Genomic DNA, 72,089 nt, shown 5'->3' on the forward strand with positions numbered 1-72,089 from the left:
TGCTCCAACTATCCAGCTCCGAGGAGGTGGACGTTGAGAGCATCGCAACTGAAGATTCGCTACTTCAGTCCCCTGCGAGTGAGGAGCTCGTTGAGGTTTTGACGCGAGCTGTGGCCAGATTAAATATTGACTGGCCCATTGAGAGATCAGAGGCAGGAAGAAAGAGGTCTAGTAAATTAGATGAGAGATTCCTGCCCGCTCGCGCTTCAGAACCTCAGCGACGGGGCCTGCCATTCTTCCATGATTTGCACACCGAGGTGGCAAAGTCATGGAGGAGACCGGCGTCATATCGTGTGTTCAGCCCTCAGACTTCGGTCTACAGCAACATCATGGGGCTGAAGCACTACGGTTATGGGGCGATGCCAAAGGTAGAAGAGACGCTTGCGAGCCATCTCTCGCCTTCCTCGGCATCGTCCCTGAAGGCCCCGACTTTGCCCACCAGACCATTAAAAACAACGTCGGCACTGGTGGGCAAAGCGTACTCGGCGGCAGGTCAGGCTGCTGCATGCCTGCATACAATGGCTATAATGCAGGCTTATCAGGCTGACCTGCTTAGGGACCTAGATGGACGTGATGAAGTGGGGGGTGATGTGATCAATGAGCTACGAACATCAGCTGATCTTGCTCTCCGGGCCACCAAGGAGACGGCCAGATGTGTTGGCCGCTCTATGGCAGCCTTGGTGGCTACGGAGAGGCATCTGTGGCTCAACCCCACTGAAAACAAGGAGAGGGAGAAAAGCTTTCTGCTTGATGCGCCGCTGTCTCCTGGCGGCCTCTTCGGTGACGCAGTACACACTGTCACCGAGAGGTTCCAGGAGTCAAAGAAACAAGCTGCGGCGCTAAAGCAGTTTCTCCCTCTCCGGGTCCAGGTCCCTGGGGCTGCCGCTGATACCAGGCAGCCCAAGCCGAGTACGAGCTCCGCTCACAGGGCGCAGCAGAAGCAGAGCGTCGCCACCCGAACTCCCCCTCAGCGTGGGGACGAGGGGCGGCGCTCTCAGGCGAGGTCTTCGAGGGGCAGGACTGATCTGAGGACAGTCCTGATCGCCAAGAAGGCCTCGTCGAAGCGTTCCTGACGCCAGAAGCGTCAGGACGCTGAGGGTGGTTCCCCCCGTAGGGAAACGGTGCTTACCCCTGCCTACGGTACCCGTTTCCCTGCGGCACCCTCTGGGGGCCGCGCTGCCAACCCCGCCGCAATGCCGGGGCGCAGTCGGTCTCCGCGGGCCACCCGAGGGTGGTCCGCGCCCCCTTCGGGGGGCCCCCGAGCAGTCAAGTCAGTCGTTCCCTGCCGGTCCGCCGCTTCAGGGCACTGTGCTTGTTGCTCAAAGTACACCAGAGGCCAGCCTCGAGAGGCTGGTTCCCTTAGTAGATTTTCTAGACGAGTGGAAACGTCTATCAAATATATCTCATTGGGTCCTGCAGATAATAGAGAAGGGGTACGCCATTCAGTTCAGAAGTCGGCCACCTCCTTTCAGCGGTGTCCTACCTACAGAGGTGGACCCGGAGCAGGCTCTGGTAATGGCACAGGAAGTAGAGACACTCCTGCAAAAAGGGGCTATAGAGAGGGTTCCCCCTCCCAGCAGGGAGTCTGGCTTTTACAGCCGTTACTTCATCGTGCCGAAGAAGGATGGGGGCTTACGCCCGATATTAGATCTGCGACTATTAAATCGCTCGGTGGCCAAGCTCAAATTCAAGATGCTTACACTCAGACAGATTGTAGTGCAGATCAAGTCGGAGGATTGGTTTGTCACCATAGACCTCAAAGATGCGTATTTTCATGTCTCCATCCTTCCACATCACAGGAAGTTCCTGAGGTTTGCCTTCGGGGGAGAGGCATACCAATATCGAGTACTTCCCTTCGGTCTAGCACTGTCACCCCGCACGTTCACCAAGTGTGTGGATGCAGCTCTGGCGCCGTTGCGTCTGCAGAGCATCCGCATACTGAACTATATCGACGACTGGCTGATTCTAGCGAATACAGAGCAGATGGCGGTTCAGCATCGAGATGCTGTTCTCGCCCATATGTCGAAGCTGGGGTTGAGGCTGAACGCCAAGAAGAGTGTGCTTTCTCCGGCTCAGAGAACCACTTTTCTAGGTGTGAACTGGCATTCGGTAATTATGCGGGCGCAATTATCGCCAACACGCATAACATCGATCCTGGCAGCAGTCAAAGAACAGAAGCTAGGCCGGGCCGTCACTGTGAAACAGTTCCAGAAACTGTTAGGTCTCATGGCAGCAGCGTCCAACGTGATACCTTTTGGCCTACTGTACATGAGGCCACTGCAGTGGTGGCTCAAAACAAAAGGGTTCTCCCCGAGGGGAAATCCGCTCCGCACGATCAAAGTCACGCGGCGATGCCTACGTGCTCTGGTCATGTGGAAAAACCCGGGGTTTTTATCTCAGGGTCCCGTGTTGGGGGCTCATGTTCGTCGCGTAACGCTAACGACAGACGCCTCTCTCACGGGCTGGGGGGCGACCATGAGTGGTCGCTCGTCCCAGGGTCTATGGCAGGAACATCACTGGCACATAAATCGGCTGGAGATGCTCGCAGTGTTTCTTGCATTGAAACAGTTCCTGCCCGACCTCAGGGGCCACCATGTGTTAGTCAGGTCAGACAACACATCGGTGGTCGCCTACATAAATCACCTGGGGGGTCTGAGGTCCCGTCCGTTGGACAAATTGGCACATCGGATCCTCCTGTGGGCCCAGGGGAAATTGCTGTCAATCAGGGCAGTATATATCCCCGGGGTCCTGAATCAGGAAGCAGACAGCCTGTCGAGGCAGGGGCCGAGGCCCGGGGAATGGAGACTCCACCCAGAGGTGGTGGAGCTCCTATGGAAGGTTTATGGGAAAGCGGAAATAGACTTATTTGCTTCGGCGGAGAATTCCCACTGCCCGCAGTGGTTTTCTCTGACCCATCCAGCCCCGCTGGGGTTGGATGCCATGGTACAGGAGTGGCCGAGGCTACCCCTGTACGCCTTCTCCCCGATTGTCCTGCTTCCAGGAGTTCTGGAGAGGGTACGCCGGGACGGGGCCCAGGTACTTCTAGTGGCTCCGTACTGGCCGACCCGAGTATGGTTTTCGGACCTGATATCTCTCCTGGAAGGCTCTCCGATGGAGATTCCGACCAGGAGGGATCTACTCTCTCAGGCGGGCGGGAGATTCCTGCACCCACGCCCGGAGATGTGGAAACTGTGGGCCTGGCCTCTGAGGGGGCTAGGCTCATAGAGGAAGGTCTCTCGGCCGAGGTCGTAGAGACCATCCTTCACTCCAGAGCTCCGTCCACGAGGAAACTGTACGCTCTGAAATGGAAACTTTTCTCAGCATGGTGCAGAGAACGCCAGTGGGACCCAGTTAACTGCCCAGTTGGTACAGTGCTGGAGTTTCTTTTTGCAGGCAAGGTTCTCGGCAGGGTTGACCCCCTCCACAATAAAGGTGTACGTGGCGGCCTTGGGTGCCTTCCACGTCCCTTTGGGTGGAGAGTCTTTGGGAAGACACCCTCTGATTACACGTTTCCTCCGTGGCACTTTAAGGTTGAGGCCTGTTATGCACTCGAGGGTCCCAGCATGGGACTTAGCCATTGTTTTGCGGGGCTTGTCCGAGCCTCCATTCGAACCCTTGGAGGAGGTTTCGGATAAGTTCCTTACCCTCAAGACGGTATTCCTTTTGGCTATTTCATCTCTCAAAAGAATAGGAGATATTCAGTCCTTGTCTGTAGGGCCCTAATGTCTAGAGTTTGCGCCGGGGATGGTGAAAGCCTTTGTACATCCCAGGCCGGGTTATGTCCCCAAGGTTCCTACGAGCCCACGGGGCCCCATCACTCTTCAGGCGTTCTGTCCTCCTCCTTTCACGACGTCAGACCAGGAAAGATTGAATCTGCTGTGCCCTGTTAGGGCACTAGATACTTATGTCCACATAGCTGCCCTGTGGAGGAAAACTGATCAGCTGTTTGTCTGTTTCGGGCCCCCTAAGAAAGGGGCCCCAGAATCTAAGCAGAGAATGAGCAAGTGGGTGGTCGAGGCCATCTCACTTGCTTATGAGGCGGCCGGGCAGCCGTCTCCACTGGCTGTCCGGGCGCATTCTACCAGGGGTATGGCTGCTTCTAAAGCACTGTTGTCGGGGGCTTCCCTCCATGACATCTGTAACGCGGCCGGTTGGTCGTCTCCATTAACTTTCGTCAGGTTCTACGAACTAGACCTGGCATCTACTGTTGGGGCACAGGTACTCTCGTAACCGTGTGCGCTTCGGCTTCACACATACGAGACACTTGGTCCTATGGCGATGTGGGTATAAGCGTTCTCACAGCGTTTCGACACAGCTCGAGTTCCCCGAAAGGGAACATCTCAGGTTACGTATGTAACCCTAGTTCCCTGAGGGAACGAGACGCTGCGTCGCTTTGCCATACTCCCGGCATGTCCGTGATCACTTACTTCAGGCTTTATCAGAAGTTAGTTCCTGTTTGTTTTCACGGACGCTTTATAGCTTCCGGTCGATGACGTCATCACGCCAACGATCGATCTTTTTTCCGATGGAATGGTTCTACAGGCGCTTCACGACGCATTAACGCAGAGGCGTTCTCACAACGTTTCGACGCAGCGTCTCGTTCCCTCAGGGAACTAGGGTTACATACGTAACCTGAGACGTTTTTAAGGCCTTTTGTAAGCAATTGTGCTCTCTTTCCACAAAATGCAAAAACCTAGAGTTTTGTTTTCTTCCAGCTGCGCTCCTTTTCTGGCTGCTCTCTTGAGGGCCTGATTGTGCTTGTTGTACCACTATTTTCTTTATTTCTTTAAAGGATTAGTTCACCCAAAAATCTAAATTCTGTCACTAATTACTTACCCTCATGTCATTTCTGAACACAAATTAAGATTTTTTTTGTTTTTTATCTGATGGCTCAGAAAGGCCTCAATTGGCAGCAATGACATTTCCTCTCTCAAGACCCATAAAAGGTACTATAGATGTTAAAAAGTCTTACTACAGTGGTTCTACAATAATTTTATGAAGTTTTGTGAAGAAAAAAAATAGTGAAACAAATCAAAATAGAGACCTTATTTAACTTTATTCTTTTATTCCGTGTGAGCTTTGGACGTGAACTCACGAAGCACAGCATTTGCGAGAATATGACGTAGCGCCGACGTTCAGGAATCCAGTAAATGCACACTTAAGCACTATTTTCTGCACTACGCCAAGACCTAAAGCACAATCAATGTGGAATTCAACAGTGTAGATGTGGCACATCTTCCTCTGCCTGTAAACAAAGTTCCTCTACGTCAAATTCTTGGGCATGCGTCGTTATGTGCTTCTTGAGTTCTCACGTCAGAGGCCCACCTGGAAGATTTGAATAAATTCAATATTTTTTTACACAAAAACAATTCTCATCGCTTCATAAAATTATTGTAGAACCACTGTAGTGAAATGGACTGTAGTGAGATGGACTTTTTAACAAAGTCTTTAATATATTTTATGGGTGTTGAGTGGAAATGTAATTGCTGCCAATGAAGGCCTTTCTAAGTCATTAGATTTCAACTAAAATATCTTAATTTGTGTTCTGAAGATAGGTATTACAAAAGTCTTATGGGTGTCGAACGACATGAGGGTAGGTAAAAACCCGATTCCAAAAAAGTTGGGACACTGTACAAATTGTAAATAAAAAAAGAATACAATAATTTACAAATCTCATAAACTTATATTTTATTTACAATAGAATATAGATAACATTGCAAATATTGAAAGTGAGACATTTAGAAATGTCATGCCAAATATTGGCTCATTTTGGATTTCATGAGAGCTACACATTCAAATGGATTTGGAACAGTCAGCAATAAGATGCTGGAAAAGTTAAATTTATATATAAGGAACAGTTGTAGGATCAATGTGCAACTCATTAGGTCAACTGGCAACATGATTGGGTATCAAAAGCCTCTCAGAGTGGCAGTGTCTCTCAGAAGTCAAGATGTGCAGAGGATCACCAATTCCCCCAATGCTGCTGTGAAAAATAGTGGAGCAATATCAGAAAGGAGTTTCTCAGAGAAAAATTGCAAAGAGTTAGAAGTTATTATCATCTACAGTGCATAATATCATCCAAAGATTCAGAGAATCTGGACAAATCTCTGTGTGTAAGGGTCAAGGCTGGAAAACCATACTGGATGCCTGTGATCTTCGGACTCTTAGACGGCACTGCATCATATACAGGAATGCTACTGTAATGGAAATCACAACATGGGCTCAGGAATACTTCCAGAAAACATTGTCAATAAACACAATCTACCGTGCCAATTGCCGTTGCCGGCTAAAACTCTATAGGTCAAAATAGAAGCCATATCAAAACATGAAGCAGAAGCGCAGGCGTTTTCTCTGGGCCAAGGCTCATTTAAAATAGACTGTAGCAAAGTAGAAAACTGTTCTGTGGTCAGTCGAATCAAAGTTAAGTTCTTTTTCTGAAAACTGGGATGGCATGACATCCGTACTAAAGAGGACAAGGACAACCCAAGTTGTTATGGTTCAGAAGCCTGCATCTCTGATGGTATTGGGTTGCATGAGTGCATGTGGCATGGGCAGCTTACACATCTGGAAAGGCATCATCAATGCTGAAAGGTATATCCAAGTTCTAGAACAAAAATGCTCCCATCCAGATGTCATCTCTTTCAGGGAAGACCTTGCATTTTCTAACATGACAATGCCAGACCACATATTGCATCAATTACAGCATCATGGCTGTGTAAAAGAAGGATCTGGGTACTGAAATGGTCAGCCTTCATTCCAGATCTTTCACCCATAGAAAACATTTGGTGCATCATAAAGAGGAAGATGCGACAAAGACCTAAGACAGTTGAGCAACTAGAAGCATGTATTAGACAAGAATAGGACAAAATTCCTATTCCTAAACATGTCTCCTCAGTCACCAGACATTTGCCACATAGTGGTAAACATGGCCTTGTTCCAACTTTTTTTTTAAAGTGTTGATGTCATGAAATTTAAAATCAACTTATTTTCCCCTTAAAATTATACATTTTCTCAGTTCTAATATTTGAAAGGTCAGCTATGTTGTATTTGGAATAAAAATATTGAAATTTGAAACTTCCACATCATTGCATTCGGTTTTTATTCACAATTTGTAGTGTCCCAACTTTTTTTTGAATCGGGTTTGTAATTAATGCCGGAATTTTCATTTTTTGGGTGAACTAACCCTTTAAGCGCAAAGGAGCGACCATGTCTAAAGTGCTGAGAAATGAGAGAGTCAATAGTTCCTGTAACAACCTCAAGTTCTTCAAAAGATTTACAAAAGATCTTAAAGCTTCTATCACTAAACAAGTTTAAGTTATTTTTAACAGATTATGTATTTTCTCCTTTGGTAAATTGCTGTTGTGATTTTTTGATTCTGTTTTTTCTTGATATTTGTATGTTTATGTTGTTGTAGCTGCCTTCTTGGCCAGGTCACTCTTGTAAAAGACATTTTAATCTCAACGAGTTTCTAACCTGGTTAAAATAAAGAATGATAAAGTGCCGGGATCTGAAACACCAAGCCCCAGGTCGCTTTGAAAGAACAGTGCAGTGCTCGAACCGGTGACAAGGTCATGGGTGGCTATGGCTCATTAATGCACGTGGGGAACAAAGGCTGGCCCATGTTGTCTGATCAAACAGACGATCTACTAGATTAAAGTCCTGTAGCCAAAATTGCTCAAGTGCTGGTTCTGATAGCAATTAGCAAAGGTGTAAGAATACACAGTGCATCACAGTTTGTTGCATATGGGTCAGGGTCTCCATGCTGACCCCTGTGCACCGCCAACAGTGGGCACGTGCGTATGAGAACTGGACCACAGAGCAATGGAAGAAGGTAGCCTGGTCTGATGAATCACATTTTCTTTTAAATCATGTGGATGGCCCGGTGCGTGTAGATCACTTACCTGGGGAACACATGGGACCAGGATGCACTATGGGAAGAAGGCAAGAGGGTAGAGGCAGTGTTCTGGGAAAACCTGGGTCCCATCCTACCTAAGCATAATTGTAGACACCATTTCATGGAAATTATATTCTCTGGTGGCTGTGGCCTCATTCAGAAAGATAATGACCATCTAACAAATACATGTACATTTTTAATCTTTCTCTACAATTGTCACCTGATGCAAAAAAAAAAGGAATTTAAAGGAACACTTTTTTGAAAATAGGCTCATTTTCCAAGTCCCTTAGAGTTAAACAGGGGAGTTGTACCGATTTGAATCCAGTCAGCCGATCTCTGTATCTGGCAGTAGCACTTTTTTTGCATAGCTAAAAACATAGCATACATCTTTGAATCAGATTAAGCCATTAGCATCGTACTCAAAAAAAATGACCAAAGACTTAATACTTTTCCTATTTAAAACTTGACTCTTCTGTAGTTAAATCGTGTACTAAGAACAATGGAGAAAAAAAAATGGCTGATAAAGCTAGGAACTATTTTCTCATTTCTGCATAAGTCACAGAACTTTGCAGCCGTCATGGGCGCAGAGCCGCAGTGATATTACACAGCGCCTGAAAATAGGCAAATTTCCATCAACATAACCAATGTGTCAAGCTGCTTGCACAGACAGTGTGCCTTGTAACTATGGATACATTTGTCACGGGTACAGAGACTGCAGGAGACAAAGGTGTTTATTGAGCACCAGAGGGTGTGACTGAAGTGACGTGCAGGTGAATCGGAGTCTTCATGGGGGTTGTGGGAATCACTGGAGAGAGACGATGGAGATCGCACTAGAGAGGTCGCTGAAAACACACACACTGGACAAGGAGACACGAGGAGATTCTGGCAAGACACTTGGAAGACCACTGGGATACTTCGAGGGAGTCCTGAGGTAAAGCAAAGAGCATTAGTACCTTCTCATAGAAGAGACCGGACAGTGACTGAAGGGGTGTGTGCGTCTTTTGTGCTGTGGTAGATTGGGGTGGTGATGAGGATCAGGTGTGTGATTAGAACTCGGGAGAGAGTGTGCGCAGTGATTGGGTGATGTTGGAGCCTGGCGTGTCTGTGACATTGTTCTGTGGCAGGGGACGTGGATGGTTGAATATAGCCCTGGTCGAGTGCTTACTGGATGTAATTCTCCATGGCCTTCTCCTCCGGTAGGGAAAGGGGATAAATCTTTCCCCTGGGCACTGGCTCACCCGGAAGCAGGTCGATGGCACAGTCCCATGGCCGGTGGGGAGGCAGCTTGGAAGCCTGGTGAGGACAGAAGACGTCTTGGAAGTCGGAATAACAGTCAGGAATGTGAACAGATCCACGGGGCTTTCTACAGAGGTGACACAGACAGCGATATTTCTGGAACGAGACGTAATGGGGACAGGTAGAGCAGAAAGACATCCATTGAAACAACTTTCTCTCCATTTGAGGACCTCACCAGACTTCCACGAGATGACTGGACTGTGCTGCTCCAACCACGGACGCCCTAGTACCGCGTCAGCAGTGGATTCCTCCAGAACCAGTAAGTGAGTGTAAAAGCCCAACCTGAAGCTTCAATGGACCGGCCAGGAGGCTGACGAACCGGCGACTTAACGGCTTGCCGGTGATAGACTCAATTTGAAAGTTTGTCAGAGTACGGGTCGTTGGGAGGCAGAGCTGATGACAGAGGGCGCCGGAGATGAAGTTCCCAGTGGAACCGGAATTGAGGAGTGCTGAGACTGACAGGGAAACGTCAGCGGTAATGAGGTTCACAATAGTGGTCAATGGTTGGCTCTTATATGTAGCTGGACAGATCACTCACCAAAGGCCTGGCTGGACGTGTAGGACACTTGGAGATGTAATGGTCGGCAGCCCCACAGTATAAGCACAGGCCGGTGGCCAACCGTCTTCTCCATTCCGCTGGGGTTAATCGCTGATGTTCCAATTGCATGGCTTCCTGTACTGGTTCTGGAGGGCTGACGGACTCTGGTCGATGGGGATACGGCAGGCTCAGACACTGGTCCTGGTGCTCTTAAAGGCACGCGTGCATACGGGTGGCGAACCAGATGAAGAGTTGGATGAAGTGCTCAAGCCCGATGGAATCCTTGTATGCCGCGATGCAACTGCACACAGGGATCCAAAGCTTGCCGATAGGTGGTCAAGAGGGCTCGTTCATTCCATCCGCTGGCGGCTGCCAATGTACGGAACTGCAAGGCATACTCATGTACAGACATATTTTGTTTTAAATGACAGTTGCTCACCAACCGAAGAATTCCATGCCCGGCTTCTGAACACTTCTTTGAAGTGAGCCGTAAAAAAGAAGTGATATTACACGGCGCCTGAAAATAGGCAAATTTCCATCAACATAACCAAATTTCCATCAACATAAAGTATATTCAAATGATCGTGCTAAATTTATTTGACACTAAATTTTATATATATATATATATATATATATATATATATATATATATATTACGCATTGTGTTTGAAATGACTATATATCTTTATCCATAGATTATTTAGACAGATAGATAGATAGATAGATAGATAGATAGATAGATAGATAGATAGATAGATAGATAGATAGATAGATAGATAGATAGATAGATAGATAGATAGATAGATAGATAGATAGATAGAAATACAAATACAAATGTTGGATGCAATTATTTCCTTGGACCCAACCCACAGTTCCCTTACTGAAATCCTCAACAAGCCAAAATAAAATGGGGCTTGCATGCAATCGCCAGATTTCCAGAAAAGTGTTTCATTCTGTTCTCTGCTAGACAAATAATCATTTGTGTTGTAAATTTGTTGTTGTTGTTGTTAAACGTCATTGTCAAAATTATTGACTCATTTTGTGTTTGTGAAGTTCCTCTTTTTGCCATAATTGTGGTGAGGAGAAAAAAAAAATCTTGTGATTTTTAAAGGGTTGTCACATCATTGGAGGCGTTTCTGAATGCTAATGACTGTGAACGTGAACGAGCATGGCACTTACGCACATGTGGGATTTATCAACAACGATTGCTTACTCATGTGCGTAAGAACTGTGTACGCACGTTTGATAAATACGGATTTTCTTGTACTTACTAAATTTCAGGTATTACGACAAAATATAGAACCTTTTCTACGCACTGTTGATAAATGAGGGCCCAGAACTCTAAAACAAAACTACTGACGTAATGTACTGTATAAACCAAATGGCCACGCAAATCCCCATACTCAGTTATTGCATTCACAGGTATTCAGTATTCAGCATTAGCTAAAGACAACAGCTCAATCTGGTCATTCAAGCTAACTCGATACAGTTAGCTAACTAAAAATAATGATGTAATACTTACAGCCATGGGGGACGACAGGCTACTTCGCCCTGTCTGGCCATATCCTTTAGATGCCGTACCGTGGTAACACTGTCAATTTTTTTCCAAATAGTCATCTGGTCCCAAATGCAAACACACAGTTTCTTGTTTGAATCTACCGGTGTTTTGATATCTATGGTTCAGAGCAGCCAACCACTGATTCTTTCTTTCCTTTTTTTTCCCCCTTGGTATTCTGTGAAACATGATGGCAGAATACACCTCCGACTCACTATCAAAGCCCTTTACAACACATAGGCTTATCGCACAGTAAATCCAATTATAAAATTTGCCGGCTGCAACTCTGCATTATCTGCAACTACACAAACTTAGTGCCGGTCGCATTGGAAGTTACCTATCTGAGGACTACTTCCAGGCGCTACGTAATATCATTGCGCCACTGTACACATGGTACGGTCGCAAAGTTCTGTGATTCTTACGCAGAAATGAGAAATTAGTTCCTATCTATATCGGTCTAAGAAATCATGTACTGGTCTTAGTACATGATGTAACTACAGAATCGTCAAGTTTTAAACAGGAAAAATATTATCTTGGTAAAAATAAAGTCATCTTTTTTCAACAGAAGTGGGCACTAATTGAAAAATATTTGCTTGAAGGAAATAGAGTTCATATAGATTAATGATTGAACTACGCAGATAATGTACTGGTATATGATATATTCTTTGAAGTAGTGTCATGGGCTATTTTCTTTAACTTTGGGTGTTTTTTGTTTATTTATTTATTTTATTTATTTTTCATTTATTTACTTTGAATGATTAATATTCTATGTATATGTAATGTAACAGTGTTCTGTTTATAAGAAAAAAATATATAAAAAACAGTTAAAAATGTTACAAAAATAAAGTATTTGGTCATTTTTGAGCGCAATGCAAATGTTCTAATATGATTTAATGATGTATGCTAAGCTATGCTAAAAGTGCTATCGCCAGATACAGAGATCGGCTGAATGGATTCAAAAACGGTAAAACTAAACTGTTTCACTCTAAGGGACTTGGAAATTGAGCCTATTCTTAAAAAAGTGGAGCATTCCTTAAAGTATTTAAGTAGTAAACCTTAGACTGTATGTGTAATAAGAGTGTTTTGTACATGTTACTGTAATGACAAATCCAAGACCTAAATGTAAGAGAACAGACACAACTAGTATTCAAAAGGATTTATTGCATACATTCTGCACGTTTATGATTCAAATATTTTACCTCAGGTATACAGTATACTTTCTATAACAACATATTTAGCAAAATTACTGTACGCCATACATTTACTTCATCAACTAGACATTTAATTTATCACCCTGCTGGGTAAGAAGACTAGACAGAAGACACTACCGGACATTTTAGCAGACTCCTGATTGAAACTCACGTAATGTCTCTGATGTAATTTACATGATAAAATGCCTAATGATTAAATACAGAAGCAGGAAGAACATGACAGCAGACAATAGTTAGTGGAACTACTCATGCACATCACATTGTAGAAGACAAATCAGACACCTGTACAGTGTTAAGAGCGCTAAGACTCTTCAGATGGACACCAGCTGCACTACACAAACACACAGGCAGTATGAAAACACAAAGAAGAGGATGATCTGACATGTTTTATGTTCAACATTGTGTAAAACCAGATGCGACACATCACGCATGCTATCTCTGATTGGATTGTATATGCACCAAGTACACCTGGGTGCAGCCTACAGATCAGGGAGGGGCTAAACCTGGGGCGGGGCTGGATGTGTTGCCTGCCCCCCACTTACTCTGATTGGCTCATTCACCATTCATAGTCCTACATGATAGAAAATGTGTCCATAGTTTGTGTCAGATTATGTCCTTGTCATTGAGTTGTCTGCAACTGCAAGTTACATTTTTCAGGTCAGTTGAATTCACAAAGAATCATATGTTATTTATTGTGAAACAGTTGATTGAAAATAATCAGTTCAAAAGATTTGTTTACGGAGATTTTGATTCAATATAGCCTGCTTCATAAAGTAAATCACAGTATTTGACCACAGGGGCTGTGAGATTTTCGGATACAATTTGAACTCAAATTAAAAAAATTATAAAAAAAAAAAAATTAAAAATGGAAAAAGAAGTAAAAAATTGCTCATTCAAGACTGCATTTATTGTCTGTAAGTCAGATGCGATTTGTATTCATTACTTTAGCAACAGACTCCAGGTGTGTTGTTTCATAAATCGTACCTTCCATATGGCAGGTACAAATATAAAGTTCTTAATTTTGTACCTGAAGACCTCACCCTCCTGCTGTGGATAATCAATCATTTTTATAATGTTTTTTTTTTTTTTTTTATGTTGTGGGGTTGTCCATACGTTAGCCTAAAGACCAGCTTGATTTAGCAAAACAATAATTTCAGGGACATTGCAAGTTACATGCTAATGTTTTTTTTTTCCTTCTGTAAAATTGCACAGCTTTTCCAGTTTTTTAAATGACACCCCTTCATACACCAACTACAAATATGAACACCTTTTCTATCATGTAGGCCTATAAAAGATGATGGAACCAATTAGAGTGGGCATGGGACGGGGCAAAACGTGCAGGCTGCAGCCCACAGTGAAATCTCATTGGTTCAAAATCCTGCTTTCTATTAACTATGTTCTGGTTGGTTACGACTTTGTCGCACTGTGCAGCATGGTTGCTTTCAGAAAATATGAGAACTGAAAATATCTTAAGTCACGACTGGTTAATAACACTGTTTATAATTTTTGGTGAATTGAACTAGATATGTCTATTTTCATGTGGGTTTATGCTAAATGGATTCCATTGCCATTTAAGATTCTTATTTTCTCCCATTTTAAGATTTAAGATTAAGAGTTAAATACAAGCTCAACAGAATTTGTGGCATGATGTTGATTATCACATAAAAAGAGAAAAATTTGAGACTTTCCCAAAATATAGTTTACGTGAGATATTTACAATGAATGTGAATGGGAACAATTTTAGGGGATTTAAAAGCATAAATGTGATGTTTATGTAGCGTAAATTGTGTTATTTGAACTGTAAAGTTGTGCATGTTATTTAAAATGTTACATTGTCATTATGACTGCATTATAAAATTGGATGTAAATGTACAAAAATCGTTAGTAAGCCTTTTTACACTAAAATCAGTATAACATTAATTTTGTTTGTCTTGGGGCTGTACTATTGTAACTGAATATTTTAACATTTTATATCAGTGAGTATTTTAATGGCTTGGCCCCTCATTCACTTACATTGTAAGTGCCTCACTGTAACCAAGAAAAAGAAAAGAAGTCAACTTTTATGTGTGTGGCCCTGTTAAACCCTACGTTATGATAATATGTCCCCACAAGATGCCAATATCTAAAATCCTTGTAATTGTTTTGGTCCCAATTAGGGAAAGAGCTTACAAATTGTTTTTGAATATAATATAAAGTTTGTGCAGTATAAATATCATTATGTCTATGGAAAGTCCCTATTAAACCTAAAACCCAAGTGTATGTAGCGGTAATCAACATTATGCCTTAAGTACTGTCAATTGAGTTTAACTTGTACTGAACCCAGAAAATGTCTTTGCTGTTGCACGAATTCCAAAATGTTGACGAGAAGAGTATTTGTATGGCATTGCTGAAAACAAAACATTACAATCCCTAGGAAGACTTTGAGTGCAATACATTCATATTACAGAAGGAATCAATGACATCATGTTCTCAATATGCATGATCTAGAATGGTTAGAGACTTCAGATTTAATCACTAATGATATGATAAATGATATAAGGCACTAGTAAAGAAAGATATTCACAATGAACAACCATTTAACATCATGTGCAAAGCAACAATTATATACTTTAGTCATTGTATTCATACGATTTATCATGCATTATTGCTTACTACGAACAAATAACAGACGCATATGGTACTAAACTGTGCAACACTTTGCCCATATAATTATTTCTCACTACGGTTTCATAAATATATATTCAGCTTTTGCAATGGTGTGCTCGACAATATGTTTCCCTGCCTTGCATATATATCACTTCATTTAAGATTTTATTAAAGAAGCATAAAATGTTCTTGCTTTGCACACTTAATGAGGCAACAGTGTCTGAGTACATGCAGTCAACAGCAGAAATTTGACAGAACATCTATGTACATTATAGCATAGAAATCACATGTGCGGATATCAGAGATGCGTAGGGAATGATATGAGCTGATGATATGATGATTTACTAAACTCTGCAACCGGTGTAAATACTGTACTTGACACTCAAAACACCAACGTCTGCAGCATCCATAACCATTAACCAAAGGATAGAACACTAGATTGTAAGGCTAATTGTGATTTCTTCTGAAAACCAGAGTAGATCTGTAAAAAGTATTTTTTTTTATTTTTAAGAAACATCTGATTTAACACAAGATGTCCATGTTACAGTCTGAGGGAGAATATTAACTCAAATTTTCTCTCGTAAGAACTCGCTTCAAAATAACAGCACTTTTTAATTATTAAAAGATATCCGTTTTATATGATCACACTATTTTCAACATGGAAGCAATTTTTTGAATGTCTAAGTCTTACGCTTCATTAGCCACAGTAGAGAGCTGCAGGGAGGATGTATTTTTGTAGGCCAAAACCCAGGAACAGGTTTCCCGAACTTTAGCATTTTGCACATCCGATTCCAAGTCAGTGTGTTTTATAAATAGGATTTTTGATATTAAACCGAACCGATCTCACAGAAAAGTGAACTTATTTTATAATGTGGCAATTACATTTGAATTCATATGAAAATGTGCAATTTTTTAAAAAAAAAGGATCAAGCAGATCATATGAAAACGTATGAATGAGTTGCTCTAATTCACCAATTTGCCAAAATGTGTACGAATTGCCTTGATATTATGTTGGGTAAAAGATATATTCACATTTTATTCTAAACTTTTACAGCCTCATTGTGTATATAATCATGCCCTTGCAAAGTATTCTAACCCAAACTTTCAGAATTATTTTTTAGTTTATATTTAATAAAGAGTTGTAAGCAACTGTGGTGCAGTTCGTTTAAAGCCTACATTTCCCTTTTTTCTTTTAACGATTGTATTTAGACTTTCATAAAAATGCATTAAAGTTTTGTTCATTTGTGAAGATTATCATGGTGAGCAAATCATCGGTCACAGGGCATATTTTTTGCAGTATTCCAAAAGCTATTAGAAAAATCCTATTGGGTCTATTGGGTTTGTGTTGAGGAAACCATGGTTATGCAAATGTACGGATTAGCTCCAAAAAACTATGTCAGGTGGTTCAGGTAGACCTGTTTGTCTCCCAGGAGTCCTCCCACTGCCAGCTCTTTTGTTGTGTGCATTGGCACACAATTGGCCCCGGGCCTATGCGTTTCCCCCTGTGAGCCTACTTGCACAGACACAGTGCAACCTCAGGGATGATGAGGAGCAGGTCTTGATGTTTGCACCTTACTGGCCCACCTCGACCTAGTTTTCAGACCTGATGCTTCTTGCGACAGTACCTCCCTGGGGGACTGCCCTGTGGAAGGACCTTCTTTCTCAGGGACAGATCACCATATGGTACCGAAATCAAGACCTCTTGGACCTTCACATGTGGCTTCTGGATGGGATGTGGAGAACTTAAGTGGAGCTTATGCTCTGAAGCAGACTCTTTTTACTGAGTGGTGCTCTTATTGTCAGACAGAGGCTGTCCCCCTCCACCTTGAAGGTACAATTGACAGTAAGTCACTAGGAAAGCCATGACCTGGTTGTCAGGTTCCTGAGAGGCACCAGGAGGTTAAATCCTCCCAGCCCATGCCTCATCCCCTTCTGGGATCTCTCTGTGGTCCTTCTGGTGTGTAGACAGGTCCCTTTGAGCCACTCAGCTGAGATCAAGATTATGTCCCTAAAGACAGTGTTCCTGACCGCGTTCACTTTTCAAGAGGGTAGAGGGTAGAGGAGCAAATTATCAAGAGGGTAGAGGAGCAAATTGTGCCTCGAGTTCGGGCCGGGTAGGTTAACACTTAGCTCGAGCAGTTGCCAAAAGGGCATGCTACAGCTTGCCAGAATCTCCATCACTCGTAATAAAGTTCAGTAGTAATGACACTTTTTCTACATGACATTGAACGATATTGACATATAGGGAACATTTGGTTACGGATGTAACCCGGATTCCCTAATGAGGGAACAGAGATGTTATGTCCCTCCTGGTGTCATGTAGCCAGACTGATGGCAGAAGTTCTGGACTTTTTCGCAGCTTTCAGTGGCCAATGTAACGCAACCAATCAGCTTGTTTTGTTCCGCGTCACATTTAGGGGCGTGAAAATGTAAAGTTGATGTCCCTGCAATAGCAGACCGACATGCATCTATAAATGATTAATTCAAGAACATTGTGCACATTTACTGCAACAATGGGGCCGCGAACTTAACATAGTTGTGAAAGTCCATTGTTTTGTTGATTCTGGTAAGCGCACACTGTCACATTTGTAGACATGACACTACTCTTTTTTCACAAGACCTTCTGCTGTCAGTCTGAAGCAAGCCTGCAGTACCCCTCTCAGAAACTGAAGCTTTCGTGCCTCGAGGCAAACTAAACAAAATTACATCTCAAATATTTTTCCCCAAAGTTAGTTTATGTCATTGAAGGCAGTTATCATCACTATAATTTCATTTCAAGTGTTCATTTTTAAAATAAGTTTAGTTTTACTTAGTTATCTGATGCTATAAAAAGGGGGGGGGGGGTGACGTCATGATTGACAGCTGAGCTCGACGTCTTCTCTGAGTGAAGTTGTCACTGAGTCACTAACAGACTTTTTTCTGGATTTTTGGGAGCAGATTGGAGCTTTAGCTTTAATTTCTACATTTCCATATCATTTCCATAATTAATACATTTCCGTTTATTTCACACCAACATAATTAATTGTTCTGCATCTGTGATAGTGTGGGCGGGCCTTTGATAATCGCAGCTGTACTTCCTGCTCTACTTCCTGCTCTCTACTGGGCAACTCCGGTCCCGAAATCGCTAATGCACAGACTCGGTCCCAAGATGTCAGCATCGTGCAAGGCCGCCTGAAAGCTTCAAATCTACCAAGCGGAAATGGATGATGTCGAGTCTACCATATTTTTTTACGGTCTATGGTCTGAAGGTCTGGCTATGCACGACTGTGTCATAGTTGTTTTTGGGGCGCCCCTACCCTGGGTACTCTTCTCAGATAGATCCTTAGTTATGATAAAATTAATATATTATTAAGTAAATGTTTGTAATCCAGTTCAATATCTTTAGTCACTGAGCAGCAGCCATCGTGAAAACCACTATATATAAAACGCATGAATAAAGCTGTTTCCCACATTTTATATTTATATGATTATATCAACACACAAATATAAAATGATGGACCAAACATAGTGATTTGAAACTTTTAGTACAATTATGAAATGGGTGATGTTGATATCATTTGACACAATGTATGTAATGTAATCGAAAATTATGAAAATTGCTGTATTGTAAAAGTTTATACAAACTGTATTGTACTACAGACATGAAATTGAGAACTATTTTGAGTGATGACACAAATTAATCTGTGATTAAATTCATTTTAAAAAAAAATTGACCACAAAAATGAATCAATGCCAGTCATTACTGCTCTGTATATCCCATTTTTATCCAACAGTAATGTCAAATTTATATGCAGAGAACAGATGATACATGTTTATTTGTCAAAATGAGCTTGTAAATGAAATGAAAGAGTAATAGCAGTGTAAAGAAATCATTATGAAGCATCTTGAAGCTTCCACATGGAAGAAGTATTAAAGCTTTTAAATGCACATAGATGAGCAAAATGATGCCATGGATGCTGGACAGTAATTGACATGATGCAGACATTCATACTGTATGTATGTGAAGTCAGCATTTCAGGAGTTAAAATAGATACAGTACATTTGTGCATGTGAACAGACACGAATTAAATAATTATGCCTTTAACCAGGTTTATATACACTTTGACTAGGGAAATATAATTGTCATACAATCAGCATATGTAAGCTCTGTCACATTGCAACTTCCCATATTTCACCTAATAGAATATATTTAAAGACTTCAACTTCATAGTCCTACACATTGCTTTTATCAGAAAACAGGTTTAATACATTTCATTCACTTTAATTCTATTGTGGGGGATACATTTTTACTTGCCATCTTTACACTATTAGTCAGTGTCATATTTCTCCTTGACTTCTAGCATTGAGTACAAAACCAGGATAGAGAAACACTGCCGACAGTAATGAAGGGAAATGCAACAGTGTTTGCTTGTGTTGTTTCCAGAAATAAGGCTTGTGATCTGCTTAACTCAACAAAGTGACGTAAGCACACAGTAAAACAGCCAATCAGGACAGTGAGGTAGATGCTTTCAGTGATGGGTGATTCTGAAAATATATTAATCATTCTAATAGAAATAAAGACACAAACGTGCAGCAACATTTGTGCTTCCATGTTTGTACTGCATAAAATGCTTGGAGGAGGAAAGGTGCCATTATCATGACAGAATTTCTACATGTCTACACATTTCCTTTTCACTTTAGGCAAAATGAAACCGAGTGAAAAAAGAAAGAAAATTTTAAATTATTTAGCAAAATTTTACAAAGCTAGAAAAATAACCTGCCACCAGTTTAACCGATTCCATTTTATATAAAACCTATAATACTTTAAAAAAATATATATTTAACAATGTTAACCTCAACAGTCAAGTAATTTGTTGTCATTGGTAGTTGTTCCCACTGACTACTGAGTTTGTTGACCAAAACAATAAATAAAATAAAATTATAAATTAACAAAATAATCAAGATTTATTCCATGCCCAACTATCTATGCATGCCATAATATGTTTTGGTATAGCACATGATCTGTAATGTTTAAACATGACATACTGCTGGTCTGAAGACATATTTGTATGCATATTCAAGTGTACACACACTGACACACACATACCTGTCCCAGTAGCATGTTGTGGTTTTGGGGGGCAAATAAACATCAGGAAGCATCTCACAAATTGTTTTTGCATGTAATTTGTGATTTCAAGTAAATTGGTTCTACCTCAAAGCGCTTCAAAGCATCTTCTTTATCTTTATCACGATATCACGTTGTCCATCTTTCCTCATGGTTGGATTCCCCATTAGACAACATTATTCCCTTTGAAGCATTGTACATAATTCCTTAGATAGGAACAAATGAATGCTGTTTAAATGTGAACATGGAGTTTTGATTGTCCCATGAAATGCTGCTCTGGTGAAGATTCATATTGTCCTTGATGATATTGTGCTGCTGTTATACGCAGATCTGTAGGTTGGAAAGCCCATATTCATGACCATACCTGTAAATCAAAAGAAAACAGTTTTATTCAAAACATTATATTGTCAAAACCACATTTATTTGACAGGAATCCAATATTTCTTCGTCATGACAGTTTTTTTTTTTTTTGCAAAGTGTAGCTTCCACAGGTCAACCATAGTTTTTTTTTTATTTTTTATTATTATTAATAATATAACTATTTAAATGCTATTCTTACATTAAAAGATGTTAAAATATGTATTTTAGCATGACTGGAACACCAAAAAAAGAGGACTCTCTTATTCTTTGACTTCATCATCTTTCACATGAGATCTGGAATGATTCTGTCCTGTCTAATATCCTGTGGGCGGCAGTGGCCCAGTGGTTTATCTAGATTGTCTACAAACTGAAAGGTTGGTGGTTTGATCCCCAGTTCTACCTGACCAAGTGTCGAGGTGTCCATGAGCAAGACACCTTACCCTATGACACAGCCATCAGCATATCAATGGGTGAATGTGAGGCAACATTCAACCTGGGTCTGTTAAAAACACTATATAAATGCAGTCCGTTTACCAATTTATAATTAATACAAAATAAAGAAATATATAAATAACAAGCCCGATTCCAAAAAAATTGTGACTGTACAAGTTGTGAATAAAAAAGGAATAGAATAATTTACAAATCTCATAAACTTATATTTCATTCACAATAGAATATAGATAACATGTTAAATGTTAAAGGTGAGACATTTTTTAAATGTACTGCCAAATATTGCCTCATTTTGGATTTCATGAGAGCTACAGATTCCAAAACAGTTGGGACTGGTAGCAAAGGGAGGCCGGAAAAGTTAAATGTATGGAACAGCTGGAGGACCAATTTGCAACTTATTAGGTCAACTGGCGACATGATTGGATATAAAAAGAGCCTCTCAAAGTGGCAGTGTCTCTCGGAAGTCAAGATGGGCAGAGGATCACCAATTCCCACAATGCTGCTGGGAAATAGTGGTGCAATATCAGGAAAGAGTTGGAGAAAAACTGAGTTTGAAGTTATCATCATCTACAGTGCATAATATCATCCAAAGATTCAGAGAATCTGGAACAATCTCTGTAAGGGTCATGAAAAACCATACTGGATACTTTCACCCATAAAAAACATTTTACCATACTGGACAAACATACTGGATGCCTGTGATCTTCAGACCCTTAGACGGCACTGCATAACATACAGGAATGCTACTGTAATGGAAATCACAACATGGGCTCAGGAATACTTCCAGAAAACATTGTCGGTGCACACAATCCACTGTACCATTTGCCATTGCCGGCTAAAACTCTATAGGTCAAAAAAAGATGCCATATCTAAATGTGATCCAGAAGCGTAGGCATTTTTTTGGCCGAGGCTCATTTAAAATGGACTGTGGCAAAGTGGAAAACTGTTCTTTGGTCAGATGAATCAAAAATTGAAGTTCTTTTTGGAAAACTGGGACACCATGTTATCTGGACTAAAGAAGGACACGGACAACCCAGGATGTTATCAGCGCTCAGTTCAGAAACCTGCATCTCTGATGGTCTTGAGTATAAGTGCATAAGTGCATTTGGCATGGGCAGCTTACACATCTGGAAAGGCACCATCAATGCTGAGAGGTATATCCAAGTTCTAAAACAACATATTCTCCCATCCATAGTTGTCTCTTTCAGGAAAGACTTTGCATTTTTCAATATGAAAATGCCAGACCACATACTGCATCAATTGCAATATAGTGTATAGAAGAAAGATCTGGGTACTGCCAGCCTGCAGTCCAGATCTTTCACCCATAGAAAACATTTGGTGCATCATTAAGAGGAAGATGCGACAAAGAAGACCTAAGACAGTTGAGCAACTAGAAGCATGTATTAGACAAGAATGGGACAACATTCCTATTTCGAAACTTGAGCAACTTGTCTCCTCAGTCCCCAGACGATTGCACAATTATTGCACACAGTATTTAGTACCGACAGATCTCTTCAAAATATTCAATAAATATTATTGAACAAAAATATAGAACATTTATTTATTTGAAAAATAGTTACGGTGAATGGTCACATTTGACTATTAATGAGTATGAGTGTGACCAATTAGTAAGGAATAAAATAGCCTACAAGAATAACATTAATGTTAACAATTTTGCATCTCAATCACTCTCCATAATAAAATGATCCTGTAAATATGGTTGATCAATGCACACTATGCTCTACTGTTTACCAAAATTTTCTGCAAAAATCTGTATAGTGAAACTGTTGTGTATCCGCTTAAGCCATTCAAATGCATTGACACAGCTCTAAATTTGGCTTCTCAATTGAATGCATCCTCTGTGGTGGCAGACAAACCATGACACAAGCTGGGCTTATGGCACAAACAAGTAACATTACCAACCCCACGTTAACAGGCTAACCATCAGATAAAACTTGGTTTAAAACTCAAAGGTATTCCCAGAGAGAGCTGTGACTCTAAAGTGATTCTTTTTGAAAAGGGACCCAATGCCCTTAAAAATGACTTTCCTGCATTCATTTATCGAAAATTGTTCTATAAATGAACATGCACCCCAGGACATTGCATGTACAATTTAAACGTTGTTGTAAAGGGTCTCTTGTATGGTATTTGGCATCCATTACTATCCATTACCAACTTACTACTTCAGTTAACCTCATACAGAGGATGCAGTGTGTGTTTGTTGCATTAATTGGAGTATGTATTAATTGATTTATGCTTGAAACAAAGGGCCATACAATCTCCAAACAAATTTCCCGCTTGGAAATCCCAACAATCTCATTGGTCAAGTCTACCTTGTATGGCATTTGCTACAATTATTAGTCATAACTTCTTATAAATCATACAGGTTTTTTTATTTATTTTTTGTAGAATTGTAGAATGACAGCAATATTTGCCTTTCTTCCATGTGCTGTATAAAATCAAATGTATCACAAATATTTCTTAGTGTCTAGATGGAAAACTCTCAAATACAAGAGTTGAGTTTGATAGTATGTCCTTTCATGCCCTTGAGTGCAAATCTGAACCCATATGTTCACTCATAATTTTAGGATCTCCTTTCTTGTATCACTAAATGTATCTCTTCTTCTTTGACTTCATCATCTTTCACATGAGACCTGGAATGATCTTGCATGATGTCCTGGACAATGGTCATCAGGAACATCTGATTGTACAACTTCCAAAATGTGACTATTTGAAATGTATAATTAATAGAAAATAAAGAAATATATAAATATAAATAAATAAAATAGGTGGCACATCTAAGACAAAAAAATTCTCAAAGCATTATTTTATGTTCGACAGAAGCGAGAGAGTTATGCAAGTTTGGAATGACATGAGCGTGAGTAAAACCACTGACTGTAACACCGTTGACAGTAAAAATGTTACTGTAAGTTGTGTTATTGGCTGTGGTGTCAGAGTTTATTGTTACTAACAACAAGAAACTCAGGAAAGAAGCCAATGTTTCCCAGCAGAACATTTCCCAAAGCATCACATTGCCTCTGCCAGCTTGCCTTCTTTCTATAGTGCATCCTGGTGCCATGTATTACCCAGGGAAGCATGGGTATCCTGTAGGGCTGTAACGATACACCAAACCCACGATTCGGTTCGTATCACGATTTTTGACCCACGGTACGATACAAACCTCGATATGGGGGGGATAAAACAGTTTTATTCTGTACAGTATTCTGTAGCCTATTTTGCCGTCAGTACCATATATCTGTATGGTCAATAGGCTACTGCCGACGTTTTCTTTGCGGTACCAATAGGCAATATATATTTAACATGAAGTATAGGGCCTCCTGTACATCAATACCAACAGAAGCGCCGCGTCAGACACGCTTCTGGTGTGCAAAGAAAGAGAAAACACCCCGCAGATGACACCCAACAGAAACGCCACGCTCACACCACGTTGCCAGCCGGTTGGGGAAGCTTCTTGAAACACTTACGGCAAATTGTGTGGGTCTTGTCAACTACACGATTGCCATCCTTGTTCTCAACCGGGTAGCTGAAATGTTGCCATACTGCTGACTTAAAAGTTGGACCTGGACAGGAAGGATAATTCTGGGAGTTGTAAGGGGTGTGTCGCGATTCTGCCTCCTCACATCGCGATACAGGTTCGTGGACCTGCGTATTGCGATTTCGATTTCATATCGCATATCGTTCCAGCCCTAGTATCCTGACTGGTCAGCCACTATGCAGCCCCATACACAACAAACTGTGATGCACTTTGTATTCTGGCACCTTTTTATCAGAACCAGCATTAACTTAGCTACAGTAACTCGTCTGTTTAATCAGACCACAAGAGCCTTCGCTCCCCATGTGCATCAATGAGCCATGATCCTGTCACCGGTTCACCACTGTTCCTTCCTTAGTCCCCTTTTGATAGATACTGACCACTGCAGACCAGGAATACCCCCCAAGAGCTGCAGTTTTGGAGATGCCCTGACCCAGTCATCTAGCCATCACAATTTGTCCCTGGTAAACTTGATCAAATCCTTACACTTGCCCACTTTCCCTGCTTCTAACCCATCAACTTTGAGGACACAGGCTGCGTCCGAAAACCTGGGCAGCTGACTTGTTGCGATCGCTGCCTTATGAGACAATGGCTTGTAAGGCAGCGTTTTTGCATGAAGGCACCTCACAAAACTGATTTCAGACAGACTTCTGAGGCAGTGTAACAGTGTAACAGATCTACAGCAAAATAGAACGAGCTTTGGTGAGAACTAAACATTTTTGTAATTACTACATTAGTAATTTCTCACTAGAAATGACATCAGAAGTGGAAAATATTGTTAAAAAACACATTTACACACAAACTGACCAGCAAACGCAACTTTCAGACGTCATAATTTCCCCAAAGCTCTGTCACTGAATGGAAAGCACAGGATTGTGGGATATCAAAGGCAGTGAAGGATACATGTATACTGCCTTACAAAATCAATCAGATGAAGGCATCTCAAGAGACAGGAAGTGAAGCAAACATTAAATTTAGACTTGTCTTGATGCCTACCTGCCTTGAAATGTGTCCTCCGAAGGCAGCATTTCTAAGGTTTCTGACGCAGCCAAAATGTTCACTTGCTGCCTAATATATCCCACCCTTTAACAGGTGACATGATGAAGAGATAATCAGCGTTATTCACTTCACCTGTGCTATAGGTTTGGTGCTCAGGAACAGGCAGGAAATGCAGGACATGCAAGCCAATGTATTGTAATAGGAATAAACTGAAGACAGGCAATAACACAACTTATCATAATGGTGACCAGACAAAGAGTGAGGACCATGGAAGAACTTATTATGTAACTTGTTATAATTAAATGAACACAACTGAAACGAACATGACTAACGAGGGTAACTATGGTGACAAGTGGCGGGAAACTGAGAAAAAGGAACATGTGACAGGAAGAAAACACAACTGAAAGATCAACTAATAAGACGATATGTTGCCTGTCAGTGGTCATAATGTCATGCCTACATAAGTGGACTATAATGAAGGTATAGGGGCTTTCAAACACAGTCTACTGGCCCCAGGATTCGTTAAATTAGGACATCTAAATAGCTTTTATAAATGTTCCTTAGAAAAAAAAAATACTGTTGTGCATCTTGAGACAAAACAATGGCTTTGAGGTAAAACAGCTCAAACATGCATTTTAGTCTAGAACTAGGCTTAAGCATGGTCTGTGAAGCCAGGCACATAAAAGTTAGAAAGGTTCAGAGGAAACCCTAACCGTGCTGTCTTAGAAATATCAACAATGTTGTCGTGCAACCCTGTAAATATCAGCCACAGCTAAAGCTGTGCTGTTAGTGCACTGCAACAACAACTGCAGTGAGCCACAAAGTCACGCTGACCTATTCAACACCTGTGAGCTGTAACACAAGCCAATAGCATGAGTGCCACAAATGACAACAGCATTATGCAGTCATTCTTATTGTGTCTTGCTCACCATATTTTCCAGCAGAAAAAAAAACCTGTTCCTGTCAAATATTCCTGGGCCATGTGGACGTATATGAGAGTCACATGACGGTCACTGATCAACTGTGAGTGCCAAAGGTTCCTGGATTCTGAAACTATCCACAGCTTGAAATAACATGACATTTGCTGAACTTAATGTGACAGTCGTGTGTGTGTGTGTGTGTGTGTGTGTGTGTGTGTGTGTGTGTGTGTGTGTGTGTGTGTGTGTGTGTGTGTGTGTGTGTGTGTGTGTGTGAAATCTATAAGCAGAACACACCATACAATATGACGTGATGGGTTTCTTTATGTCACACTTATTTCTGTCTTATTTCCATGCAACCAGACCAGCATTCCCCCATAAAACATTAAATCCATATGGACAAAGCAACACAACAATGTTAAAGTGGGTCAGGAAATACCCCCACTCTCTCCTCATGTAACCTGACACAGCCGGTTCAACAGCTGCAGTGGACTGGAAAATATATATTTTAAAAAGTTCTATTTTCATTCTTGCCAAGGAATTCAAGCATGCTTAATATTTGTTAATGAACATTAATTATGCATTGCACTGATCTTAAAAATGAAATAATATCTCCATTCTCCATTTAATTTAAAAATGAATTTGATTTTTTTTATGATAACTGTATGACATATTAGACTTACATATCAGAGAGATTACAGACGTTTAAGCAATATTAGATTGTATTTATAGATAATGTGGAAAACATTCTCTTTAAAATCATTTATCATTCACAGTACACTGAATGTATTGTTCACTTTGATGTTATTTTGTTAAGATAATTTAAAATATAAACTCTAGCTTCAAACACTAAATCTGAATCTTGAAGTGTAAGTTCAATTAATACAGAGATATTGAAAAAAGTGATGAAAACAAGCACATACTGCCCCCTAGTGTGGACAAAGAGCACAGACGGAAAGTCTGCATAATCATTTGCTGTGTATTTATAGCTCTAGAATGAGAAATAGACTCTGTCTATATTTTTAGACCTCTGTCACATTGCTGTGTAATTTAATGTTATATGTTACTTGTTTCCTATATGAAAAACAGTATGTGAAATTATATCATCTAATAGTACATAAGTTGTTTTTCATAATCACTGAAAAGAAAAAAGAAATTTCACTTATTACTCTGCAAACTGTTACATGAAAAAGCTTAAAATAATTTTTTCCATCTACTAAAAAGCTTTGGCAAGATATTTGATGATTTATTAGGAGTTATATATATAAGGTTTTCATTGATGTATGGTTTGTTATGATAGGACAATATTTGTCTAAAATTTTAAAATCTGGAATCTGAGGGTGCAAAAAAATATAAATACTGAGAAAATTGCCTTAAAAGTTGTGCAGATAAAGTCCTTTAAAACATTTTTATCTATACATTTTACAGTAGGAAATGTACAAAATATCTTCATTGAATAATGTATTGCTGCCTATTGCCACAAATATAGCTGTGCAACTTGTGACTGGTTTTGTCCAGGATCACATATGTACAATATTTAATCCTGTTACTTGCCAAATTCACATATATAGATCCAAATATTTCAATTCTAGAATATTCCAATGTTTTAATTTTTATGAAAGAAATTGAGCAAGACCTCACGCTATATCAATTACATTGCTTAAAGGTGTCATGAACTGGCTTTTTAAAAAATGTTATAATGTTGTCTGAGGTCAACTAATGACGTTTGTGTGGGTTTTACATTCAAAAACATCATAACTAATAAGTAATAGGCTATTTTCTACACTGGTTTTGAGGCTCTCTCCTGAACGCTGGCTTTGATGGGTGTGATGCACTGAAGACTTGGAAGTAAACACCCAGGGCTAGGATTGATAAGATTTGCATATTTAATGAGCTTCAGTTCCCCTTTCAGTTCAGTTCACATGAGGAAGGGATTGTTTTGAAAGCGGATCAACTGGAATGATTCTCTGGATAAACACCTTTATCAAACAAACACAATGATTTATTTCTCATCCACCCACGGTTGATTGAAATATTATTTTCATATTACTTTGATCGGTGGATATAAGCGGTCAACCGCGCACACGCACACAAACACACAACATTTCACTATTTGAGATTCCCGGCCTGCCAACGGGCTTACGTTTTGGTAGCCTGTCTGGAAAACACATAGCCCCGGGGCTACTATTACATATGTCTTACTCACACAAGTGTGTTGCACCATTCCTGTCGGATCCAATATATAAGGCACAACAAATATGTCTGAAAATCCAGTGCGACCTAAGACTTATTTACAAACGGTTCCGCAGTTAAATGAAGCGATTGCGAACATCACACATTCCTAATATTAGGATCTGAAGGAAGCTAATGCAGCGATTGTGTTCTTCCACAATATCTTGCTATCTTTTTGCTATTTTTATTGCTGTTGGCAATGTGATCCGAGCAGCTCCATGAGTTGGTGGGCGGGGCGACGTGCTTATTATTCTGCAGAGGCAGTGTTTCATCAGTCGATGACGTCAAAAGATGCGGCACACGATCGTTTTCTGGGCCTGGAGTTTATAAAATCTTTTCTTTGACTAACAAGGACGTTTTCAGCTCTAAAACTAACAGGATATTTTTATATTACCATGACCTTTTATATATCAAAAGCTCAAGGGAAAGTTGATTTCTCATCACCCCATTAAAAACTAAAAGTTTCAAAGACATTATCTATCTACAGTTCTTTTTATGTATTTAGTGATGTTATCCTCAAAACTTCTCAATATTTCCCATGTATATTATTTGTATGTTTGTTTGTTTTCTCCTTCTTTTTGTTTTCTTCTTTTTTTCTCCTTCTTGTTTTATTTTGTTTTCCACTGTTATTTGTTATGGTCTGTATCAGGAGTCTCCAAATCTGGTTATGGAGATCTACCGTCCTGCAGACTTCAATTCCAACCCTGCTCCTGTTATTTTCCAGTAATTTTTAACATGTTTGATTAGATGCTTTAGGTGTGTTTGATTAGATTTGGAACTACACTCAGAAGAATAGTACCCCTGGCTAATCATATATAAGCTTAAAAGTACTGCATTCATATTTAATAGAAAAATATTATAATTTGAAATATTGTACACCAGGGCTGTAACCACCACTACTCAACTTTTTTTAAATGTAATTTTGCCATTTTTAAATAAAAATATGCATGAATATGATTTGTCATTTATAAATGAATATAAAAAAGCAAAACAACTTTTTTAAATACTATTTGCATAGAGTTTAAATGGACTAATGCACAACTATATAGGCTATAATTAGCTATTAGTTCAAGACATAGTTGCAAGACAGTCACAAATGCCTAATTCTAAAAAAGACACTTTAGCACACTTACACAACATAATGGTTTGATGGCTGTGCAGTGTTACATACCTCATCCTGTTCAAACTCTCCTTGGTAATGTGAAAATCCAATTAAAGGAGCAGAAAGTTAGAAGAAATTGATGATGTAGTTATTTCCATTTTCAGTCAATCTGTTATTGGAAGAGCTGATAATCCAGCCAATGGGCAGATGGGGTTTTCTTCCCAGCCGTGATGTCACAATGAATCCCTTTTTGTGCTGAATTCATGATCTCGTCTTGATGCTGTTGCAGAGCAGAAATGTAGACGTGTCTCCATTTTGTGTGGTGTCGACCACGTCCCTTTGTATTGTTGTTACATTGTATTCACATATGATATATTGGATAGGCCTCTGTAGCTTCGTTTAGTTTAACTAGGCCTAATAAGAAGGTAAACCTGCCTATCTGAGGGTTGATAATTATTGAATTTAATTTAATGTATGATAGAATGTCCTTGTTTTATAATAAGAGCACCAGAAACCATCTTTCATATGAGTAAATTAAGGAAACAATAATAGCCCAATGTCTCCAGAACCGTCTGGAAAGTTGCTATGGAAACACATTAGTCTCTTAAAGGCTGCAGTTTCCATTTCTGTCCACTAGATGACGCTATTGTATAGTAAAAAGAAAAAGAAAGAAAAAAGACCTCGTGTCCAGAATGGAGCGCAAATTGTTGATTTTGAGCCGCTGCTCATTCATTCCTTACGCATCTGTTGATAATATGAAGAAATAAAGAGGCTTAAAACAAATGTTGCTAATCATTAGAAATCTATATCCCTGCAGTGCTTCTGCATATTGCGAAGAAAGTTATCAAGTAATTTTAAGATTCCATAACCTTTCAATGCTAATGTAATGGCACTGATATTATGACAAATCCTGAAAACGCATATACTAGTTTTCAATAAAAGCACTAGATGTGATATGTAAAATATGTGTTTTCGCATATTTTCAAATGAATCGTTACACACAGCTAGTTTAAAAAAACGGCGGGGGAAAAAACAATAACAACAGTTTCCATTATTAAATGAGCAGGGGTAAGGTTTTCCAAATGACCTTGCAGTTGAACTGTCCTCGTTAGTAAAAAAAAAAATAATAATAATAATTACAAGATATATATATATTTTGGTCCTACAATTTCTCTCCAAATAAGCACATTTTATATATGTAAACTTTATCGCACTGTCACCGAATTTGTTGAAAAACTAACGGATCACGCACCGACGAATTTGTGGACTAAGAGTATAAAGTGCTACACATTGATTTAATTGGGCTTGCTTATAGCTATATAATAACATACGTTCTTTTTTATTTATTTATTTATTTTACATGTTTTTTATAATTGCGCATATAGCTAGTCTACGTCTCGCGCTTCGATGATAATCACAACAATGGAAGACAGTTTATAAAACAATCGCACATCATGCCATAGTAAAATCCTCTGTCGTAGTTTCTGAACGAAGTGTGTTCCTCGCAGTCAGATTATTAGACATCTACTCAAGCCAGCGCGAGGGATGAGGATGTACTCACAGAGAAAGATGCGCTTCTTTGGCTGTATAATTGCTGTCTTTCTACATTCATACATCAGTGAGCTTCCCTGTGTATGCTTTATGGGGGCTGCAGTTGGTGTGTTTGATGGAATCTCCATCCTCCGAATCCAGATAGTCTGATTTGGAAAGGGACCCTTTGCTGTCACTCCTTTTAAATTCCCCAAACGAGGGTTGTTGCTGGCCACACGTCACATGCGTATACTCAATCTGCTCCCCGTGCTCGGTCTCCCTGTGGTAGAAGTAATTGAAATTGGACACGATGACGGGCACTGGTAGAGCAATGGTGAGCACACCAGCGATGGCACATAAAGAGCCCACTATTTTGCCACCGATGGTGACTGGGCACATGTCCCCGTAACCTACAGTTGTCATGGAAACCACTGCCCACCAGAAGGCATCGGGGATGCTGCTGAACCCCGATTCGGGGTCGTCCGTCTCGGCGAAATACACCGCGCTGGAGAACAGTATAACTCCGATGAAAAGGAAGAAAATGAGGAGACCCAGTTCCCGCATGCTCGCTTGCAGGGTCTTTCCCAGGATCTGAAGCCCCTTTGAGTGTCTGGAGAGCTTGAATATGCGGAACACCCGCACCAAGCGAATGACCCTCAGGATGGCCAGAGACATCGCTTGCTGGCCGTTGCCCTGATGCTCGGCCAACTCCAGACCCAAGGTGATGAAGTAGGGAATAATGGCCACGATGTCGATTGTGTTCATGATATTCTTAAAGAAGGCTGGCTTGCTCGGACACGCGAGAAACCTCACGAGCAGTTCAAAGGAGAACCAGATTATACAGAGGGTCTCCACAATAAAGAATGGGTCTGTGAAGGGATTGGGCTTCTTTAAACTAGCAGTGCCATTGATTGAGAGGTGCTCCTGGGGCATTTTCCCGTCCTCCCTAAACTCAGGTAAAGTCTCCAAGCAAAAGATGACAATTGATATCAAAATGACGAGCACTGAGACTATTGCGATGCCCCTCGCGGGTCCAGAGCTCTCGGGGTACTCGAACAGCAGCCAGACCTGCCTCTGGAACTCGTTTTCTGGCAAAGGTCGCTCTTCCTCCTTGATGAAGCCCTCATCCTCCTTAAAATTCTCAATGACTTCTTCTCCTAACTCGTAGAATTTGATTTCTTCCATAAAGATGTCCACAGGAACATTGACGGGTCTCCTCAGCCTGCCTCCAGACTGATAGTAGTAGAGGATGGCATCAAAACTCGGTCGGTTCCTGTCAAAGAAGTACTCGTTCCTCAGAGGGTCAAAGAAGCGCATTCTTTTCCTGGGGTCACCGAGTAAGGTGGCAGGGAATTGCGCCAGGGTTTTCAATTGGGTTTCGAAGCGCAGTCCGGAGATGTTGATAACCACCCGCTCGCAGCACTCCTGGTCTGCCCGTTCAGGGTCGTAAACATCTTGGGACAGGGCTGCCAATGCAACAGTCTCTTCGAGGTTCTCGCCGGGCACCACAGTCATGTTTGTCCCCTCAAAAAGGCGAGTCGTTTTCGCGCCCCGGTCCTCGCGCTGTTCGTGAAAAATGGTCAGAGCACTTGTAGAGCGGCGCGTGTCGCGTCACTTCGCGCGCATTTTCTTCACAGAGGTTTCTCCTCATTCCCTCCCCAAGCGGAGGCTGGCAGTCTGGACGATTGGCTGTCACATTCACAGCATTTTAAGCAGCAATGCCCTCCCTCACTCCCTCGCTCGCTCAAAGCACTATGGCAAGCTGTCGCAGTATTTATTTATTTAACCAAATTAGTAATATGTTACAGGTGCTTGTTTTCCATTAATCTACTAGTAAGAAGTCCAATAGAGACTCTGGTAACTAATCAAGATTTGTTAATAAAAATAAAAAGACATGTTTGCAATATTTCTACTTGGCCTGCAAATGTTTATGTTGAATTTTACCCGAAATCAATAGCCTACTTTTGATTGATTAGCCAACCCTCCAAACCCCATTGTTACTATCATGTAATTTATGGTTTGTACAAGTAAAAACTATGAATTAACATATAAATTGTGGTCCAATAAAATAAAAGTAAAAGTACATTCCCAGAAGTTCCTGCATTACACATCACATATGATAAAAAATTGTATAAATATTTTGGTTCTTCTTATTTTTGTTATCAGTAATCAGTGTTAAGGCCTGTTCACACCAAGGATGATAACAATAAAGATATAATTCTAAAAACCATTCTCAATATTAAAGAACAGCAGAGTTCATAACACAGCTATAACGATAACAACATAGAGAAACTATATGGTTGGAAACGTTTCAGAATGATTTTTTGCAGCTGATGAACTATAAAAACATTGACAGCCAGTCAGAATTCATTCTGCTGACAAGCGTGAGCATTTTTAAGGGATAAGCACAATAAACAGAATAAACTATATTATGTTGTCCAATGATGTGGAGGCTAATATAGTTAAAATTTGCTAAAACTTTGTCAATGGCAGGGAAACGTTGTGTCATACGTACTGTCAACACCCAGATACACTCACATACAAAAGCTTCCACCTCCAACTACCTCGTAACGCTTTGAAGAGCAGACAAATCAGTTCACCTCCCCCTACCTGCACTTTTTTACAACTATAGACACTTAAATTGTAAAACGTCTTATTATGTTTTATATTATGTGTATTTATTTATTTTTTGTGGTGCAAGGGTGGCTCTGTGGGAGCACCCTAAATTTTTGTTGTACTTCCACAGTGCAATGAAAACAAAGTCTACTCTACTCTACTCTACTCTCTACTCTACTCTACTCTACTCTACTCTACTCTACTCTACTCTACTCTACTCTACTCTACTCTCTAATTATTTTTTTACAAAAAAAAAAAAAAAAGTGTGCTGTCAGTGACGATACCAGGCTGCACTGTCACAGTATTTTTACAGTGAATTTTTGGCAACCACAGCTGCCAGTTTTTTTCCAGCATAAGTATAATTAATTTAATTTAACAGTATCATTTTTACTGTGTATCCTCTGGGACACTAAAATTATGATCCAAGTTATTCAACTTAATATACAAATTAAATGTATTAATTAGGTCATATTTAATTCTATAAACTATCCAAATCAAACTAGCAAAATCAAATTTTGTTGCAATATTGTCCTGTTTAACACTGTGAAACTGCTTTGAAACAATCTTCATTGTAAAAGCGCTATATAAATAAAGCTGATTCATTGATAGTGATTTCCAATTATTCCAAATCTGTGTGACATCCCATCTTCTTTTTATAACAGGCTGCAAACATCTGGGGACTGAGGAGACAAGTTGCTCAAATTTAGGAAAAATAATGTTATCCCATTCTTGTTAAATATAGGCTTCTAGTTGCTCAACAGTCTTAGGTCTTCTTTGTCACATCTTACTCTTTATGATGTGCCAATGTTTTCTATGGATGAAAGATCGGGACCGCAGGCTAGCTATTTCAGTACCCGGATCCTTCTTTTGCCATGATGTTGTAATTGAAGCAGTATGTTGTCTGGCATTGTCATGTTTGAAAATGCAATTTCTCTTTCCTGAAAGTGACCACGTCTGGATGGGTGCATATGTTGTTCTAGAGAACAGTTTTCCACTTTGCCACAGTCCATTTTAAATTATTGTTGGCCAAAAGAAAATGCCTGCGCTTCGGGATATGCTTTTTGACCTAAAGAGTTTTAGCCGCCCTATGGTAGTATGGTTTTCCGGCCTTATACGCACAGAGATTGTTTCAGATTCTCTGACTCTTTGGATGATATTATGCATTGTAGATGATAACTTCAAACTCTTTGCAATTTTCTCTGAGAAACTCCTTTCTGATATTGCTCCACTATTTTTCGCCGCAGCAATTAAAGAATTGGTGAATCTCTGCCCATCTTGACTTCTGAGAGACACTGCCACTCTGAGAAGCTCTTTTTATACCCAATCATGCTGCCAACTGACCTAATAATTAGCAAATTGGTCCTCCAGCTGTTCCTTATATGTACATTTAACTTTTCCGGCCTTTTATTGCTGCCTGTCCCAACTTTTTTGGAAATGTAATTATGAAATCCAAAATGAGCCAGTATTTGAATTGACATTTCAAAATGTCTCACTTTCAACATTTGATATATTATCTATATTCTATTGTGAATACAATATAAGTTTATGAGATTTATAAATTATTGCATTTCTTTTTTTTTCACAATTTGCAGTGTCCCAATTTTTTTGGAATTGGATTTGTAAATGAATAACATGTTCAGCTACTAATCACAGCTACACATGAGCAACATGTTTGCAGTATGTCTCTTTAGGGTAAACACAAATATCACTGTTATAAATCAGGTAAACAACCATTTAACTAAGAATTTAGATGCAAAAACATCACATAGAATCACAATGAAACAGCATTTTTGCTTGTGCTTGACAATGCTTGCATACTTACTGTTATGCTGAGTTCACATTGCATGATTTAAGCCCATTTTAGACTTGCCAACAGGTTTTGGAAAATTGCTGGCAAATGCCCGAGATCATCTTGTTCTCACAAGTGACAATCATGCATTATGAATGATCAAAGACGCAAACCGAGAGAATCACAATTTAAAATCCCATTGTGTGAAATGTGTTCTGATTGAAAATTACATTGGCGATGACCTACAGCCAATGAGAGAGTGAGATACAGAGCAGTGGGACATTCAGGTAGGAGTTATAGACCAGAATATCTGTATTTTAATAGATATTTACAATTACATAAAACAGAAAAAAAAAGCACAAACATTTGCTTGATCAGCTGCAACAACCGCACATTGCAAAATTACTTATTTACCTTCCAACTCTCTTTGCAGAACAAAATTCTCACTCCCTGCATCTCCCAATAATGTCCATAACTTTTTTTCTTTTTCTCATTTCACTGCAAATCACTGCACAGACTGTTTGGATCGCAAGCTTCTTTTGGACCATAATTGTTAATAACAATTCCAGTCTCGCACGAGAACTCTGGTCTCATAAACGTTGTTTCCTTGTCACTTCTCCCGTGTGTTTGGTTGTGAAACTATAGTTTGTGGACGAGACAGAGTTGTCAGCGATTCTTTCTATTGTAAAGTCATGCAGTGTGAAAACCCCTGTCGCTGATTCATCATGCAATGTGCATACAGCAGCATCTGAATGCTACCTCAGATAGTCATGCAGTGTGAAAAGAACTGTGATCTGATGAGTTTGAAAAACGTGCAGTGTGAACTCAACATTAATCAAAAAGTTAAAAATATATATATATTTTTTTTAAGGATTAAATGCAAAAATAGCTTGCCATAGCAAACTGTCTATGAATGTACACATTTAGAATTGATATGAGAATGCACATCCATATCCAGCTGATGCTTTCACATTATATTGTTTGCAACTTAAACAGACGATCCGTAGTCTTTGATGGAAGCATAAAGCTGGTTTTAAGCGGTTTGGACTTTTATTGGTTTCTATAAAAGTTAATACAAATCACAGTGTTTCGTTATGTTTTAAATTCTTCTCATTCCTTGTTTTTGCTTCATTTTAAATAGTATTTATACCACACACTTATCTTATGATGTCATTGTTTAAATACTCCAATATATAAAAATGCTTACAACTATTATGCAAGTATCTGAAAGGCAGTAAAATGCTTCAACACAACATTCACTGGTGAGTGGAGTTGTTGGCCAAGTTGAAAAGAATGACGTGGAGACCCAAAATAGAAATAGATTTCTTTTCCCATGGAGTAAATCCGGGAGCAGCACAGGGGGAAAAAAAACTACACAAGGGTCACACCCTTTGTTAAAAAGACATTTGCATAGTTAATTTTCAAGACACTTGTATTGTACGGTTCATGTTTGAGTGACGCTGCAGGTTCGAAGTCTTTAAATAGACAAAAAATTTAATCAACTTTTCCATGTTGACATTTTAGGAAAAGGTCAAAGTGGAAGGGAATAAAATTGTCCCTCATTTCTCCCTTTCCACGTACAGTACACAACATGTGTTTTGTCCCCACTCTTGACCTTGTATTATGCTTTCTAATATGTACTTGGTAAATGGTAGTTATTCAACCCTTGCTTGACTACAGATAAACCTCCATTTTAGCCCTATTCATGACCTAATGTTTAATTAGACTCACTAAGTGTGTTAATGACCTTCACAGTTTTGAGTAGTTTGACTGGTAACACAGCCTAGAAATAGTGCATCATTGTGTTCACTTCTTATCCTGAGAAACATTTGGACGTGAAGTCTGTAAGGTTTTGTTTGTTTTTTCTTACTGCATTTTTCTTAATTGGACACCGAAAGATCAGTGGAATGGCAGTTCTGTGGTTTAATTGACCTTTGATATTTTTGCATTTTTCCCCCACCTGTTTTATTATTTCATGAAATCAGTTCCCACCATATTTATCACACTGCTGTGAGACTCGGCAACCACTACTCAAGAAACACAGCTCAGGTATCCAGCATCTTGCGTTCTCTATCCAGCATCTCGCGTCCACTCTATCAAGGTGACTTCCGCTCCATCAGAGAGCAACTGCCGCAGTGATTCATACGTCTTTGAGAGGACGTGTTTTTGTACTGCTGTGGTCTGTGGAGCCGATCAGAAGAAGGTTTTCCGGTTACATTTAATTTTAAGGTGTCCTTGTTACAGTGTTATTATACAAATAAGTACTAAGTAATAGTAATTTACTACCTGTACATGATTACTGTAAAATTAGAATTAGGGTTAAGATTGGGTTTAGGGTTAGTTGCATGTAACTATGCATAAAGGACTGGTATTACTTAGTAACGTGTACTCATACTAATGTGTAAAATGTGTAACAGGGACACGGTCAAATAAAATGTTAGCAAATTTCCTAAAGATGCTCTGTCATTTTGTCCAGGGATGCATTAAGGAATTGCACAGGTCACTGCCAGTGTCCTGGAAATCAAGATTAAATTTACAAACTCCACCTACATAACATAGCTGCTGATTGGCTGAAAGATGGACGTGTCCCTCATTGTGAATGTGTGTGGGACAAATATAGTATCACTTTATAGCATTTGTTATATCTTTATGTGGTTACATTTTATTTTAATGGTCCTCTTTAGAAAGTCTGTTGACTTTAAGTAATGTTGGACCACATCTAACATTTATTAGAGTGTTAAGAGTATTAGTAGACAGGTAGGTTGGTAGAATACGTATTTTGCCAAAGGTTTTGGGACGACTGCATTTACATGCACATGAACTTTAATGACATCCCATTCTTAATTGGTAGTGTTTAATATGGAGTTGGGTCACCCTTTGCAGCTATAACAGCTTAAACTCTTCTGGCTCCAGACTCGTCCATCCGATTGCCAGACAGAGAAGCGTGATTTGTCATTCCCGGTGCCGTCAGGAGAACTGGCACCCCAATTGAGTCCGGTTTCTCCCAAGTTTTTTTCTTCATTATGTCACCTGAGTTTTGGTTCCTTGAGACCGTCGCCTCTTTTGCCTTTGGCTTGCTGAGTTGGGGACACTAAATATTCAGCTATATTACTGATCTGCAAGCAATGACACTATATGATAAATGAAACTGAGCTGGATGACATAATATTTACTGGCATGTTGTGAAACACTCATGCCATCAATGCCTCCACCTCCAAGCCACCTAGTGTTGTTTTTGGAGCGCTTATTTGCCTAAAATTCAGCATTTCTCAATTTTTTGACATTCACCACTTGTTCTGCAGTCAGTCTACTTTTCCTCATTTTTCTTTTTACAAATATGATGATTTGACCTAACGAGCTGCTCGTAGCCTCTCTTAATGACTTCCATCCACCCAAAGTCATTTAATTAGTGTGTAATTATCTTTTGCTACCTCACAGGAATTTGAACTAAGCTAACTTTGTCAGCAGTTTGAAGAGTTGTACTTGCTCTCTTTAAGAGTGTTAAATGGCATTTATGGAAAGGCCAAATGAACATTCCCTCTTTCATTACTTTTTGTTTTGTTTTCCAAATCATAAAGAGAAAACTGTGGCAGATAATCATTGCATGAAAACCTGTCTTATGTTGAAAGTGAAATGTGTTATTTCTTTGCCACTTGTAGTTTATCTATTTTATCAACAGAAAACACTCTCCATCTTTACAAAGCATAATTTGATATTTACAATGTTTCTAAAACTCTGAGCTCAATTTCATGTTGTGTGTTTGTTAGAGTTCTGGCTTATAGCGGCGGGTGAGTCTGAAACTAAAGCAAACAGTGTGTCTAATGAAAGAGAGGCTCATATTTTTAGTGTGTGACTGCCTTTACATAACTCTGAATAATAACAGTGCCATTGATTGTGGCTCTACCACAACAGAATAGACTGGGAGTGCTGGGGAAGGTATGTTTTGTAAAAAAAAAAAAAAAAAAAAAAAAACATATTGTTTGCCTTTCAGTGTGTATAAATGCGATCTAAGGTTTAAATCTCAAGCATGGCATATGATTCAAATAATGTATTTATTTGAAAATATATATATATTTTTTAAAACAACTAATTTTTCACTCACTAAACACTGTGCTATTTTCTATAAAAAGCTTTGCTGGCATATTTTTAAGTATTTCAACAAGTTAAAGCACAATTTGTATGATTTGGGGATTAAAATACCCCAGAAATGTGTTATATTTTGTTAAAATGTTTCCAAGCACTTTTAAATCCAGAGAAATAAGCAATTTTAACCAGGACACAGACTGTAAAATGAGGTCAACAAGTTTGCTTGGTAAGTTTTAACCTGTGTTGTCTAGATCCACCGCAAGATGCTAATACAGTAACTCGGTAGAAATTGCGTTCGGTTGGTTAAATCACCTCTGTTCGAAATTGCGTTTGCATTGCGGTGTGATCAAAAAGGGCACTTTCACTTTCAAAGGGGCAGGGGCTCAAAGTTGTGACTGCTGACGTTATGAGTTAACGTTTAAAGTTAATGATATATGCTAGTTAACCTTTAGGCTAAAGTTCTAGTATTGACATAACAATAACGTTTCGCAGGTTCTTACTGAAAATAAAGCAAGTTCCTCAAAAAATCTTTTGTTCCTCAAAATCTGCATCTTCCTCAGAAACAGGCTCAAAACATATAAGGCTGGATGCCTAATCTCTCCATTGTCATTGCTGTCACTGTAACAAGTGAAACAGCCAACCTGAGAAGAACTCCACAATATTATTCATGACCCTTCCAAATAAGGCAAAAACAGACCATTTCTGTGGTTGTAAAACCATAGAAAATATCTGGAAATATTTGCCCTTAAATAAGCCACGTACCCTCAATTTAAAATTTTGTTTCAACTCAATGCAAAGACTGTGTCTTTCCACAACTTAGCATCGCAAAACATCTTGCAATCCTCAGAGGGATCTTTATCGTTTTGTTTCTGGAGTAATCCTGTGTTCGTGTCATGCTGGGTTGATGTAAGTAATCCCACAACAAAAGATTAGAAAAGAAAAACTGACTTTAATATAAAATATTAAACAAAAATATACACATTGATACAAACATGTAACTAAACAATAACAGACATAAAACCTCAGGGCTTAATTTCATGAGGATTCTAATTAAACAACAGCTAAATGAAATCAGTAACTATGGGAACAAACTGGAGGGTTAGTGAGTAATTAAGGAAACTAATAAGAACAGGCAAACAGAAACAGAGCAAACAGAGAGAAAACAATAACAATAGTCCTAACGCATGCTACACTACAGGCTGCTGCCTCGCCCAGCAAAATATTTATCAATATCTATCAATATATACTAGTAGAATTAGCAAAAGTTGATTCGGACTGAAGAGTATGTTGGAGGAAGTCTAAGTGCACTTGCATATGCGCTTTTAGGTAATGCACTTGGATTAAAATGGGGCCCTAAAGCTGTCAAAGGACAAAAGAGAAAAAAGTAAAAGCCTTTTCTGTTTGTCATTTTGCCATCAATTACTGCTGGTGCCACTCATTAACATGACATATATATATATATTTTTATGAATATCAACTTAAATCATTGGATGGGCTGTACTGACAACTTTTATACATTTATGATAGGTGTTTTCCTGTCATTTTCAGAGCCATTATCACTATAAAATTTATTTGCATTGAAAAGAGCTGCCTAGACATAGGCAAGAAATAGATATCTAATGAAAGTTCTGAGGTAAACAAGGAGTTCCCTGACTTCCTTCCTTCAGTCTATTTTATGATCAACATATCAGATTTAGGACAGAGCAAAGGTTGCAACATGAGACTGTAGGATCTTTGCGCTAGCGTATGGTGGGAAATACCACCGTCAAACCTCCTTGGGTGTTCAACGCATCAACACCTCTGTTCAGGGGAGCAAATCTACATGAGATAGACTGCATACTGTACCTCACCGGGTAGTCATTAAAACAGCCTTTATGTTCAGGGGAGAGCTGACATATGTTAAATTCAAAGATGCTATTATTAAGAATTCACTGGTCTCAATGAGACATTTAGTAGTACTTATTATTATGTTTGTTTGTCACAAACAAATTCAACATGGAAGGACTTTATCTTTTAAACAAGTCCACTTAGAAGGAAGCTATACTGTTTGAACATTGGCATGTTCCTCTTCACCCTGTTGCTATGTGCTTATCTAAGTAAAGTTAGTTATTCAAAGGCCAATTGAAAACCATAGAGTTCATCATTTATTCATCTTTCTTATCAGTACTAGGTAGGTTGTTTTAGGCCTTTGTTCTGTGTAAAGATATTTACTGCACTGGAGTCATTAAAACACTTCATGTTCAGGGAACAGATAACAAAGATCCTATACAAACCTTGAATAACCTTGCAAGAAATATACAGAAAACGGGGCCATTCTGAGGCATCTGTTTAGTTAGAGAATTGATTACTCCAAGAAATACTGACTTCACCATTTGAAGCATTTAGATAATCAAGGATAATCAAAATATTACGGCAAATTAAAATAAGCTCAATTTGAGAAGAAACAATAATGCATTTCATTCTTGGAAAACAAAATAAGATATTCTGAGAAATTTTTTTTATTTTATTTTTTACAAAAACAAAAACCCAACTTGTACATTAAAAGGTACAATTTTGTACTCTTTTATTTTTTTAGAGTGTATAAATATAATGGATTTGACATCAAATCAATCTAACCTCCCTTTAAATGCTAAGGTCAGTTCAAAAATAATTTATTTAATGTTATATTATTTATTTGAGGGATTTCAAGTATATCCTTTATTTTTCAAGTAGTCAAGGTTGAGATGCGATTTAGAAAATAATTAGTAAGTAATGCAATACATTTTGAGTGTAATTACTAACTAATCTCATTACTTTGTTGAAGATTTAATTAACAGCTAGTAATTAATTACTTTTTTTTTGTGTACAATAGAGTAAACATTGCATTCAACTTACTAATTTAGCCAACAAGATTGTTTTACTTAGATACAATTAAGTCTAAAAATATGAATACTCACTTTACTAATTATATTTACTGGTAAAATATATTTACTATTTACTAGCAAAATCACAGAAAGGTTCAGTTTCTTTATTCTTTTATTATTATTTTTGTATTATTATTTGAGAAAGTACTGTACATGACAGCATTGTTGGTGTATTCAGTAAGTTGCTCAAATATTCTCTTCAAATGACTGCTCTGCTCGGACATTTATTCTAATATCCCACCTTGTGGCAATGCTGAGAATGCAATGCGTAATTACACTGCATTATTCATTGTTCTGATACATTTTTGAATACAATGATTCATAAAATGCGATTCAATGTGCCTGCATTGTTCTCAACTGGTTTTGTTTCAGAAACCTGATATTTACAGCCAAATTTTACTAATATTGTTTATTGTAATTAAGTAAACATTTAATCATTTGAAATGTATTCATACATTATTTATGTATTGCTGTAGTGGTGCCTCTCAATAGGTCTCATAAGTGTCTGTCAGCTGTGTATGCATGTCCTGCTGTCACAGCAGCAGCTTTCACTGACCTCATAAAGCATTCATTTAGCTGGTGGTATGGGGTCAAGGGTCACACTTTCCCTGCTATCTCTGGATGAATTAAAAGCTTCCTCATTCAGGCTAATACATCCCCGGGTAACTGATGCAGCTGTGTGATGTTGGTAGTGGTGAATTTGGCATCCTATAGGTTTTGTAAATGAACAGAACATCCATAATCAGAACATTCTAGAAATGTAAATCCAAATATGTTTATTTACATATTTGCAATAAATGGAAGGGCTGTATGCTGTTTCATGTTGACGTCACAACGAAAACGGCTTGTGATTCGTTAAAAAAATTATTTGTATAATTAATCTTACTTTTGAGAGACAACAACTTTATATATGGTGCACTTTCAAATGTAAAACTTTGCAGGATGCTTTCCTTCACAACAACTGTGACCACAGATGGTTACAGAGTAGATCCTTCTCTGGGATGCGTTTTCATGGAAATCGAATGTAAAGAGTTTTATCTCTAAAAACAGATTAGCTTATAGCGCTTGTCTATGGGGCAAAGGGTAGACACAGGGAAGTAAAATTAAATTGCTAGTTAATACCACTAACAAGGCTCAAAATAGCCGCACACTAACACAGAAGCATAATGAGGGTCCCTACATGCAAACCGAAGCATTGAGAACTTTTGTAAGTGTACAAACAGTTTAATAAGAAGATACTTTATAAACACAGTGCTTTACGCGTTCACGGACAGGCGCCATCTTGGAAAACAGTCTCGACTCGTCGAGCCACAAACGCTGTGCTAAGTGATGAACTGTAACTTGGAATCTCATATGGTCCGTTATTTCCGGAAGAAAGCACTGAACGCAACAGAGAAAATAAATAAATAAAAAGAAAAATGTCCATGTAATTACATTTCACAAACTTAATTCCTATCGATCAGCTCACTTAGAACAGCGCTCATAGATCGACGAGTCGAGACTGTTTTCTAAGATGGCACCTGTCCGTGAACGCATAAAGCACTGTGTTTATAAAGTATCTTCTTATTAAACTGTTTGTACACTTACAAAGTTCTCAATGCTTCGGTTTGCATGTAGGGACCTCCAATATGCTACCGTGTTAGTATGAGGCTATTTTGAGCTTTGTTAGGGGTATTAACTAGCGATTTAATTTAATTTACCCTGTGCCCCATATACAAGCGTTATGAGCTAATCTGTTTTTAGAGATAAAACTCTTTACATTCGATTTGCATGAAAACGCATCCCAGAGAATGATCTACTCGGTAACCATCTGTTAAATACGCCTAGGTCCATTTCTCACCGGAGTTGTCCTTTAAGTTACAAACTACATGAAAGGTAATTAATATATATATATATATATATATATATATATATATATATATATATATATATATATATATATATATAGGGGCTCTTTAAAGTATTAAAAAGATTTTTTTACCCTGTAAAGATTTTTTTTAACCCTCAAATTCAACTCTGAATGGCACAAAGTGTGTAGTCCAGGAACCATGAATAACTTATTCAAAATAGTTTTTTTTTAAACATAAAACACACAGCATGAACTGTGTAGTTTAGTTATCGAACAAATAACTCAATTGAACTAGCACTTTTAGTTAATCAAAAATACTTATGAATCAATATTTCTTCCAAAACAACCATTGATGGAAAAGCTAAGGAATGAGAATCATAATGAGTAGTGGTGAGGTCGGGGCCATACACATGTACACTATAAGCTTACTTTTTCGTAAACCATCTTTTAAGGATTAATATTAGTGCATACTCTTAATATACCTACTTATTTTTTTCTCAATATACCTACTATTGTAGTTTTAACATCCCGCATTTTAACTGCTTTCCATGCTGTCTTGTGAAACTAGGTATTCTTTGTTGTACGGATGCATTATCAATTCTATTATTCTACCTTTCCTTGCCTCTAACAACCTACTATAGTCATCAACTGAGAAAGACAAGGCAGTCAGTGGGGACACTCTCAAGCTGAAGCAACATCAAGAGAAATTTAAAAAAGAAAAAAAAAATCATGCAAAAGGAAAAGGGAAAAGTGCAATGACTGGGACAAAAAAGCACAACTGAGGTGATAATGCAGCCACGGGGGGTTTGGACTCAAGAGACAATACTACACCACTGGCTAAAAGAAATCAACAGCAAGATTTTTACAATTCCTTACAATTTCCACCGCTATTAGTTTCATTATGTTGTTTCTTCCCTGGTGTCCAGGACCCCAATAGAACAGATCTGAAGACAAAGACACTTCTCAAACTGAGGCAAATAAACTGGTGATTATTAACCCAATGAACACGGATGTTTTTGCCAGTGGAAACTTTGTCGGGACCACTTCAAAAGACGGTCATTGTTTTATGGCCTATTTTGACTTCCTGGACATCACAGGGACCTTGATCTTCACAAATATTTCCACAACTCTTTGGATTCATAGTGGAAATGGAATTCAGACATTGGCCTCTGAATCATTGACAGGGGATATGTGCAGGACTGTGCAAGTCACATTGAGATGAACATTGACAAGTCTTGATTACAGAATATCGACAGCTCTGCGCGGGCAAGAGATCATGTGATAATTTGAGTCTCTCTCTGCTACGCACAGGTGCCTGTTGAGGAGACATCTTCTGTGGCTTTTATCTCTCACATTGGTTCTCCTCTGTTTTCGCTTGTCCTTGGTTTGTCATCTCCTTGAGGATGCTGGCTGAAACTTAACCCTACTTCCTCTGCCACAGAGAGAGAAAGTTTGTTACAGGATATTTGATATTTGTGTACAGGCAATTTGGCAGGTTGATAAGTTGTTCTTTATTAGCACTGCAATTATTACTTGTTTTTCTGTATAAAGTTAATATTGACAGTTTTGTTAAAATACAATACTTACATGACAACACACTAGAATTGGGTTACATTTTCGTTGGTGCAAGTTTTAACTTGGACAAAGTGTTATCAATTGGACAAACCAACAGTAATGGCCATGGAATTTACATCCAGAACCCAATAAATTAATTTGGGAATGTTGCTATCTCTGCTGTAAAACCTGGCCAAATAGTTGCACTGTACTGAATAAATTAACAATTAACTGCTTTTTTCCATGAAATCAAACACACCCAAGAGTATTCATAATTTTTTCATAATAAAAAAATTATTATGAGTATTCATAATAATTTTCACTCGTCAAAAGTGAAAGTGATGTAGAGTGTTACAAAATAAGAGGGAAGGGTCTCAATGATATCCATTAAATGTTAATATAAGGTGTAAATGGTAATGTGAAATCGCATACCCTCAAGTAGGTACTTATCTTGAATAAGTAATTACTTCACAACCACTGAAAATGTGTAAAAATCGTCTCAGGTTACGTATGTAACCATGGTTCCCTGAGAGGGAACGAGACGCTGCGTCGAAACGCTAGGGGACGCCTCTGCGTGCCATGTCATGAAGCACTTGTGTAATCAGTCCAATAGCGGGACGATACGTCACGGGCGGGTGACGTCATCGACCAGGAAGCTATAAAGCATGCCCGGACCAAACAGTCACTAGCTTCTGGAAAAGTCGAACAAATCGATCACAGGCATGCCGGGAGTATGGCATCTCGACGCAGCGTCTCGTTCCCTCTCAGGGAACCATGGTTACATACGTAACCTGAGACGTTCCCTATCTCGAGGGAACTTCGAGCTGCGTCGAAACGCTAGGGGACCTCAATACCCACGCCGCCAGAGTCCCAAATGTCTGTATGTGTGAATCAACCCAGAAACACCCGGGACCCCGGTGTAGAGGCTACATCTAGATTGTAAAACCTCACAAATGTATGCGGAGAGGACCACCCAGCCGCATCACATACCTCTGACAATGAAACTCCCGAAATAAGAGCCATAGAGGCAGCCATACTCCTAGTGGAGTGGGCGCGGACCCTCATTGGTGAAGGATGTCCGGCCGACTCATAAGCGAGCGAAATAGCCTCGACTATCCACTTGCTAAGCATCTGCTTTGAAGCCGGTTTTCCCTTGCTCGGGGACCCAAAAACACACAAACAACTGTTCTGAGTTTCGCCACAGGGCAGCCCTGTGGACATATGCATCTAGGGCCCTGACCGGACATAGCAGATTTAGCTTCTCTTGGTCTTGACTAGTGAACGGAGGCGGACAGAAAGCCTGCAGCATTAGTGGTCCCGGCACATTAGTCGGGACCTTGGGAGCATATCCTTCCCTCGGGAAGAGAAATGCTTTTACCATTCCTGGTGCAAACTCCAGACAAGAGGGTGCCACTGCCTAAGTAGGCACCCTCGAGCGTGCCGCAGGTCTGCGCCTCAAAGTACCACGAAGGAAACGCATGACCCAAGGGTGTTTCCCCAATGATGCATTATCTAATGGAATATGATAAGCAGATATCGCCGACACATATACTTTCAGTGTTGACGGAGATAACCCTGCGGAGAATTTTTCTTGTAGGAACTCAAGAACTGAACCGAACGGGCAGTTAACAGGGTCCAAAGCCTGGTGCGTACACCAGGCGACAAAAACTCTCCATTTGAGTGCGTAAAGTCTCCTTGTGGATGGTGCTCTGGAGTGCAACATGGTCTCTATCACCTCAGTAGATAGACCCGTGTTTATGAACTGGGCCCCCTCAGGGGCCAAGCCCACCGTTTCCACAGTTCCGGGCGCGGGTGCAGTACTGACCCCCCCGGCCTGCGAAAGAAGATCTCTACTGACTGGGATTTTCCAGGGAGGACCTTCTAGGAGAGACATAATGTCGGCGAGCCATACTTGGCCCGGCCAGAGCGGGGCTACCAATAAAAGCTGAACCCCGTCCCGGCGGACGCTCTCCAGCACTCCTGGGAGCAATGCCAGAGGGGGGAAGGCGTACAGACGCAGCCTCGGCCACGTCTGTACCATTGCGTCCAGCCCCAGCAGGGCTGGATGCGTGAGGGAGAAATATGCTGGACAGTGTGTCGTCTCTCGAGACGCAAACAGATCCACCTGGGCTCGCCCAAAGCGGATCCACAGCTCCTCCACCACCTCGGGTGGAGTCTCCATTCTCCCGGCATCACTCCCTGCCTCGACAGGGAGTCTGCCGCTACATACAGGACCCCCGGGATGTACATCGCCCTGAGCGAGAGCATCTTGCCGTGGGCCCATGTTAGCATATGACGCGTCAGCTTCCACACCCGACGCAATCTCAACCCCCCCTGGTGATTTATATACGAGACCACCGAAGTGTTGTCTGACCGAACTAACACATGGCGGCCCCGCAGGTCTGAGAGGAAGTGCTTGATTTTATATGATTGAAACACAGCCATCAGCTCCAGCTGGTTTATGTGCCAGGAGAGCTGACGGCCGCTCAGACCTTGGGCCGAGCGGCCACTCATGACCGCTCCCCAGCCAGTTAGGGAGGCATCCGTCGTTAGCGTTACGCGACGACAAGGAGCCCCCAGAACTGGACCTTGGGACAGGAACCAAGGATCTTTTCACTTCACTAAGGCACGTAGGCAGCGCCGCGTGACCTTGATCAAGCGAAAAAGGGTTTCCCCTCAGGGAGAACCCCTTGGTCCTGAGCCACCACTGTAAGGGTCTCATGTACCGCAGGCCAAAAGGTACCCCGTTGGACGCTGCTGTCATCAGCCCTAACACTCTCTGAAAGTGTTTCACAGTGAGTGACTGACCTAGCTTTATCTGGGTCACGGTATCCAGGATCGTTTTTATCCTGGGAGGGGATAGCCGAGCCAACATTATTTTCGTGTCCCAGACTACCGCCAGAAAAGTAGTACTCTGCAGCTTATAGGTGCCAGCACACATTTCTTTCCGTTCAACCTTAGCCCCAACACTCTCATATGGGCGAGAACAGCATCTCAATGCTGAACGCCCACTGTTTCGACTATGCTAACATCAGCCAATCGTCGATATAGTTGAGCACGCGAATGCCCTGGAGTCGCACCTGAGCCAGAGCTGCATTCACGCACTTGGTGAAAGTGTGGGGTGATTAAGCTAGGCCGAATGGCAGCACTCAATACTGGTAAGCTTCGCCCCCAAAAGCAAACCTGAAGACCTGTCTGTGCTGCGGAAGGATGGAGATGTGGAAGTATACATTTTTTAGGTCTATTGTGACACACCAGTCCTCGGACCTGACGTGACACACGATCTGTTTTATCGTGAGCATTTTGTTTAGCTGATGCAGATCTAAAAATAGGCCTTAACCCTCCATCCTTCTTTGGAACTATGAAGTACCGGCTGTAAAAGCCCGACTCTCTGCAGAGGGGAGGGACCCGTGTATAGCCTCTTTTCGCAGAAGAGTCTGTACCTCTCGTTCCATGACCAGAGGCTGCTCGGGGGTTACTACCGTAGGAGTAACCCTGCTGAACACGGGTGGGTGTGACCCGAACCCTTTTTATAATGTGAGCAGGACCCATTCTGAGATATTCGGCAGAAGTTTCCACGCTGCCAGAAAATCTACTAAGGGAACCAGCCTCTCGAGGCTGGTCTCTGGATTTTCCTGGGTGGTCAGCCCGGTGTCCTGTAACGGATAACCGGCAGGTAGCAACCGAACTGACCGCCCCGGGGCCCTCACGAGAGGGCGCGAACATCCCCAAGCCGCTACGTTTCCGGGCGGACAAGGAGATATATGTTCGCCGGGGACCGCCGCGCCCTGAAGCACCAACGGTGGCAGGGTTGGCAGACCGGCCCCCCCGATGGCACCGGGAAAGAGCGGGCGCCTCGGCGAGCCGCACTCTCCCGGAGGGGACTGCCATCGGAAGTCCTGCGCCTCTGACGTCAGAACTTCTTAGCCGAGGCCTTCCTAGCAGTAAGGACGGCCCTCAGATCCGCCCTACCACGGGAAGGTCCCGGCTGAGCGCGTCGCCCGGATCCCCGATCTCTCTGCGGGGGGGGCCCCGAGCGGCCACGCTCTCTCTTTGTTTTGCTCGGTGTAGGTTTGAGAAAGGATGTACTCGGCTGAGGCTGCCCCGCCCGACAGCCCCAGAGGGACATTTTGATTTATTTATTTATTTATTATATATATATATATTTATATTTCATATCTCAATATCAATATCCCCCAGCAGGTCTGCTTGTTTTATATGCTTGCAGGGCAACCGCCGTATACAAACCGGCGGCCGCCTGATCTGCTGCCGAATATGCCCTACCCCCAAAGCCGACTTTTTTTTTTTTTTTTTACCGGCTTGTTGTGGGCAGCTGTGGGGCTGTGTGACGATGTGGACTCGGGGGAGAGATAGCTCGCAAGCGTCTCTTCCCCGCGAGACATCGTCGCCCTTTCTGAATGATAGATGCAGACCCATAATCTACGCGATGCCTCGGCAAACACGCGATCTGAGCCACTAAACTCAACCCCGTAATCTACACGCTGCCTCGGCAAGCGCGAGATCCGCGATCGAGTCATAGAATCTATATTGTAGACCCGTGATCTACACGCTGCCTCGGCAAACGCGAGATCCGAGCCACTAGATTCAGCCCCTCGTACTCTCAAACATACTGTCTGCTCGCCATTATATTGTTCTTTCTCTTTCTTATTTTATTTATATATTTATTTATTTTTTGGCGAACTTCTTGACACTCGGCCGGCCAGTCTAAACTTAACCTGGACACAGCGCGAGTTACACCAATAGCACCTCTTTTTATGAGTGTGTGTGTGTCGTTTTCTTTTGGCAGATCATCAGCGCTAACAACATCCAGTTCCTCGGAGCTGGAGTGCTGCTGCGCTTGTGCCTCAGCGCGAGCGGAAGAAAACCGCAGAGCGTGCTTCCAGCTCGCTAACTGAGGCATGAGATCCAGCGGGTAAAGGCAGAGATAGGGGATCACCCGTCTCTAACCCCGCCACTAGATCCAACTGCGATCCCCAGGACGCGAGCCTTCGCTGCGCCTCGGCAACAGCGGGACCCGAGCCCTGAGGACCGCGAGAAGCACTCTCCTCGAAGAGTGCCCGGCGTGATCTTAATATGCGCATTGGGAGTCTCTCGCAATGCTCGCAGCCGACCCCCTCGAGAGCTGACTGGGCATGCTCGAGCCCCAAACACATCACACATTAGGACGTGTGTATCCCCACAGGGAGGAACACAACACCTATACTGACTTGCCATATTTCTTTCTTTCTTTCTTTTTTGAACACACACACAATAAATGGACATACAATTCACACAGAGCGCTTGTGAAGACACAGAAGCTAGTGACTGTTTGGTCCGGGCATGCTTTATAGCTTCCTGGTCGATGACGTCACCCGCCCGTGACGTATCGTCCCGCTATTGGACTGATTACACAAGTGCTTCATGACATGGCACGCAGAGGCGTCCCCTAGCGTTTCGACGCAGCTCGAAGTTCCCTCGAGATAGGGAACTACATCTAGGGTGTCCCATCCTGGTCCCGGAAGAACACTGACCTGCAATGTTTATCTCCAACCCCAATTAAACACACCTGAAGCAGCTAATCAAGGTCTTACTAGGCATACTAGAAACTTCCATGCAGGTGTGTTTAGGCAAGCTGGAGCTAAACTCTGGTGGACAGTGGCCCTCCAGGACAGAGTTTGGACACCCGTGCTCTATGCAGTATTAATGTGTGTAGTATGAATGTAATCTGGACGTACTACATTGGCCATGTCATTATCACGTGACCTACCAGTGTCAATAAAGTTGCCTATTGAAATAGTAAAATGTCCATACACTTCAGAATCTCGCCGGAAGAAGTAGGTCATCCAGGTACTCTTTGCCTACTCTTTTATGAATACTGTTAATTTGGACACACTTTTATCACACAATAGGCTTGTTTGAGATGCACCTTGCCTCGCCTGAAATAAAGACGAGACTAGGCGGCTGCAGTGAGGGGAGGAGTGAAAAAAGTGCAGGCAAGCCGGACAGTTCTCTCTTCTCGTAGTGGATCAGACACCTGCAAAATCAGTTGCGGATATCGTGGGAGTCACACTCGTGCGCTCTGTTGCAGATAAACTGGATGTAATTAAAGTTCTGTTGCTTTTATATGAAAATAAATATTATGAACAAGACACCCAAAGTTTTTGTTATTAATTTCCATTTCGAAAAACCTGTTTATCAAGCATTTTTACTTTAATTACTACTTTAATGTTTTTATGTATTTTTATAAAATATGACAACAATCACATAACCCACAGAGAGATCGCACTGTCCGAGAGTTTGGGAATATGCACACATAATTTATACACATTAAAACATGATATCAGAGTTTTAAAATCAAACATTTTAAAAAAGAACCATACATCACGGTTGTTTAAACCAATAAGCATTAAGCTATGTCGTCAACAAGTCGTTTCTCATCATGCTTTTGCTCCGCGCAGTCGGTGAAGAGCAGCTGCGCTCGACTGCAGAATCCGACACATCCATCGCGAGAGATTTTTGACATACGTCAGAGCAAGGCGGACCGCCCTCGGACACATTTCTAACCGGCATGCATCTCGCACTGATCACCAGTTCTGCGCAGATTTTGCTGATCTCAAACAAGCCTAATGTTTATTAACAAAGATTCGGGAGGAGGGCTTTCAGATAATTGACACAGGTGGAGAGCACTCAGCTAATCAACAAAGAGGTGTCTCTCTCTCTCTCTCTCTCTCTCTCTCTCTCTCTCTCTCTCTCTCTCTCTATATATATATATATATATATATATATATATATATATATATATATATATATATATACGTAGCAGTCTTACCTCCGTTCTATAGTTTATCACTACTCAGAGGGGCACTCTGGGTTCGGGCCAGGTTCAAGCTTGAATCCCTCCCCCTGGACAGCACACCAAATACGCATTTAAATTTACTCTATATAATTATATGTAAGTGTGAACTCGTGAAATAGGCCTACTGTTTTTTGCCAACTACATAGAAGTGAAGTATGTGATTTTCAGATGCAGCCCCATGTTGCCCCCTTGGACAATGAACACGACAGTCTTTTCTTTTCTGTAGATTTATTTGCCCCGGTTGTTTTTCTCTTTTGTTTTCTGTGACAGATTTTCTTGGGGCTCAAAGCATTAACATGAACAACAACATGCGTTAACTGCACTTCTTCTCTAATACTTTTCTCACTACACTTTTCTTCCCACAGCGCCCCCAACAGTATATTGTTTTCTTAGATTTTCTATATAACAGTACACTATATTAGTGTAAATTATCTAAAATAAACCAAAACACATCAAACAAATTAAATAATTATTTTAGGTCATTACACCCTCCCCCACTAAAAAAAAATAAAACGTTACCAAACATTTTCTTTACTATCTCTGGGCATTTAAACTGTAAGTTCTCATAACAGTGTAATACACGCTTTCTCACAGCTTAGCACTACAAATCAATAGCTTCTACTTCTATACAATTGCGACATTACTACAATCATCTAAACTTTTAGACTTGATGTGTGTTGAGAGGTGTCTTGTCTTTAGGCTCGCTGGTGGGCCCCCCAGAACATCCTGTAATGACAAGTGGACACAACCACATACACCTCCACAATGTATTTAAACATTCTAAATGTCACTTCAGCACTGTCTTAATCACTTAATGTTTCATCCAGCCTTTCTTATATGTTTCATCCAGCCTTTCTTATACATATAAGCTGGCCAAACCTACGAATCTGCTGTCTGGCATTATTATGACTGTAGCCTTACAATACCCTTAAATGTTTATAACTCTTAACCAGAAAAAATAAAACCTATTAGTATTTTTTTTTTCTATTTTAAATCGTACTGGTCTTAGTATGAAGGATACGGAATCAGCTGCAATTCACTGGTCGAAGTGTGGGCTCACCCAGGGTGTCATAAGTGTATAGATTTCTGGGTCGCCTGGCTCTGGCAGTTCTCCTTAAAGGTTCTGATGCCGAGTCACCCTCTTCACAGTCAACTTCTCCAATTGTTCGTTCCTCCAGCCCTCCCTCAGGATCTCCCAAAACTTCTTCTTCAGACTCCTCGGAGTCAGGTAGATTTACAGATTCGTAGATGTTTCTTTCGATTTCAGGTTCCTTCTCAGGTTTCCTGTTTCTCTCCTCTCTTTTTGGGTGAAATTCCGCTGCATATGGATCCAGATCTGTTCCTGATCTCTGTATTGGAACCCACACGTCAACCTCCTCGTCGCTGGAACTGTCAGTGCTGTCATGGTGAGTATTTCGTTGTGGGTGTGCTTCCTGTCTTGACCTGTTCCTCGTACATCCTTTTCCTTCCAGACGAACAACGGCTTCCCTCCGCTTATCAACCAGGTAAGGACACGGTAATAAAAGGTTCCGGTGAAGCACCCTTTCCTTCCCAGTCCCATCCATGGTTTCTACTACATAGACTGGGCCATTTTCTCCTCTTCTTTCTTTCACCACATATGTTTTCTTTTCCCAGTACGCTCGCAGTTTTCCTGGACCACCTCTTTCTGACAGGTTCCTTACCAACACATGATCACCTGGCTCCAAGACAGAACTCCACGCCTTTCGGTTGTAATTCCTCTGCCCCTTTGCAGCGGCCTTCTTCATGTTCTTTGTCGCAATCTCATATGCTTCTTGCATAGACATTTTCCATTTCTCAGCATAGTCGGCGTGAGACTGAGTGTTCTTGACTTGCTTTGAGGGGAGTACCAGATCGATGGGAAGAACCGGTTCGCGACCAAAGAGGAGAAAGAACGGAGAAAATCCTGTTGACTCGTGCACTGTAGAATTGTAGGCATGGACAACCTTGTTGAGGTGGTCTGCCCAATTCGACTTCTCGGTCTCCTCTAAGGTCCTCAACATCCCCAACAGCGTCCTATTGAACCTTTCTGCCGGGTTAGCTTGGGGGTGGTAGGGGGTTGTACGTGAATGCCTAATCCCACAGTAACTCTGTAGCTTTTGGAAGAGACTGTTCTCAAACTCCCTCCCCTGGTCATGGTGGATCTTTGCAGGAAAACCAAAACGCATGATGAAATCTTCAAAGATCTTCCGGGCTGCTGTCTTTCCAGACATGTTTCTGGTGGCGTATGCCTGGGCAAACTTTGAAAAATGGTCTATGACCACGAGGATATACTCTGCTCCCCCTCTACTTTTCTCCAGATGCAGGTAGTCGATCGAGATCATTTCAAACGGAGCTGTTGTCTCAATGCTCTGGATTGGGGTTTTGGTGATCCGGTTTGGTTTCTTCTGTCTTAGGCATCGACACACTCTTGTGACGTAATGCTCTATCTCTTCTCTCATTCTCGGCCAGAAGAAACGTGCACGAGCTGCTGCCACCATCCGATCGGCACCGAGGTGAGCCATATCTTCATGCAAGTGTTTATATATCATACTTTTCAAGTTTTCTGGGACAACTAACTGAATTCTGGTCATTATTTTTCTTTGTAGGATACCGTCCTCATCTATCTGCAGGTGATGCCACTCTCGTAGGAGTCGTCTCACAGCTTCTGGTTCCTTCAATTTATCCTTGTGTTTTAGATAGATCTGTTTCTGTTTTAGATCAAGTACTCGGCTGATGACTGGATCAGTTAGTTGGGCGTTCCTGATATCCTGAGGGTCTAGCCGTCTGGCCTCTACTCCCCCTGTCAGTTCCTCAGGTAAGACATCTGTGTTACAGGTGATTGCAGATATCCAATCCACTTCTCCACGTCGTTGTGCTTTGAGGGCTTCCCCAATTGATCCCAGAACTTCTGGCTCACATTCCTGAGTACATTCACTAACTGTGACTTCAATGGGTACTGGTCTTCGTGACAAGAAGTCCGCATCACGATTTGCCGTTCCTGGTCTATACTTCAAATTGAAACGGTAGTCTGCCAGCTCAGAGACCCACCGTTGCCCCGCTGCATTCAGCTTTGCCGTTTTCATGACATATGTCAACGGGTTATTATCACTGTAGACGGTGAAATGCGGTGCATGGAACAGGTAGTCACGGAAACGCTCTGTGATTGCCCATTTGAGCCCCAGGAATTCCAGCTTCCCCGAGTGCAGCCTGTAGTTCCTTTCGGCAGAAGTGAGCGTCCGAGACCCATAACCTACTACTCGGAGTTTGCCTCCCTGCCGTTGGTACAATACAGCTCCTAGCCCTTCTTCTGACGCATCAACATGAAGGACGAATGGTTTTTCAAAATCTGGGTATGCCATGATGGGTGGACTTGAAAACTCCGCAATCAACTTCTCCAGCGCTTCCTGATGTCTCCCTGTCCACTCTACTGGCTGTGATGGAGGTGCTTGTGAGGAAGCGTTGCCTTTCTTTCCTGGCCCTTTTGTCTTGCACATACCAGGTTTTGTCAACAGTTCATACAAAGGTTTGGCTATTCTGGCAAAATCAGCGATATATGATCTGTAGTAACCAAGGAAGCCCATGAGCTTCCTCACCTCGCGGACAGTGCTGGGTGTTTCACTCTTTAATGCTTGTACAGCCTCTATTTCTTTGGGGTTCATACTGTACCCATGTTCAGAGATGATTCGACCCACATAGCAGACTTCCCGCTTGAAAAAGTTGCATTTCATCGGCCTTAGCTTGATACCACACTGCTCCTGACGCTGTAGCACTCTCCTCAAGTCCTCTAGGTGCTGGTCGAAGTCCTTGCTAAAGACTAACACATCGTCAAGGTAGGGAACACATATGTCATCTCTTAACTCTCCTAGACACTCTTCCATGTACCTCTGGAAGGCGGCGGGTGCATTTGTGAGGCCAAAAGGTATCCGTACCCACTCATAAAGCCCCCAGGGTGTTATGAACGCCGTGCATGCTCTACTGTCTTCACCCATGAAGCCCTGATGATAGGCTTTACCCTGGTCCAGCACCGTGAACCAGGAGTTCCCCCCTAGATTCTCTAGGATCTCTTGAATTCGTGGGATGGGATGCCGGTCAGGGTGTGTCTTCTCGTTGAGCTGCCGGTAGTCCACACACAGACGCAAGCTTCCATCCTTCTTTCTCACACACACAACTGGCGAGGAATAGGAGGATGTCGATTTTTGGATCCACCCCTGGCTCAGTAAGTTCTGTATGTGGGTCTTCACCTCTTGATAGAGGGGTCTTGGGATAGCATTGTACGTCTTTTGGACAGGGATGTTGTCTTTTAAACGAATGTCCATTCTAAGGTCCTGAATACATCCAGTATCCCAGTCATCCTTAGCAAACACAGCACTATTCTCTTTCAATAGTTGTCTTACACGTTCCTGTTGTTCCCCAGGTAAGTGACTGAGGTCCACAGGTGGGTCCCATCCTTCACTTTCATGAACCCTAAGCTGAGTCTCTGGAGATAACTCATTGTCACTTTGTGATGGCTGAAGATGGGATTCAATAGGAGGCGGTGGTTTCACTTCCAGCTGATGGATGGCATCCACTGCATGCAGCCACCCCAGGACTGTCCGTGCATTAAGGGTCACCTCCTCGTCCGTGGTATTTTCCACCATCACTGTGATGTTTTCATTATCCTTCAACGACATTTGAATGAGCTGTTTGTTCACCCGTATCCCTACAGGCCAGGGTACTTCTGGGTTGGGCTCCAGCATCACATGTGTTCCCAGAGGAATTGACTTATTCAGTTTGCCACAACTGACGTTCACTCTCGCGCACTTTGGAAGAATGACAGATTTCCGCCCGAGTCTGGCTATCTGGCAACTGCTGCTTTTTTTGCGTTTCTTCAGGAGTGAGAGAACGGCTTTTGCTTTCCTAGGGCTAACTTCCAGAGATGAACTCAATGTGTCCACAAGGAAACTTGAAGGAATCTGCTGGGCTGTATTAACTTGGACCAATTCCTAAAATTACATTAAAGCCGATTATAGGTTTTTCCAATTCACTGGATGCAATGAGAATTGGTGCCAGCAGGTGATTATCCCTTTCTTCCATCTCAGTGTTTCCAGACAGACAAAACTCCACTTCCATCCAGCCTTCATATGGAATGGTCGTCCCATTTGCCGCTGTCAGGTTGAGTTCTCCCTCCTCAAGCAGCTCCCTCACTGGTCTCACCTCTGTGTGAGGAAGATGTCTTTTCTTCCACTCCGAGCCAACCATTGAAACTTGTGACCCTGTGTCCCAGAGAACTGATGTATTAACACCTCCTAGAGAACATTGCACCAGACATCTGCGTCCCACCAAACCGGCAGTTTTCTCTTGTTTGTTCGACCATGGCCCTTTCACTAAGCACACACTTGGCAATCTTTCCATAATGTCTGAGGTAATCTCAATCTTGCTTGATGTCGCATTGGGCACAGTTCGTTTCCGACAGCCCGCTGCCCAGTGCTCACTACTGCCACACTTGTAGCAGTGTTCACATCTCCCTTCTGGGTTGGACTGCTCACACTGGGTACAACGTCTGATGTTCACTCGAGCAGGTGGAAATTGATTACGAGTGTATCTCTGGCTACTGTTTCTGACAGTTTGAGATCTTGATGTTTGAGCAAGGCTCGCCACTTGTGAAGTAAGGTTCTGGATTGCTTCACAGATCACTTTGTCCCGTGCATCCAGCTTTTCCATTAGGTTGTTAGGCTTTGGATGTCTCTCTTTCTTCATACTGGCACCTTTATCTTGTCCAACATGTGCCTGTTCCTCCTCACTTACTGTGGCAACCTTGGCAATTTTGGGTCGAGCAGTTGAGAACTTGGACTTTCTTTCAAGCTCCAGACTATATGATACGTTCATTTTCTCCAAAAGCACTTCATCTTCCACCAGCGGGTTTTCCAGGTAAGGTATTAGGTCCGTGCGTATACTGTCATCATGAAGGCCGGTCAGAACTGTCTGCAAGAACTGGTTCTGGATTAGTTCATGATTGTATTTTAATCCGGTCTTCGCATTTTCAGATGCTGACAAAATCCTCTGTCTAAGATCCATGGCTCTGACTAAGAACTGGATAGGGGTTTCTTTGGGTTCTTGAACTGCACGTGTGAGTGTGTGGTACAATTCTGTTGCATCTTTTTCAATAAAATGTGCTCTGAGAATTTGTTTAAGGGCAGGCAAGGTTAGGTCTGTTCTACTCTCCAGGTAACTTCTCAAGCTGACGCCTGGAATGATGGCTTGAATGACTGCCTCAACAATTTCTCCCTCATCATAACCTCTTTTGTATGCCCTGTGGATCTGTCTGTCCAGACTAGAAAAATTTAGTTTGTCTCTCTGGCCAGGTTCACCAATTTGTCCAATTATTTTTAGTTCTTTTTTGTAGACTGGATGCATTAGTGTGACATTTTCTCTTGAAACAGACGAATTTTGCATTTTTCTGTCCGTTTTGGCATTTTGTGATTCTGTTGCAGTGATTATTACAGATTTTTCCTGTGCAATTCCTCTGACGCCCACAGGGTGGTGCTCCGGGTCAACTTTTCGCTGCCCCTCGTTGCTTGTTTCACGTTCTGTACTGGATGAGCTATCGGTTTCCTCTTCGTCATAATTTCTCAAGCTGTCAATCTTTTCCTTAGTATCTAACAGTATAGATAGTCCTTCATCTTCGAGTAAAACAACATCATCTCCCTCTAAATGCTGCAGAATGCATCGTCTCAGCGCACGAGGCGTGTGTGTCTCACTTTCCCCCACATTTAGCTCGAGGGATTCACACAAACTTCTCAGTTGTGAAGCAGATAACTCGAGTAATTTACTCTTTATTTCATCCAGTGTAGCTTCCCACACAGGCAACATTTTGACCACTCACTGAACAGACTCATGTAACTCACGTTTGCATAGATTTTTTTTTCCGTCGCTTCACAGCCCTCTCTCTCCGTGACTCGCGAGCGGCTCGCCCCTCAGCTCGCGTTGCACTCGCGTCCCGCACTTGCCGTTTTCTTCCTCCCAAAATCCGTCACAAACCGAGCAGAAACACCAGTTTTGTGTTGCCCCCTTGGACAATGAACATGACAGTCTTTTCTTTTCTGTAGATTTATTTGCCCCGGTTGTTTTTCTCTTTTGTTTTCTGTGACAGATTTTCTTGGGGCTCAAAGCATTAACATGAACAACAACATGCGTTAACTGCACTTCTTCTCTAATACTTTTCTCACTACACTTTTCTTCCCACAGCGCCCCCAACAGTATATTGTTTTCTTAGATTTTCTATATAACAGTACACTATATTAGTGTAAATTATCTAAAATAAACCAAAACACATCAAACAAATTAAATAATTATTTGAGGTCATTACACCCAGTTCCCCTCATGCAGAGGTGGGTAGAGTAGCCAAAATCTTTACTCAAGTAAAAGTACAAGTACTTACGGAAATATTTACTCAAGTAAAAGTAAAAGTAACAATTGTAATAGTTACTTGAGTAAGAGTAAAAAAGTATTAAATGAAAAAACTACTCAAGTACTTAGTTACTAGTTACTTTCGATCTGATTGATATGAAGAAAAAACCCTGAATTTCATATATATATATATATATATATATATATATATATATATATATATATATATATATATATATATATATATATATATATATATATAATGTGTGTGTGTGTGTGTGTGTTTAATGGTTAAACAGTGTAAATTAATGGTGTGCTGGGCTAACCACAGCTCTTTTTAAAACATACTTTGTTCTTATATTTTTATAAGTATATGCATTCTTAAAAATACAGTCCAATTTTTTAATTTATGTATACACTGCAGACTGTTGTCTGTCCGGATGTGTATATAAATGCAAGATGTCACATTAGGCTATTCAATTTGTTTCGTTTTTAGCCTGATCCATCAGTACCTATGGCAACGTTTTTGCAAACCACAAAATATGTACCAATACGTACATATTGCGACAGTTTCAAAGTGAAATGTCCACTGGGTGGCGCTAAAAGCTTATTTTTTTCCAGAACAGATTTGCGTGAATCTGACATGTTTTGTTACGGTGTGTTTTTAACGTACACCCACACTAAACCTACCCGAAAGTGTTAACAAAAGCAAATGTGACAAAAATAAAATTGTGTCCATGTATTTTTAGCTTGTGTTAGGAACTCGTCTTTGAGCTCTTATCATGACTCGTTCTTCATGGGGTTCGTTCTCAAGCTTTTCGCATTGCAAATACAAACCTGTATCAGCTGAGCTATCGAGCAAGTCTGGTGAATCAGAAAAGCAGAACATGGAGCTGCGACGCAAAATTCAAAATGTTTTAGTTTACAAACCATAGACTAAAAAATGCAGTTTTTCTGCCTATAGTGTTCATTTCTGCTGGAAACTGCAGTGTGTATTGGTACGTATTTTGTGGTTTGCAAAAACATTGTCTCAGATACATTTTGCCAATGAGGTTGCTCGTTTTGTGAGAAAAAAAAAAGATATGTAAATGTGCAGATGTGAACGTTTGTTTGTGGAGGTGTGTTCGGAGGATTCAAATGATTTGTCAATGCTTGCACAAGAGCGTATATGAGGAAATCACTCGGACAGTGTGTAAAATAGTATTACAATAAAGGAAAAGTGCCCATAGTTACCAAATTAACATTAATAGTGTTCAAATATAGGCATCATTGTTACACTTACCACTGTTTTCTCAGGTTGGAGCTGGAATTATTGTATGCTGAGATGTCATTTCATTTTGGTGCACACAGCATGCATTAAATTATGAAACTGTTCTTTTTGACATCTTGGACTGAAAACAGGCTGAACTTGAGGCCACGTACGGGTGATCTGCCGTAGCTCACACACATCTCCCTCTGCTTCGGCCATCATCTTCTGACTAAACGCGCGCTAATTTTATGCGGGTGATGCATATCCACCTCTCGCGAAGCAGCCTCTCCAACATTTCGCGAGACTTGCGAACAAGTCATACTAATTTTAAAATATATAATTAATTATCACCATTGACAGTAGCGGAGGAACGCCACCGAATGTAACGAAGTAAAAGTACAGTTTTTTCACAAGAAATGTACTTGAGTAAAAGTAAAAGTACACATTTTTAAATATACTCTAAAAGTACAAGTTACCCAAAAAATGTACTCAAGTAAATGTAACGAAGTAAATGTAATTCGTTACTACCCACCTCTGCCCTCATGTGATCTTGTCACATGCTTCCTGCGTTCATGTGCCATGTTTTAATTGGCTCTCTTGTTTTATGCATCACATTTTGATTTGTTCAATGTCTTGCTTTTGGTGAGTTTTATTTCATGGTTTATGGTCAAGTTACTGTCAAATCGCTGCCTGGTTCTGTTTATATGCATCAATTTACATTTATTTATTTAAATAAACTGCATGTGGTTCCTCAACCATGAATCCTGCAGTTACTCTCCTGCGTTGCCTCAGGGGAATCGTCCCCTGGAGGAGTGTGTCAAGGCCTTTTTGTGAACTCTGTGATGTGGTGGAATTTAATGATATATTTGACTAAAGGGATTTTCACAAATTCAACTGCCCATTCAGTCTGAATGGTTAATGGTAAAACAAACTTGGCTTGGTGTCCTCAAAGGAGGCTCAAACCCTAGACTCGGCTTTAGCTCAGAGTTAAAGCCCCCCTATAACAATACTGCACTGAGGGAGAATGAGAGAAATAGAGGAGGAGATGGGGATGAGGAGGGGTGCTGGAAGAATTGTTGCTGGGATGATGCAGTGAATGCTTATATCTACTTGTAATGATGATTGACAGGATGGCAGCTCTTTTAAATGTAGTTTGGCCAGTCCAACGGCTTATGTTTCTTGCCTTTGTCACAGAGTTTGTCTCAGGTTGCCCTTTACTTCTCTTTTTTAGGCAAGCTGCCATATCCTTCATTAGCTTGAGTAACCCAGTCACAGTGCTGAATGTCGCACGTACCTTTACCTTGTATTAACCTTGATAGCTAATACAAACATATCTGCAAGTTTCCGTAAGGTCAGTAACTATTTTCTATAGGACCCTCTGCTAGATAATATTTTACAATCTGCATGTAAGCATTAAGCCATTATAGACTTGTTTACCTTAACTTCAAACAGATAGTGAAAATGATGGCTATGAGGAAAAACAGATCTCAGCCACGCCTTAGAGTCTTTCCTCATTAGTAGGTACTCAGTGGTCATACTGAGTGATACATTGTCATCTGGGACAATATATCTTTCCACCAATCTTCTCCAAAACTGGTTTCATGATCCTCCACAATTTTCACTCCATACCTCCCACCATACTCCCTTAACCCCATTGAGGAGTTATTATCGGCAGGATGGTGGAAGGTTTACAATCTCCAGCCCTATGTCAGCCATAGATGTGACCTAGTTGATGCAGTGGCTGTGCAAGGATGGATTCGCCACTTAATGAGATTCTTCCCTCACTGTCTTGCGAGAGAGGACATCGCCTGTGACGTGGATGAAGTGATTCATTTCGCAAAAGAACTGAGGTGTTATATAGTTAATAAATAAACTGCAGCTGGTCCAAAATGAGGAGCTCAAGTTCTAACTAAAAAAGACTTATGGAAGGAATAGGACTTACTTTGGCCCTTTGACAATACCTAGAATATAAAAATCAACTGCAGGTTGATCCTTTTCCTAATTAGCACCTGAACTCTGGAACAGCCTTTCCAGTATTGTTCGGGAAGCAGACAAACTCTGTCAGTTTATATCTAGACTGAAAAAATAAAAAAATAATCTCTTTACTATGGCATACACAGAGAACATTATCAATTTATATGATTCAAATCAGTTTAATTATTGTTTTAGGCTGCATTCAGCCAGAACCGGTAACACTTCCCTTTCTCAGTTTCTGTAAAACCACTTTTGGTTTAAAGTATTTATTTTTACCCCTCATTACAATTTTTTTCTGATGGCATAAGCAAAAAAAAAAAATTGTAACTATTGGCTATTTTTGCAAAACTCTACACATAAATAAGAAAACCTTCCACCAATTTAGCATAACATTGTAGGTATCCACTGTACCACTGCGGAACTGTAAACACATCTCATGCTTTACACTCAATTTCTAAATGATCAACACACTCCTAGCAAAACTATACACATGTATGGCTATTATTTACACTATTTTGCCAACTGTCTGGCACACTGTCACATGTGAAAACTGTTTTAGATCATTTGTTAACTTTGCAATCAGTCTTAGCTGTCCATGTGGAGTACAATGGAAGGAGCAGGATGAGTGAGAAGAGTGGGAATTAGAGGAGGCAGAGGAAGAGGACACGTAGGTGAAGAAGTAGGAGGAAGAGTAGGAAGAAGAGGACGCGGAGGTGAAGATGCGAGAGGGTGAGGACGACAAGGACAAGAAGGTGAAGTTAGAGGAAGAGGACAAGGAGGAGCAAGATGAGGATGAGGAGGGGGAAGAGGAAGGGGAAGAAGAAGAAGAAGAAATAGAATTATGGATGACATCACAGCTGCAATTGTGGACCATGTAATCAACCATGGACTGACCCTGAGGGAAGCTGGCCGACGGGTTCAGCCGAACTTGAGCCGCTACACTGGAGCAAGCATCATAAGGACATTTCAAAATGAGAATCGGTTAGTACAGTCACTTTACACTAAGTTTTGTAGCACTGCCATACTCTAATAAGAAACACAACAATAAAAACACTGTAAAGAATACTGAAATTATTACTTTACAGAATTGCTAGACGTCCATTTGCTGGGGGCAGAGGAAGAATGTTCACTGCAGAACAAGAGACCCATAGCCAATATGGTGATTGCAAATAAGTCCCTAAGGCTATGAGAAACACCCACTCTTCACTGTACATCCCCCCATACTCTCCTTTCTTGAATCCAATTGAGGAGTTCTTCTCTGTCTGGTACTCTCTACATCCCCATCAACGCAAAAGCCCTTTTACAGGCAATGGAGGAGGCATGTGGGGATATTGACCAGGCATCATGTAAGGCCTGGATACGGCATTCCAGAAGATATTTTCTCTGTGCCTTGGACTAGAGAACATTGCATGTGTTTAGACAACATTTTGTGTCCGGACCCAGAGAGACGACACAATGTAGTTTTTTGTATTCCTTTTTTTTCTCTTTTTCTCAGTGAAATTACTATTTTGTGTTTTGACTTAGAAAAAAACACTTGTGTTTGTAACTCTTCAAACCACAGAAATGTATCATGATGTAATTTCCTTGTAGCCTAGAAATCTAGACGCACACCCTAGCGGCAGCAAATCTAATCTGCCACGAGTATCGTCTAGCAACTCTCAATACACTTCTGAGCTGTAGAAGCCAAACTCTGGTCGGGCCAATCACATCGTGTATAGAGTCGGTGGGCGGAGCTTAACATAATGACAGCCGAGTTGCGCTTGCGTGCTACTAGTAAACACACACAGCAAAAAAGCCAGTGTACATTTAACTCAATTCGAGTCAAATTTAACACTCATAAAATGTATATATGACTCCCTCCGTTTGGGAGTTAAAATCACACTTTTTAAAGTGTGAAATATGTACACTACTCACAGAGTACATTTTAACTCCCTAAGTGTTAAAATGTAATGTACATATTTGATGCATTATAGAAACTCTTAAAAACTGAAAATATAAAAACAAATACATTTAAAGGGATAGTTCACCAAAAAATGAAAATTTGATGTTTATCTGCTTACCACCAGTGCATCCAACATGTAGGTTTTTGTTTCTTCAGAACACAAATAAAGAGTTTTAACTCCAACTGCTAGCTTCTTGAATGGGTAACAATACTATTAGAGCAAAACATAAATAAATACATGCTTAGACGACATGCACAAAAAAGCCCTGTTGTTCATGACGACACATTGATATCTTAATACACAAAACGATCAGTTTGTGTGAGAAACTGAGCCGTATTTATATCATTTTTTACCACAAATACAAAGCTATATCCAAAAGCCTGGAACGCCTGGAACGCCTCTCACTTCCACTAAGGTCAATATCCACACTCGATATACGAGCCAGAGCATGGATATTGACCTTACCGGAAGTGAAGCGCATATATATCCAGAGCGTGTATATTGATCTTACCGGACATGAAGCGCATTCCAGGCTGTTAGATATAGCGTTGTATTTGAAGTAAAAAAAAGTTATATAAATACGGCTCGATTTCTTACACAGATCGTTATACTGATCGTTTTGTGTCTCAAGATATCAATGTGTCGTCATAAGCCACAGGGCTCTTTGTGCATGTTGTCTAAGCATGTTTTTTTTTGCTCTCATTGAAGTGTTACCTATTCACATGATTTTATGACCTACACACAGCAACGGTTGGAGTTAAAAAATCTTCATTTGTGTCCTACTGAAGAAACAAACACACATGTTGGATGCCCTGGGGGTAAGCAGATAAACATCAAATTTTCATTTTTGGGTGAACCATCCCTTTAAACATATCCAATATAAAGGCATATCCAAACATTAACCAAAAGTTAAAATGATAAATACATTTTGCATAAATATTTAATCTGAAAGAATTACTTACCCATTCTAAAAGTATGAGTCCTCCAAATAAGGAAATTGTGGAGTTGTTCTTCTGTTCCCTTTCGGGGAACTCGAGCTGCGTCGAAACGCTGTGAGAACGCCTCTGCGTTAATGCGTCGTGAAGCGCCTGTAGAACCATTCCATCGGAAAAAAGATCGATCGTCGGCGTGATGACGTCATCGACCGGAAGCTATAAAACGTCCGTGAAAACAAACAGGAACTAGCTTCTGAGCCTTCAGCAAGCGATCTGTGTGAACCTGTCTGTCTATTTGGTGTTTTTGTCTGTCTATATCAGAGATTTTCCACCCTTTTGTTAAATATTTCAGTATATATTAACAAACAAAGAGAAAATAAAATAGATAGAGTAAATATGGCGAGTGAAAGCAGTTTTAAGAGGTGTGTTCATCCCTGCCCACGCTACATCACGAGCGGGGATACACACTCTCTTTGTGTAGCCTGCTTGGGAGCGCAGCATGCCTAGGCAGCCCTCGAGGGGGCTGCTTGCGAGCACTGTGAGCGATTGCCATTGAGAACGCTGCGCTCCCGCCGGGCACTCTTTGAGGAGGGTGCCTCGGCTCGTGTTCCCCGCGGCTCTGGTCCCGCTGCCGCCGAGGCGGAGCGAAGGCTGCAGTCGTGGGGATCACAATTGGATGTTGCAGAGGGGTTAGAGACGGGCGCTGCCTTATCTCTGCCCTCACCTGCTCCATCCAGCGGCTCTTCTCGGGGCATGGAAGCACGCATGGCGGTTTCTTCCCCCCCGAGAGAGTTGCCGGTGCTTCATCTGTCCAGCTCTGAGGAGGTGGACGTTGAAAGCATCGAGACTGAAGACTCGCCACTTCAGTCCCCGGATAGTGAGGAGCTAGTTGAGGTTCTGACGCGAGCAGTGGCCAGATTAAACATCGACTGGCCCACTGAAAGATCTGAGGCAGGAAGAAAGCGTCATAGCAAGCTAGACAAACGATTCCTGCCATCTCGCGCTTCAGAGCCTCAGCGGCGGGGCCTGCCGTTCTTCTATGACTTGCACACCGAGGTGGCAAGATCATGGAGGAGACCGGCATCATATCGTGTTTTCAGCCCGCAGACCTCGGTCTACAGCAACATCAGCGGGCTGAAACAGTATGGTTATGGGGCGATGCCAAAGGTGGAAGAGACGCTTGCGAGCCATCTCTCGCCTTCCTCGGCATCGTCCCTTAAGGCCCCGACTTTACCCACCAGACCTTTAAAAACAATGTCGGCGCTGGTGGGTAAAGCGTACTCGGCAGCGGGTCAGGCGGCTGCATGCCTGCACACGATGGCTATCGTGCAGGCATATCAGGCTGACCTGCTGAGGGATCTGGATGGTAGTGATGTTGTGGGGGGAGATATTGTCACTGAATTAAGAACTTCAGCGGATTTAGCTCTCCGGGCCACCAAGGAGACGGTGTTGTGTTGGCCGCTCCATGGCAGCATTGGTGGCCACGGAGAGACACCTTTGGTTGAACCCCACAGACATCAAGGAGAGGGAGAAAGCTTTCCTGCTTGACGCGCCGCTTTCTCCTGGAGGCCTCTTCGGTGACGCAGTCCACACTGTCACCGAGAGGTTCCAGGAGTCGAAAAAGCAAGCTGCGGCGCTCAAGCAGTTCCTCCCTCTCCGGGTCCAGGTCCCTGGGGCTGCTGCTGATACCACCAAGCAGCCCAAACCGAGTACGAGCTCCTCACATCGGGCTCAGCAAAAGCAGAGCGTCGCTGCCCGAGCTCCCCCTCAGCGCAGGGACGAGGGGCGGCGCTCTCAGACGAGGCCTTCGAGGGGCAGGGCTGATCTGCGGACAGTCCTGATCGCCAAGAAGGCCTCGTCGAAGCGTTCCTGACGCCAGAAGCGTCAGGACGCTGAGGGTGGTTCCCCCAGTAGGGAAACCCCTGCCAACGGTACCCGTTTCCCTACGGCACCCTCGGGGGGCCGCGCTGCCAACCCCGCCGCAATGCCGGGGCGCAGTCGGTCTCCGCGGGCCACCCGAGGGTGGTCCGCACCCCCTTCGGGGGGCCCCCGAGCAGTCAAGTCAGTTGTTCCCTGCCGGTTCGCCGCTTCAGGGCACTGTGCTTGTTGCTCAAAATACACCAGAGGCCAGCTTTGAGAGGCTGGTTCCCTTAGTAGATTTTCTAGACGAGTGGAAACGTCTATCAAATATATCTCATTGGGTCCTGCAGATAATAGAAAAGGGGTACGCCATTCAATTCAGAAGTCGGCCACCTCCTTTCTGCGGTGTCCTACCTACAGAGGTGGGCCCGGAGCAGGCTCTGGTAATGGCACAGGAAGTAGAGACACTCCTGCAAAAAGGGGCTATAGAGAGGGTTCCCCCTCCCAGCAGGGAGTCTGGCTTTTACAGCCGTTACTTCATCGTGCCGAAGAAGGATGGGGGCTTACGCCCGATATTAGATCTGCGGCTATTGGATGCAGCTCTGGCGCCGCTGCGTCTGCAGGGCATCCGCATTCTGAACTATATTGACGACTGGCTGATTCTAGCGAATACAGAGCAGATGGCGGTTCAGCATCGAGATGCTGTTCTCGCCCATATGTCGAAGCTGGGGTTGAGGCTGAACGCCAAGAAGAGTGTGCTTTCTCCGGCTCAGAGAACCACTTTTCTAGGTGTGAACTGGGACTCGGTAATTATGCGGGCGCAATTATCGCCAACACGCATAGCATCGATCCTGGCAGCCGTCAAAGAGCAGAAGCTAGGCCGAGCCGTCACTGTGAAACAGTTCCAGAAACTGTTAGGTCTCATGGCAGCAGCGTCCAATGTGATACCTTTTGGCCTACTGTACATGAGGCCACTGCAGTGGTGGCTCAAAACAAAAGGGTTCTCCCCGAGGGGAAATCCGCTCCGCACGATCAAAGTCACGCGGCGATGCCTACGTGCTCTGGTCATGTGGAAAAACCCGGGGTTTTTATCTCAGGGTCCCGTGTTGGGGGCTCATGTTCGTCGCGTAACGCTAACGACAGATGCCTCTCTCACGGGCTGGGGGGCGACCATGAGTGGTCGCTCGTCCCAGGGTCTATGGCAGGAACATCAGCGGCACTGGCACATAAATCGGCTAGAGATGCTCGCAGTGTTTCTTGCATTGAAACAGTTCCTGCCCGACCTCAGGGGCCACCACGTACTAGTCAGGACAGACAACACGTCCGTGGTCGCCTATATAAATCACCAGGGGGGTCTGAGGTCTCGTCCATTGGACAAATTGGCACATCGGATCCTCCTGTGGGCCCAAGGGAAATTGCTGTCAATCAGAGCAGTATATATCCCGGGGGCCCTGAATCAGGAAGCAGACAGCCTGTCGAGACAGGGGCCGAGGCCCGGGGAATGGAGACTCCACCCAGAGGTGGTGGAGCTCCTTTGGAAGGTTTATGGGAAAGCAGAAATAGACCTATTTGCTTCGGCGGAGAATTCTCACTGCCCGCAGTGGTTTTCTCTGACCCATCCGGCCCCGCTGGGGCTGGATGCCATGGTACAGGAGTGGCCGAGGCTGCCTCTGTACGCCTTCCCCCCGATTGTCTTGCTTCCAGGAGTTCTGGAGAGGGTACGCCGGGACAGGGCCCAGGTACTTCTAGTGGCTCCGAACTGGCCGACCCGAGTATGGTTTTCGGACCTGATATCTCTCCTGGAAGGCTCTCCGATGGAGATTCCGACCAGGAGGGATCTACTCTCTCAGGCGGGCGGGAGATTCCTGCACCCACGCCCAGAGATGTGGAAACTGTGGGCCTGGCCTCTGAGGGGGCTAGGCTCATAGAGGAAGGTCTCTCGGCCGAGGTCGTAGAGACCATCCTACACTCCAGAGCTCCGTCCACAAGGAAGCTGTACGCTCTGAAATGGAGACTTTTCTCAGCATGGTGCAGAGAACGCCAGTGGGACCCAGTTAACTGCCCGGTTGGTACAGTGCTGGAGTTCCTGCAGGCAAGGTTCTCGGCAGGGTTGACCCCCTCCACAATAAAGGTGTACGTGGCGGCCTTGGGTGCCTTCCACGTCCCTTTCGGTGGAGTGTCTTTGGGAAGACACCCTCTAATTACACGCTTCCTTCGTGGCACTTTAAGGTTGAGGCCAGTTATGCATTCGAGGGTCCCAGCATGGGACTTGGCCATTGTTCTGAGGGGCTTGTCCGGACCACCGTTCGAACCTCTGGAGGAGGTTTCGGACAAGTTCCTCACCCTAAAAACCATCTTTCTGTTGGCCATTTCGTCTCTTAAAAGAATAGGAGATATTCAGTCCCTGTTGGTAGGGCCCTCATGTCTAGAGTTTGCGCCAGGGATGGTGAAAGCATTTCTGCATCCCAGGCCGGGTTATGTCCCCAAGGTTCATACGAGCCCACGGGGCCCCATCACTCTACAAGCCTTCTGTCCTCCTCCGTTTAAGACGTCAGACCAGGAAAGGTTAAATCTGCTGTGTCCTGTGAGGGCACTGGATACATATGTCCACAGAGCTGCCCTGTGGAGAAAATCTGAACAATTATTTGTCTGTTTCGGACCCCCTAAGAAGGGGGCTCCAGTATCCAAGCAGAGGATGAGCAAGTGGGTGGTCGAGGCCATCTCACTTGCTTATGAAGCGGCCGGGCAGCCGTCTCCTCTGGCTGTCCGGGCGCATTCAACCAGGGGTATGGCTGCTTCAAAAGCACTCTTGTCGGGGGCTTCCCTCCACGATATTTGCAACGCGGCCGGATGGTCGTCTCCGTTAACCTTCGTCAGGTTCTATGAACTAGACCTGGCATCTACTGTTGGGGCACAGGTTCTCTCGTAACCGTGTGCGCTTCGGCTTCACACATACGAGACACTTGGTCCTATGGCGATGTGGGTATAAGCGTTCTCACAGCGTTTCGACGCAGCTCGAGTTCCCCGAAAGGGAACGTCTCAGGTTACGTATGTAACCCTAGTTCCCTGAGGGAACGAGACGCTGCGTCGCTCTGCCATACTCCCGGCGTGTCCGTGATCACTTACTTCAGGCTTTATCAGAAGTTAGTTCCTGTTTGTTTTCACGGACGTTTTATAGCTTCCGGTCGATGACGTCATCACGCCGACGATTGATCTTTTTTCCGATGGAATGGTTCTACAGGCGCTTCACGACACATTAACGCAGAGGCGTTCTCACAGCGTTTCGACGCAGCGTCTCGATCCCTCAGGGAACTAGGGTTACATACGTAACCTGAGACGTTTTTCAGTCATATGGTAAGTGTGCTGGCAAACAAGAGTTAAAGATAGTTTGAGGATGAAGAAATACTTTAAATAGTCTTAAAGAATACATTTTTCATTAGTTTTAAACAGACCCCATTCATAATGAATCAATTATATTAAAATTCTTACCCATGTACTTCAATAATTTCAACAACAACTAGGATAAAGGGATAGTTTACCCACAAATGAAAATTATCCTATGATTTACTCAGCCTAAAGTCGTTCTAGGTGTATGACATTCTTCTTTCAGACAAATTCCATCAGTTATATATATATATATATATATATATATATATATATATATATATATATATATATATATATATATATAATTAAAAACGT

At 41.9% G+C, this 72,089-nt stretch overlaps 1 protein-coding gene across 1 annotated transcript; it reads right to left on the bottom strand.

The window, feature by feature from the left end:
• Positions 1–17,356: 17,356 nt before the first annotated feature.
• On the bottom strand, positions 17,357–33,108 carry LOC137048713 (shaker-related potassium channel tsha2). The gene is made up of 2 exons (XM_067426937.1): positions 29,927–33,108; positions 17,357–20,608 (listed from the first exon to the last, which is right to left on the bottom strand). The coding sequence occupies exon 1, from the start codon at positions 32,900–32,902 to the stop codon at positions 31,466–31,468; it is 1,437 nt and encodes a 478-aa protein (XP_067283038.1). The 5' UTR covers positions 32,903–33,108; the 3' UTR covers positions 17,357–20,608; positions 29,927–31,465.
• Between the last annotated feature and the right edge of the window lie 38,981 nt (positions 33,109–72,089).

Source organism: Pseudorasbora parva, chromosome 20, assembly GCF_024679245.1.
Source record: "Pseudorasbora parva isolate DD20220531a chromosome 20, ASM2467924v1, whole genome shotgun sequence".
Lineage (NCBI taxonomy): Eukaryota > Metazoa > Chordata > Actinopteri > Cypriniformes > Gobionidae > Pseudorasbora > Pseudorasbora parva.

What these genes read in the sequence shown, in the direction of transcription:
- LOC137048713 (XM_067426937.1), bottom strand. Translation starts at nt 32,902, where the DNA reads ATGACTGTGGTGCCCGGCGAGAACCTCGAAGAGACTGTTGCATTGGCA.